General features: G+C 34.7%; 3 protein-coding genes and 1 pseudogene across 3 annotated transcripts; 2 read left to right on the forward strand and 2 right to left on the reverse strand.

Annotated features, from left to right (window-relative positions):
• Positions 1-8,654: 8,654 nt before the first annotated feature.
• Positions 8,655-9,557, forward strand: LOC120208165. The gene has a single exon (XM_039207506.1). It carries the CDS (start codon positions 8,655-8,657, stop codon positions 9,555-9,557), a length of 903 nt encoding a protein of 300 aa, XP_039063437.1.
• Positions 9,558-25,944: 16,387 nt separating this feature from the next.
• LOC120208187 (uncharacterized metal-dependent hydrolase YabD-like) lies at positions 25,945-28,566 on the forward strand. Its single transcript, XM_039207519.1, has 8 exons — positions 25,945-26,124; positions 26,224-26,297; positions 26,378-26,459; positions 26,598-26,648; positions 26,831-26,931; positions 27,216-27,369; positions 27,461-27,694; positions 28,377-28,566. Exons 1-8 carry the CDS (start codon positions 25,987-25,989, stop codon positions 28,491-28,493), a joined length of 951 nt encoding a protein of 316 aa, XP_039063450.1. The 5' UTR covers positions 25,945-25,986; the 3' UTR covers positions 28,494-28,566.
• A 532-nt stretch (positions 28,567-29,098) lies between these two features.
• Positions 29,099-29,626, reverse strand: LOC120208166. The gene is made up of 2 exons (XM_039207507.1): positions 29,237-29,626; positions 29,099-29,185 (listed from the first exon to the last, which is right to left on the reverse strand). The coding sequence occupies exons 1-2, from the start codon at positions 29,624-29,626 to the stop codon at positions 29,099-29,101; spliced, it is 477 nt and encodes a 158-aa protein (XP_039063438.1).
• Positions 29,627-44,475: 14,849 nt separating this feature from the next.
• Positions 44,476-47,475, reverse strand: LOC120208167 (annotated as a pseudogene).
• Between the last annotated feature and the right edge of the window lie 24,614 nt (positions 47,476-72,089).

The raw sequence follows: 72,089 nt of genomic DNA on the forward strand, positions 1-72,089 counted from the left end.
AAATATCAGGAATATTTGGATAAGAAATTATCAAAAATAGCCCTATGGGATAAAATTACGAAAATGCTCTTGTATTGTAAAAGACCAAGACTTCCCCTGATGGTGAAAATAACCAGAAAGGACATACTTTACCAATTCAGAAAAAGTGCATATGTTTGGATTGAAAGGAATTACCGAAATATCCTTGAGCTATGAAATAACTGAAATAACCTCCAATGATCAAATGACTAAAATACCCCAAACTCTAAAGGAACTAGAATACTTTGAAGCCTAATTTATTGGAAGTAATGCCACTAACAGAATTAAATAGAATGACGATAATACGCTTAAAATTTAAAAAGGACTATGGATGGCTATGATAATAGAGATGACCTGAAAACTCAAATTTTGATTCGCTTAAACCTTGGAATCACCACTTAAATTCCTGATTTATTTGGAAAACCCCAAAAATAAACTTGTACAATTGGAAATTCTTAATACAACGATCTCCTTGTTTTTGAATGACCATTTTAAGATTGGATTACTTGAAGTGCGACACATCACTGAAGTATTGAAATGTTGGATTATTCTCAAGTTTTGAAATAACTAATGTGCATGGACCCCAAAATGACTAAAATAACCCCGAATACCAAGATGACCTAAATACCTTTATGAATTGGATTAAGTGAATGTCGTTGGATAGACTATGGGAACATCAATGAACCTAAATGATGTACTGCCTCTAAAGGTTATGGAGCACGACTCAAGTCATCGGACATTTTGAGATACTATTACAACGTGGAAATGAAATAAATACCAACGAAATACCTATTCGTCTACTCAAGAACTGATCAAGGGTGATTCTGATATTGATCAAATCGGCTGGTGCAGTTAGAAATAAGAAGTGAATAATAGTGAAGTATCATAGTTCTAATGATTGACAAGTATCACAGTATTGGGATCTTTAGTTCAAATTGACTCGAAATCCTGATAATTCAATACATAATCTTTAATACCACAAATCATTGCTCTATCCTATTGAGTTAAATTAATGAGAAATCTCCAAGAACCAAAATGTATGAAATACTCTTGTTTGTTTGAATAATGGAATCACTCCTATCATACTTGAAATCTTAAGTAACTTTGAGACAAAAAATATGAATACATTCTTGATCACCAAGTAGCTCTAAAGAATATCTGGATTCTCTAGTGTGTTTCTTATGTGACATGTAAATGTTTTACCAGTTTAAAAAACGTGAATTTCCAAAATTTCAAATTTACTGATGTTTTGAATTACTTTTAAATAAACTATGCCTGCATGATATATGCCCTCTAATTTCCTATTTTCATTGGAAAATACAATCGTTCCTGATTTATGGATCATGGAATCTACTGGTTTATGAACTATGGTTACCTGAAATATGTTATCTGATTAACTGTTTCACTGGAAAATATAACAATTCCTGAATTATGGATCATGGAATCTACTGGTTACTACTTGAACTGTTTTATTGGGATATTATCTGGGTACGCTGGAGTATAGAGGTTAAATTATGATCAAGCTGGTAAATCCTTACAAACCTAAGGTGACCCTTGGGTAGGCTCTAAGAAACTTTCTTGGTTAGGCTCTCAGGCCCTAAGGCACTCCCTTGGGTAAATCATGAGACTACATATGGTGTACGGGTGGAGGGCATTTATATGGTTTGTTTCATTATCACGCTTACAAGATTTTACTAGATCATGATCCAAATATTACAGTTTACTGTTAAATCTGATTTCTACTAGATACTGTATGGGTAGGATTCTGGAGTATGGAGGTTCAGCTCTGATCAACCTGATAAATCCTTACGGACCTAAGGAGACCATTGGTAGGCCCATAGGCCCCAAGACATTTCCTTAGGGTGGCTCCTTTGCTGTTTTCTTAGGGTAAGTCATTATGGATGCAGTTCTAAAAACTTCATAAAGGTGTTTGGTTGGATGGTTCTACTATGATTTTAAAAATATGTTTTAAAATGATAATGTTTTAAAAAGATCTTTATCTTTTCACTGGTTTTGGTTGGAACACACTAGACTTCCTATTCTAATCTCTTGAAAACTTGGTACTCTAAATATTTCCTATAAACTAAAATCTTCATGGTTTTTACTCGATGAAATATCAGTGGAACTTTAGCTCATTATGAAAACCTGTAGACAGTTGAGTCAATAAGGAAAATTTATGCTATTCCTTTTATCTGTATACCATTCAGTATCACTTGATGGTTATGTATTAACGAGCTTCCCAAATCTCACTCTTTGACTCTCATTTTCAGGTTAAAAGAATCGATCTAGTGCAGCTATCAACTTCAGTATTGGGAGTTCCTTTCAGTTTCTCTTGCAGAGTACGGTACAAGTGTAATTAGGGGGTATGTAGATCACATTTGATTTTCATAATGAGTATGAAACTTGTATTTTTAATATAAATTGTTTTATGATTTTAATTGTTTTAACATAAATTTTAATTTTTTTAGGGATTTTTATGGTGGGTCACTCTGGTGGCCCTAATGTGACACCTTGGATCCGATCGGGTCACTCACATCGGTTTATGGGTATTATAGTAGTAATATACTGCCTAAGCCTTCGGGTAGCCCACCAAAGCACATCATACCAAAGTAATATACTTGTTATTGCAATCAATGAATTTCTTGCTAAGATAATAAATGGTTCTTTTATTCTTTCTAGACTCATCATGCAACTTCAACACATATCTCAATGAATTTTCAAAGACATTTGGGCTATCAGGAACTTGTTCCACTATATTTTTATTCAATTTTGGCAAGTTTTGATAAGACCAATATGTCTTTGAAATCTTGAGGCAACTCTATCAGTTCTTGTCTTGTTTCATGCGACAAAGTAGTGCCAATTTCTATATTTCTTCTTTCTTTATTCATCATAGATTCAGAATCTTAAATTCTTTTTTATGAGATAAGATCTGTCTATCCTCCTTTTTCACCAGCCTCGATAATTTGCTAGAAATGTCATATTCTACCTCATTTTTACACCCATATATTTCTACTAAACACAGGTCGCTCGAAATTTATTTCATGATTAAAGTTCATAAACATTTATGTTATTAATGACTAGGGCACCTTCAAAAACAATTGTAACAAATATATACATTTGGAAGAGTAATAGACATTTAAATGAAATGAATAAAATAATAAAAAAATGGAATAAAAGAATGTAAAGAATGATAAAGATTATGAAAATGTATAAAATGATTGCCACTTGAGAAATGAAGGAAAGCACCTTCAATTGCAAAAAAGTAAAATTAACATAGAAGCTTTTCACAAAAGATTCCTTAATGCTTGTAGGCAAAAACATAAGGGTTAATTCCGGGTATTACTCTAAATTTCATCTAAAAACTATAGGAAGATCCTCTGTAGTCCACTTGTTTAGTTCCTATTCAGGGAAACATGGTCAGATTTCAGTGCGAATTTTTTAACCTCAGCATCTTTAGGCATCTTGCTTACATACAACTCTTGAACTTTCATATTATCTTCTTAATCAGTTGCTTCAATAAAATGTGGTTAACCTTTCCAAACTGGAAAGTATTCTTCATATGCCCCAAAAAACCATCATTTTCCTTCAAGCTTACCTCTTTCTCTTCTTATTGTTTGTTTAGCCATTTCTTCCCTGGATGAAAACTGGGCCCAAATTTGGATCAAAAACGGGTCTTCTTGGGGATGATAGTCTTAGCTGGGTTTTGAGCATAAGTTGCTGCAGTGATTGATGGAGTATTTTCAGACTCTTTGAAATGTCTAATGCCCACTTGTCATCAGAAAACCTGATACATGTGTTTGAGATGTTTTGAGGCTTGTATCTGACCAATTTCTTCCCAACCCTATAGGCCAGTCTTAGATTACATCCACTGAAACCTTATTGCTTAGATTTCCCTTCTCCTTCTCTTGCGCTATGTAACCTTCACAAGATTTGATCACATTAGTTTCTGCTGGAAAAGAGATTTTTGGGCACTGACTTTTAGCCTTTTGCTTTCCTACCTTGCATCTCTGAATTTCTTACTCCAGAGGATCTTGAAACTTTCTTTCAAGGTCACTAGAAAGCTTCGCTGAACATTCTGAGGTTTCAGTCTGGTTTATCCAAAGAATCTCCTTATAGGACCATTTCTCATTCGGAGGCCATTTTGGAAGAGTCTGACAGTTTTTGGCTTTCTTGATCAGTATTTGGTCTTCATATATGCCCATTTTCTTCGAGTGAGGAATTTCCCTCATTATCAATTCATTGGAGCCTTCTGGGACCACATCCGATTTCTAATGCCTGCTTGAAATACCCTGCTCCCTAATAGGTTCTTAATAATCAATCGATGTCATTTTGATCCCACCATTATCATTCAGAATCTCATTCACAGTCTTTACGGTGGGATCCTTTAGTGGTGTCTCCCTATAAATCAAAAAGTCACCATGCGCATCAACTTAGACATTTTTTCTCTTGACTCGTCTTGGAATTTCTTTTCTTGATCAATCATCTCTTGCTGAGTTTTGATAAGTTGCTCTTGGCGTTTATCTATTCTAACAACACGTGCTAAAATCTCATTCATGGCTCTTATCTTTCTCTAGGAAGACCAAGTTGGCTCCAATTTACTTTTTAGAATTTATTCCATTGAATACTCCACGAACTACTCCCAATTTTTCATGATTGAATATATGTAGAAAAGTTTGAAACAAACAAAATATGAATGCATAATGTAAAAAAATGAAAATACAAAAGTAAAGATGCAATAATACGAATGCAAAAATATAAGTGCAAATGCAATTAAGGTGTTGATTCCAAAGTAATTTTTCATAAAACAACTTCCAAATAACACACAATGTCTCAATATAATGAGACAGATGGAATCTACAAATATCGTCATATTGCTCAATTTCATACATTTTGATCGAATACGCAAGAAAACATCCTTCTTCTATTTATCGCTTGATATATAACTCAAACATTTCGACTTCTTTTCCCAAAATGTGTACTTGTTGAGCAACCATGTGCGACTAGAATCATCCACTGGCTCACATTAGCTTTCGTTGTTGTTTGACAACTTCAAACATAATACTTCTTTTTAGCTAGTTGTATCAACAACTTGATCAATTGTATCGTTTGAGCTTCATGTATTCTATCTTGATGTACCTCTCCAACTGCTTCCTGGAGTACCCTTCTGGACCATTGATGTGTTTTTGTAGTTATATTCTACTAATTCGAGTGACATTGTCGTATTTAAAGCCTTCTAATGTAACTATTAACTCAGGAATCAATACGTTCCATGACACGACATGTATGAAACATGTTTTAATTCCAAGGTAATTATCTTAGAACAACTTTCAAAGAACTCACAACATCCCAATATGTTAAAGCAGATAAAAAATATCTACCCCTTCATGTGGCATTGTCGTTTTAAAAGCCTTCTAATTTGATAATTACCATGGAATTAACACCAAGTTTATGTTCAAAATAAAGCAATAGGATAAGGAAAAGATGTTAGCAAAAATAAAAATCAAAGAAAGGAAATTTATGTTAGTGAAATATGAAAAGATTAAATTCAACTAGTAAGTGAACCATAAAATACAGTGAATAATACAGAGGAAATTAAAACCCTAATTACATGTGTTCTAGTTCACATGCATTTATTCAAAAATAATCTATCGAATAAATTACAAGACGAAGGTTAGAGTTCATTTTTCCTTTGTGTACACTTATTTGGGTACTCAAATTGTCCTTGCCGATGCCCCTTTGGGCAAGCCAGACCCTAAATCCTCACCTATTATAGACTTAAGCGGATCGAGTTCAATTAAATAGGGCACATATCCTTATGCTTAACACAAAGAATAAATCATCACGAAGATATATGGCACTTGAACCCTGAAAGCTACTTGCTAGGTCTAATATGGAGAATAAATTCTCACGAAGACATCGCTTTAACTCACATTTAAAGGGAAGAGCTCGAGTATAGAGCTTATGTTATGAAATGCAAGTGTCGTGTGTGAGGAGTAATTCTCAAACCTTTGACAAACAACCACACTAGAATCGAGCTAAAACAAATCCAAAATTTCAATATCTGAGAATCAATAAAATGAAAACATTAGTACATAAGGATATAAAATAAAATAAAATAAAATAGTTGAAAGGAATCATAAATTAAATAAAATTGAATTCTCAATTTCTAACTATAGAGACAATATGTAATTGATTTAGGGATTGACCAACTACATTCCCCAGCGGAGTCACCTAGCTGTCGTAACCATCCCTTAAGCTCGAACAAGTCTCGATTTATTTGTGAAAAATTCTATTTTGTGAAGAAATGTTTTGGAGTCACCATCAACTTCTTGGGTTAAGTAGGTCGAATACCTAAAACATTTTCTTTTAAAAGAGTTTTTAAGAAAACATCATTATAAAAGATAAATAAATTTTTTTTGAATTTTTTAACTTTATGCCAAAATAAAATAGAAGCTCTAAGCATTAATATACCGACATCGATATGATTGGGAAAATTCCCTCGTTCCCGCAAGAAAACCTTATCGAAAAACAAAACCTATATGGAACCTTTGGAGGAAGACCGCCGGAGGAGAAGTCGGAGACCAATTTACAACCAGCTTTAGAAAGAACCGAATATCAGGCGAATCTGAAAGAACAAAGAAATCCAAAGAAAATCAAGAACACAAAGGATGGAAATATCAACGATAATGTTACAGAAACAGAAGAGATGGATGCCGATAATCTATCAGAGAGAGACATGGCCGAAGCATTCGGCATGAATGAAGTAGAAGAAATTGAAAGCGCAATACAAAAAGAAACATGAGATAAGAGGGAAGACAACTTACGCAAGAATGGTAGCCAACACATCTAGGGCAAGGAAAACGCTAAATATAGGCTGTGGTATTAATGATGATGAAATTGTGGTATTGGATGAGGACTACGTTTTCGACAAATCGGGTGCCTTCCCAACAATCAAATTCTCGGAAAAAGTTCATGATCAAATTGATAAAAACATGAGGAATGTCATCATCGTTCGGCTGTTAGGACGGATGATAGGATACAAAGCCTTGCTAAATCGGATCCAAGCCCTATGGAAACCAATTGGAGAAATACAACTAATCGACCTAGAAAACAACTATTTCTTAGTCAAATTTGCAGATGAAGATGACTATACAAAGGTATTAACATAAGGGCCATGGACAATATATGGAAGCTATTTGACAGTCCAACCGTGGAGTAGATCATTCTCAACTTCTGAAAAATATCCATCACAAGTGATAGTATGGATCAGGTTGCCAGGACTACCTTATAGATACTACACAAAAGCACTTTTTCGACTAATTACTTCAGTAGTCGGACGAGTAATTAAAGTTGATTATAACACTCAGGCGGGGGAAAGAGGTAAGTTTGCAAGAATCGCGGTTTTAGTATATCTAAACCAACCACTAATTCCGTGTATTGGAATAGATGGATTCACACAAAAAATAGAGTACGAAGGATTACAACAGATTTGCTTCCATTGTGGGGTTTATGGGCATACAAGAGAGCAATGTGTAGCATACCAAGTACATATAGAATCTAAACGTGAGGAAGAACTTAACGAAAGGAGCAAAAACAACCATAACCTTGCAACAACATCAGAAGAAACAATGTTTGGACCATGGATGGTGGTGGAAAATCGTCGAAGAAAAACAACGACGACACAAAAGACTGAGAAAGATAAGGCGAAACAAAAGTCTGAAATAGGGGGCTCTCGTTTCACTATTTTGAGCGAAGAAGAGAATGGTCACATGGCTAAAATAGAAATAAGGAAAGATGATAAAAAAGATAATGAGAACAGAACCAGACTAGTAAATGGAGAAACAACAAAAAGGAACCTACCAGATCATCAAACAAGGGGAACAAATCGCAACATGAACAACATGGTACCAAAACCAGCAAAGAAAATGCACGAATCGGACAGCATAAAAAATGCAATAGAAGTAATTCCAATGATAGAAGGACAGAACATGGAAGCAGTGGAACATATAACCACAGCAGGGAACGGAAACCACACAGCCATAACCATAAAAGAACCAAGCATGGGAAAAAAACGCATGGGACTAAATTCCCAAAAGGGGGAGAAGAAGCTGGAAGGATGAGAAAAGAAAACAATGTGAAAGGATTAAAAGTAAAAAAACAAACAACTTTTCGCCCTGCAAATCATAACCTGATCAAAGAATGGGTACAGACGGTATCTAATAAGCTATCCACAGCCTCGAATGATGAACATGTCAACATTGAACCACAAACACTAGTTAATGTGCCAATAAGAAAAAACATGGTGATAAAGGATCAACAGATAAAGAACAGCGAAGTGAAGGGAGACACAGAGAAGTCCCGGTTAATTGCCGGACAACAAGGATCTGAAACCTCACAAATTCAACTAAATGACTAGTTTCATGTTTTGGAGCTGCCAAGGAGCTGCAAGCCCTACCTTCAAAAGAATATTTAATCTCTTTGTTAGAGAACACAGACCAAATATGGTTGCATTATTCGAAACAATAACGAGTGGAACAAAAGCAGACAGAATAATCAATAAACTAGGATTCACACAGTCACTTCGAGTAGAAGCACATGGATTTGGAGGTTGAATTTGGATACTTTGGGAAGAAACAATGGAAATTGAGATTACCCATATATCAAATCAATTCATTAATGGTATATTTCGGCCTAAGGAAGTGAATACATGGGCACAATTCACAGCAATTTATGCAAACCCAAACGGGTCTAAAAGGAAACATCTATGGAGCCAACTAGAGGCACTAGCACCAAATGATAATACACCTTGGATCCTGGGGGGAGATCTCAACGTGATATTAGACGTAGATGAAAGAAGAGGAGGTGCGACGACACACACAAATGGAAGCCGATTATTCGCCAATTTCATGCATTCTACTGGATTATTAGATTTAGGATTCCATGGTCCACCATTTACATGGAATCGTGGGAACCTACAACAAAGACTAGATCGTTGCCTCGGAAACACAAAATGGATTTCAACATTTCCAAACTCACAGGTACTGCATCTAGATCGAATTGGTTCAGATCATCGACCCCTTCTCCTAAGGCTGACAACAGACAAACAAGATCATAAAAATCGACCATTCCGCTTCATAGCAGCATGGCAGGAACACCATGAGTTTAAAGACTTTATCAAATCCATATGGAAAGAAAACGGGGAACTAAACGAAAATATTAGCACATTCAAAACTGAAGTGGAAAAATGGAACTCAGACGTCTTTGGTCATATAGGAAAAAGGAAAAAAATCTTATTGGCACGACTGAGAGGAATAGACAAAGCTCTACAAAGAACACACTCAGAATTTCTGGTAGAGTTGGATAAACAATTACGGACAGAACTCGACACTGTACTAGACCAGGAGGAGAGTCTGTGGAGACAAAAAGCACGGAAAAAATGGATACTGGAAGGGGATCGAAACACTGCATTCTATCATGACAAGAAGAAGAGCAAACAAAATCAAAACCTTAAAACGCGAAGCTGGCAGTTGGAGTACTGATCAAGAAGAACTTAGAGAAATGGCAAACCAATTTTATGCCAAACTATTCTCAAGCAATGAGGATCCTAAATACAATTATGAAATAAGAGGCAAGTTCAAAAAAATAGAAGAGCATGAAAAAGAAAGCCTTACACGAGAAGTAACCAATGAGGAAATCAAGGAAGCTATTTTTGGAATGGGACCACTTAAGGCATCTGGAATAGATGGAATCCATGCGTTATTTTATCAGAAAAATTGGAGCTTAGTTGGGAATTCAGTTTGCATGATGATCCGGAAAATATTCACAGAAGGAATAATGCCAGAATAACTCAATCAGACAATACTGATACTTTCACCAAAAGTAGCTAAACCAGAAAAAATGCACCAGTTTCGACCGATCAGCCTTTGTTCAGTGCTATATAAAACAGTCACAAAAATCATAGTTAATCGTCTGAAGCCCCTGTTACCAGAATGGATATCAGATAACCAAACCAGTTTTATTCTGGGTAGAAGCATCATTGATAATATCATAATAAACCAAGAGGTAATACATTCTATGAGAAGGAAATCTAGAAAAAAAGGCTGGATGGCAATAAAAATTGACTTGGAAAAAGCATATGATAGTCTGGAATGGAGTTTCATAGATGATACATTACGAGACCTAGGTATCCCAGATGCTCTATGTAATCTTATTTACCACTGTGTTTCGACAGCTTCAACACAAATATCGTGGAATGGATCATTGACAGACGCTTTTAAACCATCAAGGAGGATAAGACAAGGCGACCCATTGTCTCCTAATATTTTCGTTCTATGTATGGAGAGACTATCACAAGCAATTAAAATAGAAATCGAAAAAGGACGATGGAAACCATTCCAAACATCAAGAAGCATCCCAAAGATATCCTATCTATTTTTTGCAGATGACATGATTCTATTCGCAGAAGCCTCCTTAGACCAGCTCAATATCATCAGAACAGTACTAGAAAGATTCTGTGAAGTCTCGGGACACAAAGTAAGCATTTCAAAGACAACAATTTTCTTCTCTAATAATGTACAAACAGAACTGCGAAATCAGATAAGCACATCATTTGGATTTACTATGGTTGATGATCTAGGGAAATATTTAGGAGTACCAATATTACACTCCCGAGACACCTCGAAATACTATTATTACTTGGTACAAATGGTTCAAACTAAATTAAGCGGATGGAAGGCAAAAACATTGTCACTAGCTAGTCGAATTACACTTGCAAAAGCTGTTTTGGCAGTCATCCCAACTTACACCATATAGATAGCAGTATTACCCAAAAAATTTTTGGAGAACTAGAAAAAATCATCAGACAATTTGTATGGGGTAAAATAGATGGAAAATGAGGGTTGCCATTAGTAAAATGGGAGGAAGTATGCCAAAAAATATCGGATGGAGGTCTTGGATTTAGAAAGATAAAAGAGCAAAATGAAGCATTTATAATGAAAGTGGCGTTTAATCTAATAGCAAAAAAAGACGCATTGTGGGTTTGGGTTCTCAAGGCGAAATACAAATGCAAAGATGAGATACCGACTAACATTAGAAGCCAAAACTGCTCCAAACTATGGAAAGGGATAAGCATGGTATGGGAGTATGTCCAAAGCAACATAACCAGAATAATAGGAAATGGGGTACATACCGATTTTTGGAGAGACCGCTGGATTGCAGAAATAGAGCCATTAATAAATTTGGTCAATCAACGAGACCATAATCAGGTGGGAAAAGCAACCATAAAAAGCATGACTGATGAAAATGGTAATTGGAACTGGAGGCAGATTGAACACCTTCTACCACTGCATATACTTCTGAGACTGGTAGCGATTAAAGGACCTCAGACAACTGCAAAAAATGATAGAATTGGATGGTTAAAGAGAGAGGATCGTCAATTCTATGTCAAAACAGCATATGAAGTTAGAATAAAACAAAGGGAAGATACTCAAGAACCTGTATGGAAGGTAATTCACGCATACAAAGGAACACAAAAGCTGAAAACATTCCTATGGCTAGTTTGCAAAGGTAAAATTCTGACAAATGCAGAAAGACTTCGACGACATCTTACAATTGATAGTAATTGCCTAATCTGTGTGACACAAACAGAGGATATTAACCATATTTTTCGACACTGCATTACCATGACCCCTATTTGGACAACACTGGTGAAAAACGAGAGATTACAGAACTTCCTAACAATGGACATAAAGAATTGGGTTGAAGTGAATTTAACAAGACCAAGCATGTTTGCTAAAGAAAGTAAAGATTGGGAAATCCTATTCGGATCGGTATTATGGAACATATGGATCATGAAGAATTCGATTGTCTTCAACAATCCTATGGAAGATAACACAGGAATATTAGAACGAAGCCGCAAGATGACAAACTCAATAAACAATGCAGATAGAGAAAGAGACCAGGCAAACAAATCACAACCAATTGAATTGGTTGGTCCAACAGTTTGGCTACCTCCATCAAAGGGATGGGAAAAAACTTAATACAGATGCAGCCCGTAGAAACACAGATGGAAAAGCAGCATGTGGAGGAGTAATCAGAGATTTGAATGGAAAATGGAGGATCGACTTCAAAAAATTCATAGGAATATGTTCTACACTGGAAGCACAATTATGGGGAGTATATACAGGGCTAAGATGTGCATGGGAACAAGGAATCCAACAACTCATAGTTGAAGTAGATAGCCTCGAAGCAATACAGACACTGAAGAATAGTACAAACAAAGAAGGAAATATTACCATAATACCGTACATAAGGGAACTGATAAATCGGGATTGGAACGTCAGATTGCAACATGTCCGAAGAGAAGGGAATAAAATTGCTGATAAACTAGCAAGAAGCGTCAATTTCGAAGATAGCCAAACCAGAATCTTACAGGAGCCTCCTGCTAATATAAGCCAACTCGTGATTGAAGAATGCAATTAGGTTTAAGTAATTAGGTAGTTTTCATTTTCTTACCAAACAAAAAAGATAAATAAGTCTATGTGTAACCATAAATTCATTTTTTGAATAAAAAAAGGGTTTGCAGTCGATTACGTGTGGGCAAGGATAAGCACCCCCACAATGCCCAAAATTGGTACCCCGTCGATTATAAATTGTCTCTAATATTGGAAATCTAAGAATTTGAATATAAATTTAAGTTACAATCATATTATTCCAAATTCAACCATACAATTTTTATTTAACAAAAAATTCTAACGAGAAATAGAATATATTCCAATATTTCTAATCGAAGCGAAAATAATCTCTAAAATACTTTAGGATGAATCTTTTTCTTTCCAACTAAAATAAAAAGAATATAATAATTTCTCCCAAGAATTAGAGATTAAATAATTTGAATCACCAAAAATAAAAAAGCCAATTAGTCCAGATTACAAATTTAATTAGAAAAGATAAGAGATGTTTCTTGATTTAATTTAAGCATGTTCGATTTTTCAGGTTGTCTAGTAGAGTAGTTATTTATTTTAAAATATCGGAATAGAACATTTAGTTACCTTAAGACGATCATTTCGTAATATTTTAAAATAAAAAAATACCATATTTAATCCAATTATGAAATCAGTCGAGTTATGCTTATGAGGCTTTCATATATATTCGAAATATCTAGATCTAAATGCACAAACATAATTAAATCTTAGAATTAAATATAATAATACAATCTATCTAATTGTAAATATAGCTAAAGTAGGCATGGATAAACATATTTTAGAGCTTAAATATATTAGACAAAGTGAACAAATATTTTGACAAATTTAATTAATCATGCTAGATGATAAAAGTTGGAATTTAATGGAAAAAATATATACACAATAAAAAGTAAAGACAAAAAATAAGTATCACAAATATAAATACTTAAATAAAATAAATTCATAAATAAACATAAAGACCAAAATGAAAGATAACAAAATAAGACATTCAATGTGATAAATATATGAAACATGCAATAATCATAATGACAGAAATAAACATAAAATAAAGTGTAATAATCAAAGGACTAAAATTAAAGTTCTGAAAAATAAATGACAGAAATAAAAATAGAAATTTAAGGTAATGAAATTAGAGGACTGAAATTATATAAATAAAAAGTAAATGGCAGACATTTAAATGTGCATAAAATTAATTAACAAAAATAAAAGAGAAATAAAAATAAAATGTTAGTGTTAATTTTTAATATTTAACCAAGATCGTAAATAATGCGAGTCGTACTCCGGAGCGGGTTGTCACAAGGTCATACTATTGTTTGAACATAAAATAAATAAATAAATAACAAGTTAGCGGTTAGTGGTTATATGTTAATAGAGTCTGAATCATAATAATGTGGATCATACACCGGATCCGGTCACCACAAGGTCAATTCAAATATTCAAAAGCCATAATAAGTTAAAAGTAGTGATCATGTTTAGAATAAAATAAAACATGGTGCAAAATTAAAATAAAATAACATGAATTTAAGTGATTAAAATGCAATAAATAAAAAACAGTAGTTAAATTAAAACAAACAAAATAACAAATGTTGTGATCAAATCAAAAATTAAACAAAACAACATGCTCAATTCGAAATAAATTAACAGGACCAAGTTAAAATAAAAATAAAAATCGAGCCTAAAATGGAAGAAAATAAAAAATGGTGACCACAATGTAATAACACGGTGAAACCTGGGGGATTACTAAGTTATCTACCTGAAAATCTAATATAAACTGAAACTAAGCCTAAAAACTAAACAAAACTAAACTTTCATCTTCTCCCTCACCTCTCACCATACGACTGACCACTCCAAAGGACACTAAAGCCTCACATTATCCCCCAAAGTGGCGACCTCCTTCTCTTATCGACACCTAAAACGACCAAGGTGGCCTTTTCGACCACTAAAACAAACCAAACTCCACTTTACCTCCCCTCCTCTCATGGCTGAGAGTCCCAAAACTCATGGCCACCGCCACTAATGAGCCAAGACCGACCGCTCAACTATCTGCACCCGACGATGAAGACACCGACGCTCGCCTAAGGCTTCAATGACTAAGGTCAATTCAAAACCTTTTCTTCATATTTTATATTGGTTTTGAAAATAAAAAATAGAAAGAAAAAAAGGAGCTATAAATCAAAAAATGAAGATGAAAGCTTTGAAATGTTTGTATAATTCATTCTTTCTAAAAAAAAGTGCAGAGAGATATTATATTTGTTGTTTTTGTAAGAATGTGGAAGTTGAATCCGGGAAGATACCCTGCTTTTTGTGTGAAGGAAAAAAAGAGACACCATTGTTTTTTTTGGGTTTTATGTCCACCCATTACAATCCTTAAAAAATATTTACAATTGGTTCATATTGCATGTGATTTGCTGATGCGGATTTGGTGAGGTGTGGTTGTAACACCCCTAACCCGTATCAGACCCGGATAAGAATCTGAGGTGTCACATTAACTTTTCAAAGCATGTACATTTATAAAAATTATACGAAATTTAAACTTTTATTAACAAAAAAGCTATATTTACATAGTTAAGTTCAAAACATTACTAAATTGATCAGAGCATGTGTAAATTACACTTTTCTACATACCAACACTTTTGACCTAACAAAATACATACTGTGAATTTACTTCTGATCTGATCTTTGAGTTGAGATAAGATGCTCTGCAAATTCTAAACTTGCTCCTATTGCTCTTCTGAACCTACGTGTAAAAATGCTTACACGCTAAGTCATAGACTTAATGAGGCATAAAATATAATAATGCATTTCCTATAAATATGAACATCCAAACTAAATACTCAATTATAATCATATCATAATGTAATAATGTCACACATGTGATACAATATAAACAATAATAATATGATAACATATACTTATGTAAATACCTTTAATATCTTTTAAAGGTCCATGTACATTACTGAGAACTTAAGGTATTCGAGTACATTGAGGTTGTGCCCATATGCTGTCACCATAGCTCATATAAGGGTCCACTGAGTGGCATGTGAAATATGTCCTGAAGGACCAATGAATATATCCCGAAGGACCTGTGTCTATATCCCGAAGGATCTATATGACCCTCGACTCTTGGTATGTCAACTATACCTATAACTCTCATATCACATAACATGGGAATTATCATTTATGTTTGTCACATATGCACATGTAGTCTCATAACTTCTTGTCACATAGATCATATAACATTCCTATGTAGCTTCATAGCTCATTGTCTTATAGATATCATATCACATAGCTTTTATCATATAACATATACTTTGTTCTCTTATGATCACATATTCATAAATCTATTATAATCATATAACTTATTATCACATAGATCATACTTTTTTACACATAGTCTCATTATTCATTATCATATGGTTTATATCATCATCACATAGCATATATTCACACTAATCATATAACATATACGTTAACATATTGATATATCATATTCACTCATATAAAACACATGCTTATATTCACGGATTCATGCATTCTAATATAGGAAATAGACTCATCGCAAGTCTTAATTCCATTAAAGGTCATAAACCAACTAGTATGCACTTACCTTGGTCTTACTTAGTTTCCAAATCTGCCTCTATAATTTCCTTCTTTGGATCGAATCCTAATTTGGTGATCATTCCGGAACTTGCTTACATTCGATGTCTACATAATCATACATTTATACATATCAGTATTCCAGATAGCATACTCTAATTTCTCATCTCTTAAACTAAAGAAAAGGCTACATTACATTTTTTATTTAAAGTAGTATCGGTACCCCCTATAGGGTATCGATACATTCCCTAACTGTGGTATCGTTATCATGCCTAGTTATTGATACCCATATTGCATTCTGTAATTCTCGTTCAAAGATGGTATCGATACATTCCTCAAGGTATCAGTACCTTGGGTATCGATACTGTTCCTCCCAGGTATCGATACCCTTTGAATGCCTTTGTTATTTTGACTCTTGAAGTATCAGTACCTGATGAATAGGTACCGATAGCCATAGCCCATATTTTCTTTTTTAAGCTCGAAAATCCACTCATTTTAGCTCAAACACTTAATGTTTCATCTCCTTTCCTATTCTTAACTTAAATACACTAACTTAAACCCATTTGTACTAATTTATCACATTTTTACCTTCAAAGTTCTATCATCTACGTGAAATTTAAGAATCATACTCAATTTTCAACATGTTCTAATTCTAATTCTAACATTTCATACTTCTTAATTAGGTTGATGACAAGTCAAAATTGGTCTTGAAATCTAATTACTCTCTCTCTACAAAGATTTCACTTACTCCCCTCTTTTCTTTAATCCTTCATAACTCCTTTATCTTTTGATTTTAATATAACTTAAGCTTTCCTTAAGCTTAAGTATTACCCAAAGAACATAAATCAAGCTTAAATTCAAGAAATAATCAACTAACAAATAAACTCACCTTTTCCAATGGCTTTACGTATGAAGGAAGAAGAAGAAGAAGAAGAAGAAGAATAAGAGAATTTAGAACCTTAATTTTACCTCCTCACTCTTCCATGTGGTTTTAATATAACCACTACCAATTAATTATCTTTCTATCAAATGATCATTTTTCCCTTTCTATTCTTCCTCTCTTGCTATATAATCATATACAAAATTTACAATATAAGTCCCCAAACTATTTAATCTATTTACTTTGACCAACAAATTCTGAAATATTTCACTTTAGTCTCTAACCCGGTATTGAGGATGTTACAAATCTTTCCTCCTTTAAGAAAATTCGTCCTCGAATTTTCACTGCACTAATAGATGAAGATATTGTATACACATCTTCTATTCATATTCACACATTACCTCTTCATTTAATCTCTCGTGTTATCATAAACTTAACTTTCATTAGTTTAATTCTTCCATTACCTTTATCCTTTATTCATCCATAACATTTAAAAATAACCCTCATGTCCTTTACTACTTAAACAAAGAGAAAATAATCCTTCAATTATATTTTAAACTTACTTAATACATATAACTAAATCCTTATCTCTCTGTCTACGTCTACTTAACTAAGAAACACAACCTTACATCTTCATCATAGATGATTAAAACATACTCTTTCTGAAATTAAAAAATCTTTCTAAAATACTTTACACCATTTTATTACTTCTATATCAACTTATAATCCATACTTCCATATAACCCTTGTCATATTGGTTCTTTTAAATTCCCTTTTTTTCATCTTAAACTTTTCTGTCAATCCTTAACTTTCATCGACATACCAATCCTTTAACTCTAGTACTCTCACTAACACATTACTTTGTCAAACTAGAGCCTAAACCTTCATCAAGCTCTTTATATATATATTCTTTCCAGTCAAAAATAACTCATCCTCCATTTACTCAACTTATCAAACCTTTATTCTTAATCATACATAATACAATTTCCTTGATTCAAATTCAAACATTCCATCTACATTTGTCTTATAAACTGATCACTGATGTATACAATCCTAAACACTTCCAAAATAATATCCCCATCACTTACTCTTTTAATATTTTCCTGATAACATCTATCCCCTCTACTCTATTTCAGAACGATGGAGATCTTTTAACACTATAATTTCTACGCTTTCACTCCATAATCAACATTTGCATGATAGTGATATAACCTATCCATTCCCAATATTACTTCAAATCCCTTTAAGAATAATTCCATCAAATTTTTAGGGAATTTTATTCCCTAAATCCAAATGGAATACCCTCTACATATCTTATTTACCCAAGCACTATGCCCTAATGGGTTTGTCACTATAATATCACTACTAGTAACTTCTAATTGAATTCTCAATTCTCCCACCAATTTACTACTAATATATGAGTATGTAAGCCCATATCAATCAATATCATAACACATTTATTATACAGTAGAAATGTACCTGCTATTATCTATGGATCATCACAATCTTCATTGGTCTTGATATTATACACTCCAGAAGTGGAGTGTAATTCCTGCTGAGTAGAAGATTCTGTCTGATTCCTTCCTCTACCTCTACCCCGTCCTCTCTGAGACTGTTTGACTGTACAGGCTCTCCAACCCTCAATGGACAATCCTTCATGTAATGCCTTGTTTCCCCACATCGAAAACAAGCTCTAGTGACCACTCTACACATTCCATTATGACTTCTTCCACAAAGCTGACATTGTCTAATTTGACCCTGTTGTGCTCGCCCATCACCAAATCCTCCAGATTGAGTTTGTCTAATTCTCATTTGACTTGGTCCTCTAGTGGAGGATACCATTGACTCTGACCGTGCTTGAGATTGGAAACCAGGATCTCTACCTCTCTTGGGTGGTACAGAGCTCTACGCTTTCGAAACCGTTCATTCTGAGCTCTTTCAAGAGCTTTTTCATGATTCACTACCTCTTGAAACGAGGAAAGATTCAATGCAATTAACATTTCTTTCAATCTGGGGCATAGGCCCTCCACAAACCATTCACACGCATCATTCTCTGTTGGAATCAACTCAGCCGCAAAATGACTTAACTTATTAAACTCGCACTCGTATTCATACACAGTGCGGTTCCTCTGCTTTAGGTTCAAGAATTCTTGATTCATTTGCTTGATGAACTGATCCCCTATATACTTATGCTTAAACTCTTCTAAAAATAAATAACATGATACTTGGTCACTTGTCATTCTTATAGTGACATTCGTCTACCAGATTCTCGCTTGCCCACGAAGCAAGAAGACTACTCCGTCTAACTTTTCCATATCAAAACAATAGAGTCCCTCTAGCATGATCTTCACATCATTGAGCCAAAGGTTCGCATCAACAAAACATTCCTCAGCTTCACCTATGAATTCAAGAGCTCCTAATCCCTTTAACTCATTTGCTACATTCATCCTCTGAACAAAGGGAGCAGGAGGTTGGAAAATCGTCAAGATGCCATCCAACGTCCTGAATAAATTGTCTTGGTCTTGCACAAGTACTCCATAAGGTGTCCGTTCTTCACCCTGCTTGGCCATGGCAGGTGAATTACTACTCTTAGCTAATCTATCATCTCCCGCTTTACTTCGGGAGTTATCTTGTCCGGACATCTAATAAGATATGACCAAATAACTCTATTATAGCATAACAACATACTTATTACTCATATCAGATCAGAAGTTATCACTACTATGTTGGCATTTACATATTTAAAGACACTCTAGACTCAGGTTTATACCTAGAATCAGCTAAACCTTAGCTCTGATACCATTAAATATAACACCCCAACCCGTATCCAACTCGGATACGAATCCGAGGTGTCACATTAACTTTTCAAAGCATGTACATTTATAAAAATTATACGAAATTTAAACTTTTATTAACACAAAAGCTATATTTACATAGTTAAGTTCAAAACATTACTAAATTGATCAGAGCATGTGTAAATTACACTTTTCTACATGCCAACACTTTTGACCCAACAAAATAAATACTGTGAATTTACTTCTGATTTGATCTTTGAGTTGAGATAAGATGCTCTGCAAATTCTAAACTTGCTCCTATTGCTCTTCTAAACCTACGTGTAAAAACGCTTATATGCTAAGTCATAGACTTAGTGAGACATAAAATATAATAATGCATTTCCTATAAATATGAACCTGCAAACTAAATACTCAATCATAATCATATCATAATATAATAATGTCACACATGTGATACAATATAAACAATAATAATATGATAACATATACTCATGTAAATACCTTTAATATCTTTTATAGGCCCATGTACATTACTAAGAACTTAAGGTATTCGAGTACATTGAGGTTGTGCACATATGCTGTCACCACAGCTCGTATAAGGGTCCACTGAGTGGCATGTGAAATATTTCCCGAAAGACCTATGAATATGTCCCGAAGGACCTGTGTCTATATCCCGAAGGATCTATGTAACCCTCGACTCTTGGCGTCCAACTATACCTATAGCTCTCATATCACATAACATGGGCATTATCATTTATGTTTGACACATATGCACATGTAGTCTCATAACTTCTTGTCACATAGATCATATAACATTCCTGTGTAGCTTCATAGCTCATTGTCTTATAGATATCATATCACATAGCTTGTATCATATAACATATACTATGGTCTCTTATGATCATATATTCATATATCTATTATAATCATATAACTTATTATCACATAGATCACACTCTTTCACACATAGTCTCATTATTCATTATTATATGGTTTATATCATCATCACATAACATATATTCACACAAATCATATAACATATACGTTAACATATTGATATATCATATGCACTCATATCAAACACATTCTTATATTCAAGAATTCATGCATTCTAATATAGGAAATAGACTCATCGCAAGTCTTATTTCAATTAAACTTCATAAACCAACTAGTATACACACCTTGGTCTCGCTTAGTTTCCAAATCCACCTCTATAATTTCATTCTTTGGATCGAATCCTAATTCGATGATCGTTTCGGAACTTGCTTAGGTACGATGTCTACATAATCATACATTTATACATATCAATATTCCAGATGGCATACTCTAATTTCTTATTTCTTAAACTAAAGAAAATGCTACATTTTATTTTCTATTTAAAGTAGTATCTGTACCCTCTATAGGGTATCGATACATTCCCTAATTATGGTTTTAGTACCATGCCTAGGTATCGATACCCATATTGCATTCTGTAATTCACGTTCAAAGATGGTATCGATACCTTCCTCAAGTTATCGGTACCCTGGGTACCGATATTGTTCTTCCTAGGTGTCGATACCCTTTGAATGCATTTGTTATTTTTACTCTTGAAGTATCGATACATGATGAATATGTACTGATACCCATAACCCAGATTTTCCTTTTTAAGCCCGAAAATCCACTCATTTTAGCTCAAACACTTAATGTTTCGTCTCTTTTCCTATTCTTAACTAAAATACACTCACTTAAACCCATTTGCACTCATTTATCACATCTTTACCTTTAAAGTTCTATCATTTACATGAAATTTAAGAATCATACTCAATTTTCAACATGTTCTAATTCCAATTCTAACACTTCATACTTCTTAATTAGGTTGATGACAAGTCAAATTTGGTCTTGAAATTTAATTACTCCCTTTCTACAAAGATTTCACTTATTTTCATCTTTTCTTTAATCCTTTATAACTCCCTTATCTTTTGATTTTAATATAACTTAAGCTTTCATTAAGCTTAAGTATTACCCAAAGTACATAAATCAAGCTTAAATTCAAGAAATAATCAACTAACAAACAAACTCACCTTTTCCAATGGCTTCACGTATTAAGGAGGAGGAAGAAGAAGAAGAGAACTCTGGAACCTTAATTTTGCCTCCTCACTCTTCCACGTGCTTTTAATATAACCACTACCAATTAATTATCTTTTTATCAAATGACCATTTTGCCCTTTCCTTTCTTCCTCCTTTGCTATATAATCCTATATAAAATTTATAATATAAGTCCCCGAACTATTCAATTTATTTATTTTGACCAAAAAATTCTAAAATATTTTACTTTAGTCCTTAACCTGGTATTGAGGATGTTACAATGGTGGTGGCGTGTGCGTGAAGCTGAGTGGATGGAAGTTACTAGGATTCAGTGGTAGTAGTGTATAATTGTAATGATTTTTTTTATTTTAAATTAATTAAAGTTTTTTGGGATAAAATTGGTGATTACAATATTTTTTTCATAATTAATTTGTTTAATAAGAAATTTCCTTATAATTTGAAGAACTATCTCGTAGATTGCCCTAAATATAAGGGTTATTACCAATTCCAATCTCTCCAATTTCATATAAATTCTTCACTAATCATATCACGCTATTTTAAATGAATAAAAGATTACTATTCATGGAAAAATTTAGAATTTGTAAGCGGAAAAACAACCAAATCGATATCAACATAAACTAAGACACACACAGGGGACGAGATTCAACATGGTTTGGTCTTATCTATCTCTACAAGCGAGATGAATAATAATACATTATAGATGTAGAGAACACGAAGAGTACAATTACAAGATATCACATGTATCCCAAAACCCGATATATCCCTAAAACCTCTCTTAATCCCTACAAAACTCTCTGTAATATAAACCAAAAAAGTTGCAGATCCCAAAAAGGATTACATCTCTCCAAAAATAATTATCTCTCTCACTAGGTTAACACATTATCTCTATTTATAGAGCCAAATACTTGGTTAGCAAGAATTCTTAAAATAAATATTTACTTTATTAAATAAACCTAATTACCAAGTAATCTTTAACCACTAGAATTACAATAAAATTCAACTTAATTACCAATTATAATTTGGGTCAAAATATAACAAATCTCCCATTGGCTAAAATTTCATAAAAAATCAGTATTCAAGTCTTCAACAACTTCAATCTTTACATAAGACATGTATCCGTTGAAGCACTGTTGTCAAGTCTTTAACAACTTCAATTCTTACGTAATATCAATTGAAGTATCACAATATCAATAGAGAATTACTTCCCTGAAACTAAAAACTAATTAAAGCAAATTCGCCTTACATGTCTCCAAATTCGCTAATAAAATCTACCTCAACAAATTCCTTTAAAAACTCCATAGCCTGAACTATAGCTCACGATACCACTTGTTAGAATTTGTAAATGAAAAAATAACCAAAGCGATATTAACATCAAATAAGACATGCACAGGAGAAGAGATTTTTCATGGTTCGGTCTTGCCTACGGGATGAGATGAATAACGATCCATTATAGATGTAAAGAACATGAAGAGTACAAGTACATGATATCACATGAATCCCAAAGCTCGGTATAGATACCAAAACAAAACTTGGTGTATCCTAAAAACTCTCTTAATCCCTACAAAACTATTTTGCAACATAAACCCCAAAAATTACAAAGATCCAAAAAAAAGATTATATCTCTCCAAAATAATTCTCTCTCTCATTAGGTTAAGACATTATCTCTATTTATATAGCCAAATACTTGGTCACCAAGAATTATTGTTCAATAATAATTATTGCCTAAAATAAATATTTACTTTATTAAATAAACCTAATTATCAAGTAATCGTTAGCCACTAGAATTACAATAAAATCTAACTTAATTACCAATTATAATTTGGGTCAAAATATAACAGAAAAGGTAAAGAAACTAGAGAAACTCTCCATCATGATAAAGCTCTAAGTGTTGGTTTTTGAGATGATGTTGAGTGAAAGCAAGGCGGGAACGATCTTTTGTTGAAGGGATGAATTTATAAAATTTTAAAGATAAATTTATAAAATTTTAGAGAATAAAATTAAATTATTAATATAAAATACAAAAATAAAATAGTTAAACTATATGATTGTTTAAAATCAGCAAGGATGACTATTCCCACCAATCCCATTGATCCATTCTGATTAGAAGAATGTCTGACAATAACAATAAAAATGAAAAGAGACCGATGGTTACTAATTAATATGAAAGTTTATATTTTTTAAAGAAAAAAATAACTTTAACTAATTATATTAATATTTTTTCTTATAGAAGTCACTAATTTTATTTAAAATGCGAAATATCCTAAATCACAATGAAGATTTACAATTATAATAGTAAATTAAACATATAATTAAGACAATTTCTTATAATCATTAAAATAATAACTAGCAACTTAAGATCACATAATAACCACACATGAAAGATTGAAATCCTAACCAAAAAACTTGAACAAAGATAGATACAAATAGATCTGATCACATTGACAAACGAACCACAAAAGAGAATCAAGCTACTGAAAGACCACCGACAAACTGCAAATCAGACTTGAACGACGTTTAAAGCTATCCATGTACACAAATTGGATATCTAAATCCAATCCGAGGGTTCAAAGCATGGAAGATCAACAATAAATTAGATAAGCACCATCTTGATCAATCGTGGCGGTGTCAAATCAAGTCTTAGAAAAAGATAAATGGAAAAAACGACCAAACAATAAAAAACATGTCAAAAGTCAGAAGAAAATATACCATAAAGGCAGATAAAAACGTGTTATACAGATAAACTTATTGAAAATAAAAAATAAAAGAAAATAAATATGTGATATAAGAAAAGAAAAGGATAATAAAGATACCAACAGTCGATAACCAATATTAAAGTTGATACTACCACATATCAACAAACGCAAAAAAAAAAAAAAAAAAAAACAACAACACACCAATCATGTTAATATTTTTAACGATCCTTAACGATAATAATTATAATAAAAATTAACAAAAAATTCTTACAAGTTTTAAAATTCAATGACCAAAATACAATAATAAATTATGTTTTTTATTTAAAGTTTTCTACAAAATACGAGGAGGAAGGATTAGAAGCTAAATCAACGTGGATATCACCTTTGTTAAGTTAGTGTCGATGACAAAACCGACAGATAATTTAAAAGCTAAATTATATAAAATGATCACTAAAATTTAAATAATTTTTTTAACTAAAGTTTCAAAAGTCACATTTTAATCAATAAATTATAAAATAATCACTTTATTTCCATTAAACTAATGGTATGTTACACTCGAAAAGATTAATACTCAATTTAACTTCTAAATCGTAACCAGAACTTCAATTTAATCTTTTAATAATTCTATTTAATTATAGCTTTAACAAAATTAAAAAATCATTTTTATCTACCTCAACTAATTCATCATCAACCTCATCACTTATAGATGTAATTTCAGGAGATTGCATTTCAGTGTAGTTGTGTGTTTAAATAAACTTCACTGTCACTTTTATGATATTTTACTGAGCTACTTTTTAAAATTTTTCAATATGTTTTATTTACATTGTTGGATCACATTGAGCTCCTTAGTTTACTATCCAAACTTTTTTCTTTAAAATATTTTTGGTTAGACACTCCTAATTTGGCACTCGAAGGATTAACGCATCAGCTACAATACTTTTATTGTAATGTTTCTATCTTATAGTATATCTTTATTTTGGGTGACATATGCCTATTTTTAATATACTTGTTTTACGATGTATTAATTCACTACCGATGTATGAAATTATCGTGATACTTGATATTTTGTTTACTCATGGTGTTTTATATCTTATATTACTTGATTTGATATATTTATTATCACTAAAATTTTAAAAATATTTTGAGATTATTAACGTAATCCGTTAGATCTAATCGTAACGTATAGGCTAAGTCTAAAGGAGTTGCATTGTGATTTATCAATAACTGGATTGACTAAAAAGTAATATTTGAAATGTTATTAGTCAATATTAAAACGGATCCAAACGTTAGTGACCGTAGTTGTAATTTAAGTTCATCTAAAAGGTTTTTGAAGGCCAAAATCTCTGTGGCAAAATTTGTAAAACTGTAAAACAGTAAATCAGGAATTATCGAAGACACTCGTAGAGAGAAAGGGGAAAAAAAACTGAAAAAGGAAGATGACAGAAATAGCCATTAAATTATTTGATGTTCATTGCAACCTTCAAGATCCCAGGATTCTCAACAAAGCACCCAAACTCATTTCCACCGCTTTGGATTCCGGGGTCCTTAACTTTGCCGTTAACGGAGTTCACGAGGTCGCTGGTTTTTCTTTGAATTTCTCAATCAATTTCGTATTTCATTTGATTCTCCCCTTTTTTATGATATTTAACTTGGGGTTTTCTTGAAAAGTGCAGAAAGATTGGCATTTGGTAAAAGAAATGGGCGAGAAGTATTCATCTGTTATTCCTTGCTTTGGAGTTCATCCTTGGTAAAACAAATTGAATACTTAAATATAGCTTTCGAGCTTGTTTTAGGGATTTTTCTTTTTACTGTGTTCATCTGTTGCAGGTATGTTGCTCAGAGAAGTCCAAATTGGTTCAGTACTCTCAAGGAATTCTTTGAGACCACTCCATCTGCAGCTGTTGGAGAGGTAAATTTCTTTAATGTTGTTCTAATTCGACTTAGTTTCATAAATCTAACCAAGGTATTTAGTAATTATTTTAGTTTCATGAGTTTGTTTATTTAAGGCCACCTCTTTCTCATAACAGCATTTTTTTGGACCTTTCAGATTGGTTTGGACAAAGGTTCAAAAGGAAGGGAGACTGATTTTAATGATCAGGTTCTGACTGTTTCTTGCTATCTTGATTGTCATTTATTTTGTACTACTTATGTTTACATGTTGCTGGACGTCACTGAAGAGTCGAAAAAACCAGCATTTTCTTTGGTACCATTAGTTGGTGTAAATGCATGTACAATAGGCATTTCCTAAAGTTTTCTGAAATTTTAAGTTCTATATTCCAGGTTGAAGTATTTCGGCAACAGCTCGAGCTTGCCAAAGAGTTGAAAAAACGAGCATCAGTCCATTATGTTCGTGCATATGGTGATCTTCTTCAGATAGTGAAGTATGACATTCTCTACATTTTTTATGGAAAGATTTTATCTTAAACATGATATTGGAGAACATTCCAAAAATTTTTTGTGCAATTTCTCTAAGATCTGGAACTTGGTAGATAACAAATAATTATGAAGGCAAGCAAGCCTGCTGAACTTAAGGCACTTATCACTGTCGGTGTCCTTAAATGTGCTCTTATCACATATGTATCTTAGCTGCTCGCTTACTGATGTACGTATAACATGCTCTAGCTACTACATGTATCTCCTTAATACTATGTATTAATTTCCTCATAGACGTTGGGCCTTTCCCAGATGGTCTCCTCCTTCATTCTTACCTGGGTTCTGCAGAGATGGTTCCTGAATTTGTCAAATCTGGTGCTTACTTTTCATTTTCAGGATACATCATGACATTGAAATTGCAGAAGGCCAAGAAAATGCTGAAGACAGTTAGTTCATCTGGTTTATTGTTCTGTTCATTTGAGTCATCATGTGAAAAAGTATAAGCGTACAATCTTTTTACTTCTGAAATTCGTGCAGATACCTTCGGAAAGGATATTATTAGAGTCAGATGCACCGGATGCAATGCCAAATTCAGAGTCAAGCTCTTTATTTTTGGTCGATGAAGATACTTCCCTCCGACAAGAATTTTTTGCTCAAGGGAGAAATTCTGCTTCAAATGCTAGCATTCCATCTGATAATCAATCTCTTACACCAAGAGAGGTGTCTTCATTGCCAAAAGATATGCTTAATCATCCGGCTAACATTCATAATGTATGCTTTCTCCTTCAACTTAAGGGTATCCTTTTTCGTGTACTTGTAGACTGCTTACATCTTTATCCTAATCTCTTAGTTTTCAGCCCATTTTCTTGTAGGAAATAAAAAAGAAATCAAATTATAGAGGAAATAGTTTAAGATAACAAGTTGTATGGTACAATGCCTTCTACTTACAGCATTTCCTTTTTAGGCTTATAGATTCTTGCTTTGTTTTCTGTAGTACAAAAAAGAGCCCCCAATAGGAAAAGAGACTGAATAATTTAACTTTGTAAAGAAAAACCATATATTAGATAGTTTATAAAAACGCTACTAGTCTAATTGAAGATCAAGATAGTAATATCTGGTTCATATATGATAAAATGAAGCATGGAAGACCATGATCTTATTTTGGTTGAATTCTAATTTCCAACAGCACTAATATGTCGTGAGTCATGACAGGAATACTTTGAAGTTAAAACCTCAATGAGTTGAGAGAGTCATCGATAGATTTGGTTATCGAATCTAAGACTGGTAGTTAAATACTTAAATTTGCTCGAGATGTCATCATTTAGTTTCTGACTGCATCTTGTTGTATATGCAACTTTTATCCCTATATGCATTATATGTATCCTATTTCCATAAAAAAGTATGTTTAGGTATGCAGTGCACACTGTTTGTAATACTAAGAATCTTGTTTCAGGTACTTGATTATGTTGCAAATTTGCTCGAGATTAGTAAAGAGGAACTTGCAGAGATAAGCTGTCGAAATGCGGTGCAATTGTTTTCTTACCAAGGTTCAAAAGTTGCCTTAGGATGATCTTTTAATGCTTTTAATCTTTCTATGCATTGGGAACATGCTTTTATACCTTTTCTGTATCTTGCAAATGTGAAAATGCTGAAATGTTTATAGAAAAACTTTAAATAAACTTGTATGAGATGTTTTTTCATCATTGTTTCTGTGATTTGAATTTATCGTTTATTGTTTTATTTCTATGATTTGATTTTTTTTTATTTGGTTCAATTTAGCTTTTCATAACTCTCCTGGACATTTTAATTTATGAATCATAGATCTACTTTCTTTATTCTCGTTTTTAGGATGTTTAAAGCTAAATTTGTTTGTATACTTTTTATGTGTCATAATTCATATTATGTATATTTTTAGATGATTATATATTGTATCATGTTCGAGTTATTTTTCGTGTCTTATTCTATCTCACGGATTTGTGTTGTATAATTGGATGTCTTAAAGCTTTTCAGCTTTCGTTTAAGTGGTAGTAATTGCATTATACTTCATGCTAAATGTAGCTGCATTATTTTATGTCGTCGAATAGACTCTTATGAAAGCCCAGGAATTGCAGAAAGTTTTCCTTCTGGGAAAAAAGATTATATATATATGGAAAACAGAAAAAGAAAAAGGAAACGTCAGGGTAACGGTTCTTTGACTTTCATAGATGCAGCGGCAATATGATCTTCGTCCGAAGCAAATCCGTTGGAAGATTGTTGCGCTTCCTGCAAATTTTCTACACCGTATTCGTCCCAATTTTACTATGTGCTTCCAACCATGACAACATCCCCGAAATGAACATGATGTTGATCACCATCAGGTGTTCCTGATGGAGAGCCTCCATTTTCCAACAAATGGATCGATCTTCCTGCATGTCCTTCAGAAGCACGAGACTTTTTCTTCGTTAAGCTGCTATGTTCCCTGTCAACATGTCCTCCATTGGTCGCACAAAAGCAATGTGCAATGCATCTGTATATGTAAGTAGCAATCCAAAAGATCCAAGGAATGCCTACAAGAACTATCCCAACGACTGAATACCAGGGCGTGGATTGCTCCTCGGGTTGGAACATATAAAGACATAAGAAGACGCCTCCGGTGACAACGCTGACAAAGAAAAAGGTCAACACGATGTAGATTCTGAAATCCCCGTGTACTGTTTCTTGCATTTGAATGTTGCAAGAGATGCAAAAGATCTGTGGAAGATAAACTTTTCTTTGTTTTAGTATATGATTAGAGCTGAATAAAAAAAGGGAAAAGTGTTGGGATCCCATGAAAGTTTAAGGGAATGAAAAAGAAAAAGAAAAAGAAAAAGAAATGAAGGGAAAGTGGTTTGTTTTTGTTAGTGTTGTTGGACGTTTTGCAGTCGTTGTGGTAACTAAGCTTAGCTGAAAAAACAACCAAACCGGCAAAACAAACGTATTATATGGTGCAAACTAGAAAGACCGAAAATGAAAACTGTCGTGGACACAAAGATATTGATTTCAACCGAGACTTATGGCATGCCCGGGTAGGGTTTGTAAATGAGACGAGACAGATTGTAAGTTATTCAAAATGGATTTAGTCAGAACTCGATCAATTATCAAATTGAATAGACTAAAATTTAAACTCGACTTAAATTCTTAATGAGTCGAAGTAAGCTATTTGATACCCGACTCAAAAAGTTAACCACCAACTCAAAAAAATAATTTATTAACTTTTAATTTTTTTTAAATTAAATTATTATTAATATTAACATTTATATGTTTATTTTTTTAAAAAAAATACAATATAAAGCTTTCATGTACTTAAGGTTTAGGTTTGAGCTCGAGCTTGATCTTCAATTGAGCAAGTCTGAGAATATTTTGAGCTCGAGTTGAGCTTAAATTTTTGATTTTAAGTCGAACTTGAAAACTTTATGATCGCGAGCTTTCTAGTCACGTCGAGCTTCAATTTTATACTTATGTTGTTTCTGACTGTTCAAAAAAATTCCTTTTGTGATATTTATGTTTAATGTTGAATTAAAATTCATAATTGTGAATATATATATATATATATATATATATATATATACATTGATATCATAAAGTATTAGACAAAATTAAATGGTCAATTATGTTATATTTGTAATAGGTATTAAAGTGTAGATATCATAAATTGTACTCATAATTTGATGAAAGAGGTAATGGTCTACAAGAAATAGGTTAAATTATATTACTCTCATCATGTCAGAGAGTATTTACAACAAGAGAAAATCTATCTTCTTGGAAGATCACAACCAAAGAAAGATTCAATGATTATAACCTATCAATTAATTCAGATACGCTTCCACATATAGTATTTCGTTTTTGATAATTTGACATGATTAGATATTAGATTTTGATTTCATATTTATTACGATTTGGTTCTAACAAGTGATATCTGTAACACCCCGAACTCTGGGTTAGTAGTTTCGGGCTAACCCAAGTGGGCCTTGGATAAACCCATTTACCTTGTAGGAAGCCTTGGCCCAAATTTGAGTTGGATTAGGCTTGGTTTGAGCCCAAATAGATATAAAAGGGGTATTTTTGTATTAGAAGCAAAGAATGAAGGACCAAGAAGGTAAATATCCCCTTTGTTGTCTCAAAGACTGAATTTTATTCAAGTTTTGTGATGTCACCAAGAGAGATAAGGGGAAAAGCTCATTTCCCTCATAACTCATTTCCCTCACTCCCTTTGTCAAAAATTGTCTCATCTTCTTAATAGCTCGAGCAGAGGTGGAAAATTTGTTAGCCTACATCTCTAGTCTGGATTAATAAAGATAAGTGGTGAAATTCTCATCCTTAAAGTTTTCGTTCAAGTCCACTTTCTTCTTATTTGGCCATAGTGGCCATTTATGGGGGGTTTGGAGTGGTTTTAGAAATCATTGTTAAACCAACTCATTTTTGACGAATTTGAACCTTAAAAAACCTTCTTAACCTCATTATAAGTTCCTAAATGAGTTAATAACTCATTTTCTTGTCTCACAATTAGTGAAAGAGATAGGAGAAAGCTTCAAGAGAAAAGACAAGGAGAAGTTAGTACTTGAGTGAACTTGGCGTTGATTCTCATCCGCTAGGAGTAAGGTAACACATTTCTGACTCATCTATACCACTTGTAGATCATTAGATGTTCCTAGTTATCATGCATGAATTCATGAAGCACGTAAGTGCATCCATGGTAGATTATGGCATTTGATGTTATAAAACATGAGAATAAACCTATTATGACCCCTTTAATCTTACATAAGACTTAATTAACGTTTAAGGACCTTAGATGGACTTATGGGTGAAGTTAGGTGTCATTTACGTGCTAAAATAGAACATTTATGGGCTTGAATATCAGTAGTGTATAAACAATATCAATATTATTTTTTAGACAACCAAAATAAATGGTTTTTTGCTTAGTAGTATCAGTACCTTGTTCATAGGGTATCATTATTATTCTTCGAGTACTGATACACAAGGGAGGGGTATTTGTACCAAACGTTTAATTTTAAATTCTAGTAGTCAAATCTAGTATCAGTACTTGGGGAGTATCGATACCACTCAAAGAAAAAGTATCGATACCCTAAGTAAAGATATCGATATTGAATTATTTTTCCAAACATCGAACCCAATTTTGGTATCGGTACCCAAAGCAGTATCAATATCCTAATAGAGAAGTACCGATACTCCAAATAGGGGTACTAATACTATAAGGCTTTCTCAGATTCCAGAATGCAGAATAGGTATCAGTACCCAAGGTAGGTATCGATACTAAAGGTTTGGTATATATACTAAAGGACTTACTATTAGTATCATCGTATTGAATTGGTCATGAAAACTAACATTCGAAAATTCATATTTTTTTAATTCGATAAATCACTATTCCATCTGCTAAATTCATAATATGCTCGGATAGTCATTGATAATCGAATCCTAACATTCAAGAAGATACAAGACCTATAATTGTTGATTATCAGTAAGCACCTAAAGACTAAAATATTGGAAGTACTATTATTGTTTGAATTATGCATAAAATTTGAATTAAATGGAAAGATTAGACGAAAAAAAAGGACTGGAATAACCTTGAATTATAATTTGACCAAAATGCCCTTGCACTACAAAAAGACCAATTTTATCCCTAAAAGCAAAAAATAACAGTGAATAAATATATCTGACCAAAATACCAGAAAAGGTACATATGTTGGATTGATCAGAGTTACTGAAATGTCCTCGAGCTACGAAATAAATAAAATAACCTTCAATGTTCAAATGACCAAAATACCCTGAACTCTAAAGGAACTAGAATACTTTGAAGCCTAATTTATCGAAAGTAATGCCATTGACAGAATTGAATGAATGATGATAATACCCTTAAAGTGTAAAAAGGACAATAGATGGCTATGATAATGGATACGACCTGGGAACTCATATTTTGATTCACTTGAACATTGAAATCACCTATTAAATTCCTAACCTATTTGAAAAACCCTAAAAATAAACTTCTACATTTGGAATTCTTAATACGTCGATCTACTTGTTTTTTTGAATGATCATTTGAAGACTAGATTATTAGAAGTGTGACACGTCACCGAAGTATTTAAATGATGGATTATCCTCAAGTTTTGAAATAACTAATGTGTCTAGACCCTAAATAACTAAAATAACATAAAATACCGAGATGACCTAAATACCTTTATGACTTGGATTACGTGAATGTCTTTTGATAGACTATGATAACACCGAAAAAACTAAATGATGTACTGCCTCTAAAGGCTATGGAGCACGACCCAAGTCGTTAGACATTTTGGCTACTATTACAACGTGAAAATGAAATAAATACCAAAAGAATACCTATTCGTCTCCTCAAGAACTGATCAATGATGATTATGATATTGATCAGATCAGTTGGTGCAGTCAGTAATAAGAAGTGAATAATAGTGAAGTATCACGGTATGAATGATTGACAAGTATAACATTATTAGGATCTGTAGTTCAATCAGACTCGAAATCTTGATAATTAAATACAAAATCTTGAATACCACAAATCATCTCTCTACCCTTATTGAGTTAAATTACTGAGAATTCTCGAAGAATCAAAATATCTGAAATACCTCTGTTTGTTTGAATAATGGAATTACTCCTATCATACTTGAAATCTTAAGTAACTATCATACAAAAGATTATGAATACATCCCTGATCACCAAGTAGCTCTGAAGAATATTTGGATCCTCTAGTGTGTTTCTTACGTGAAATGCAAATGTTTTAACTATTTTAAAATGTGATTTTCTGAAATTTCAGATTTACTGATAATTTGATTTACTTTTAACTGAACCATGGTTACCTAAAATGTGTTATATGGTTTCTTGTTTTCACAGGAAAATGTAATCGTTCTTGATTTATGGATTATGGAATTTAATAGTTTATGAACTATGGTTAACTGAAATGGGTTATCTGGTTTCCTGTTTTCACTGGAAAATATAATCGTTCCTGATTTATGGATCATGGAATCTACTGCTTACTACTTAAAATATTTTATTAGGACATTATCTGGGTAGGCTGGAGTTGGAGGTTTAGCTCTGATGAAGCTGGTAAATCCTTGGGTAGGCTTCGAGGCCCCGAGAAACTTTCTTGGGTAGGCTCTCTGGCCCCAAGGAACTCCTTTTAGTAAATCATGGGACTTAATATGGTGTATGGGTGGAGGAGAGTTATGTGGTTTATATCATTGTCACTCATACGAGATTTTACTGGATCACGATCCTGATATTACAGTTTACTATTGTATACTGTATGGGTAGGATTCTGGAGTATGGAGGTTCAACTCCGATCAAGCTGGTAAATCCTTACGGACCTAATGAGACCTTTGGGTTTGCCCATAGGTCCCAAGGTACTCCTATAGGGTGGTTCCTTTGTTGTGTTCTTGGGGTAACACCTTTTGGATGAAGTTCTGGGGAACTGCATAGCGGTATTCGGTTAAAGGGCATTATTGTGGTTTTAAAATATGTTTTAAACTACTAACATTTTTAAAAGATCTATATAAGTTACTCTATTTTGTTTGAACACACTAGACATCCTATTCTGATCTCCTGAACTTGGTCCTATGAATGTTTCCTCTAAACTGAAATCTTCATTTCTTTTACTTGGAGAAATATAGTGGAATCTCAGCTCATCCCGAAAACTTGTAGACGTCTGAATCAACAAGGAAATTTTATTGCTTTCCATTTATCTACATGTTCTTCAGCATCACTTAGAAGTTCTGTATTATTGATCTTCCCAAAGCTCACTATTTTACTCTCCATTTCAAGTTAAAAGAATCGATCCAGCACAACGATCAACTTTAGTATGGGGAGTTCACTATTTTAATCTTCATTCGGCTTTGCTTGAAAAGTACGGTACAAGTGTAATTAGGGGGCATGGAGGTCACATTTGGTTTTTATACTGAGTATGAACATGTATGATTTTAATTATGTCTGTAATATATAAATGTTTTTCCGAACTTGTATTTTAATTATAAATTGTTTTATGATTTTACACATTTTAACAAATTTTTTAAATTTTCCTGGAATTTTATTGTGGGTCGCTTTGGTGGACCTAATGTGACACCTCAGATCGGATTGGGTCACTCGCATCGGTCTGAGGGTGTTACATTTAGTGGTATTAGTGCTTAGGTTGAATCGATTCTTCTGGGTAGATCAGTAGATCGAATGTTATGGGATGTCTGGTTTGTACATGTCCCTAGATTATAACTGTACTCTTCTAAGCTGGAACTCTGATGTTAAGAAATCATTCTGTAATAGTGTACAAAAGTATATTATCTGTTATGACTCCAAAAAGGGAATAATGTCAACATCCGTCCCAATATTGGAAGTTACCCCATCAGTACCATGAGAGATTATTCATTTGAGAATTTTGACCTGACTTCTGACGTGAATTTGAGTTTTGTTACTCCTTAAACGTTCTGTAATGACAAGCTCATAACCAAACTTTATAAGTAAAGTTTTGAGATTAAGTTCTGTTACTCAAGTAGATCGGAGAACAAGGTAATTGGTCCAAACCTAAACAAGGTGTTATGCCTCAAAAGGTTCTGTACTGATGTACTGAATTGAAGAATTTTAGAATCATGCTCATTCCAATTTTATGAGTTGAAACCCAATAAGTGATGATCCTTTTTCCTCAACGATTTAATCAGTATGAGATTAAAAGAAAGGGGACGTGTTCATGGTAAAAGTGTAAATCTCGAGGTAATTTTATTACGTATGAAAAAAACGTTATATCTGCATGTTGCTTTGAAAATAAGCAAGTGTTATTCTGATTAAGGATTGGCATTTAAGGTATGTATGGTTTTGCGAGGAAGATTCTGGTCAGATTTTGGAAATTTGATAAGGAAAATTTTTGTCTAGAATGCACATTCAGTTGGTTAAAGTCTAGTAGAGGAATCATATTAATGTAAAAGGTACCTGAGAGATTTAAGAAATGAAGCAAGATCAATTTTCACATTTCTTTAACTTGATTAAATTTTAAAGACGAAATTTCTTTTAAGAATAAGATAATTATCATACCCCAATTTATGAGGCAAATAATAATAATTATAGTAATAAAAGAAAATTTAGTATTTCAAACTAATTTAAGTAAATTTAAGAGACTAAATTGCAAGTTTAGAAACTTACAGCTCGATTTTGAAAATCTGGGAAGTCCAGGGACTTAACCTTGAATTTTCCCATTTTTCATTGACAGTGAAAAATAAAAATCAGGGAAACCCCTCCCCTATGAAACTCAAAACCCTTACCCCCGAGCCGATAAGATTTCCTCATCAAATCACCCTGCTCCGGCCATCCGAGGCGTTGTCGACCGCCCTTAATCGAAGCGCCGCGACCGCCTGACTAAACCCCTGACCTTCAGATCGCTCGGATCGGCGGTCGTTCCTCGTGAGAGATATGAAAACCCACCCGTCGCCTTCTCTTATTTGACGTCACTTGAATCAATGGATGTCACCGCCCCGACCAATCAAAGCACCACCTCAGCTCGACCAAAACCTAACCGCCTAATCGCCAAAAGCCTCCATTGATTTTTATGGAGAAGCAGGAGAATATTTCGCCAGAGAGCTCTAAATTATACATATATTTTTTTGATTTCTGGCCATTCCATTCGTCGGCTAGCCTCACAGTAGCCACCGTTGCACTCCCCGGGTGATTTCGACTATAACCCGATCGAGACTGACGCCCATCATTGCTTCGTCTTCGATCGCCGGTTGGGTAAGGTTTCTTATGTTTGTTTGAGTTAATTCAAATTGTTTGGGCTGAAATTTGACTATTTTGGAATTAAAGTTGATTTGTTGAAACTTCGGAGTCATCGGCCGACCGAACCGCCCCTTGACGCCGTCTCATGCGTCGCCACACGTCGGCAGTACGTGTGGGGCTCCTCCCCAACTATGGTTTCTTATAGAAATGGTCCAGGTGGACCGGACCACCCTGAATCGGTCTAAAAAGGGTCTGTTTGACCTGAATGAGTTAACCCAAACTGAGTCAACTCGTCTAAGTCAACCCATTGACTTTGACCCGTTGGCTTTTACCGTTGACTTTGATCGAAAAGTCAAATTTTTTGAAAAGACATATTTATATTTTTTGATGTTCTGAGTCTGAATATGAAGTTCGTTTTGTGAAATTCGCACTTAGTAATCCATTTTTCAGTTTTTATCTTCGTATTTAATTTGGTTACTCGATTAAGTTTAGTTTTTGACGTAAATTTGGTTGCTATGTATCCGAGAAATTATTGGTCATTGAATTCAAGTTCGAGAGTGATCGAGTGGAGTTTAAATGTTTGATCGGTGGAGCACAAAAGTCGTGGTAATACTTTACTACCTTTTTTCATGCTTTATGGAACATGTTGATAATGGATAAATGTATGGATGTATATGATTGATCTATTATGCATGTTTGATTATGGATGGACTCGAACCAAATACGGTTTAAGTGATAAATTGGTTAAGACTCAATTGAATTACATAAAGGAATTGAAATACTGATAAGAAATGATTTCAAGTAGAGTGACCAGTCTGAAGAGTAAATAACCTCATAATCATTAAATTCTAATTATTTTTGTTAAAAGGTTTAATACTGGAATCACCTGATTATAAAATCATGAAATTGCCCCTATGGGATAAAAATGGCCTGGAATGAGCTGAGAACGAAAATATCTTGAGAATTCGTATTTTTTAATTTGATAAATCACTATTTCATCTATTAAATTCACGATCTGCTATGATAGTCACTAATAATTGGATCTTAGCATTCGAGAAGGTACAAGACCTATAATTGTTGATTATCAGCAAGCACCTAAAGACTAAAATATTGGAAATACTATTTTTGTTTGAATTCTTCAAAAAATTGAATTAAATGGAAAGACTGGAAGGAAGGAAAGGACTGGAATAACCTTGAATTATAATTTGACTAAAATGCCATTGCACTGTAAAAAGAAAAACTTTACCCCTAAAAGAAAAAATAACGTTGAATAGATATATCTGACAAAATACCAGAAAAGGTACATATGTTGGATTGATCAGAGTTAACGAGATGTCCTCGAGCTATAAAATAACTAAAATAAACTCCAATGTTCAAATGACCAAAATACCCTGAACTCTAAAGAAACTAGAATACTTTGAAGCCTAATTTATCGGGAGTAATGCCACTGATAAAATTGAATGGAATGATGATAATACCCTTAAAATTTAAAAAGGACTATAGATGGCTATGATAATGAAGACGACCTGAGAATTCATATTTTGATTTACTTGAACCTTGGAATCACCGATTAAATTCCTAATCTATTTGAAAAACCCCAGAAAGAAACTTATATATTTGGAAATTCTTAATACGTCGATCTCCTTGTTTTTTTTAATGATCGTTTGAAGACTAGATTACTGGAAGTGCGACATGTCACTGATGTATTTAAATGATGGATTATCCTCAAGTTTTGAAATAACTAATATGTCTAGACCCCAAATGACTAAAATAACCTCAAATATCGAGATGCCCTAAATACCTTTATGACTTGGATTACGTTAATGTCTTTTGATAGACTATGAAAACACCGATGAACCTAAATGATGTACTGCCTCTAAAGGTTATGGAGCACAACCCAAGTCGTTGGACATTTTGGCTACTATTACAATGTGAAAATGAAATAAATACCAACAGAATACCTATTCGTATCCTCAAGAGCTGATCAATGATGATTCTGATATTGATCAAATCAGCTGGTGCAGTCAGTAATAAGAAGTGAATAATAGTGAAATATCACGGTTTGAATGATTGGCAAGTATCACAATATTGGGATCTATAGTTCAATCGGACTCGAAATCCTGATAATTAAATACAAAATCTTGAATACCACAAATCATCGCTCTACCCTTATTGAGTTAAATTACTGAGAATCCTCAAAAAATCAAAATATATGAAATACCCATATTTGTTCGAATAATGGAATCACTCCTTTCATACTTGAAATCTTAAGTAACTCTCATACAAAAGATTATGAATACCTTCATGATCACCAAGTAGATCTGAAGAATATTTGGATCATCTAGTGTGTTCCTTATGTGACATGTAAATGTTTTACCTGTTTTAAAACATGATTTTTCGAAATTTCGGATTTACTGATGTTTTAATTTACTTTTAACTGAATTATGATTACTTGAAATGTGTTATATGGTTTCCTGTTTTCACAGGAAAATATAATCTTTCTTGATTTATGGATCATGGAATCTACTGGTTACTACTTGAACTATTTTATTGGGACATTATCTAGGTAGGCTGGAGTAGGAGGTTTAGCTCTGATCAAGCTGGTAAATCCTTACGGACCTAAGGTGACCCTTGGGTAGGCACTGAGAAACTTTCTTGGGTAGGCTCTCAGGCCCCAAGGTACTTCCTTGGGTAAATCATGGGACTGCATATGGTGTACAGGTGGAGGGTAGTTATGTGGTTTATATCATTGTCACTCATACATGATTTTACTGGATCACGATTCTGATATTACAGTTTACTGTTAAATTTGATTTCAACTGGATATTGTATGGGTAGGATTATGGAGTATGGAGGTTCAGCTCTGATCAAGCTGGTAAATCCTTATAGACCTAAGGAGACCCTTGGGTATGCCCATAGGCCCTAAGGTACTCCCTTAGGGTGGATCATTTGTTGTGTGCCTAGGGTAAGACTTTATGGATGCAGTTCATGTTCGGTTGGAGGGCATTACTGTGGTTTTAAAATATGTTTTAAACTACTAATATTTTTAAAGGATCTATATACATTACTCTGTTTTGTTGGAACACACTAGACATCCTATTCTTATCTCATGAACTTGGTCCTCTGAATGTTTCCTATGAACTGAAATCTTTATTTCTTTTACTTGGAGAAATATCAGTGGAACCTCAACTCATCCCGAAAACCTGTAGACGTCTGAATCAACAAGGAGATTTTATTATTTTCCATTTATTTGTATGTCCTTCAACATCACTTGGTAGTTCCGTATTACTAAGCTTCCCAAAGCTCACTCTTTTACTCTTCATTTCAGGTTAAAAGAATCAATCCAGCGCAACTATCAACTTTAGTATGGGGAGTTCCATTCGGCTTTGCTTGCAGAGTACGATACACGTGTAATTAAGGGGCAAGTAGGTCATATTTGATTTTTATACTGAGTATAAACATGTATGATTTTAATTATGTCAGTAAGATATGAATAGTTTTTTGAACTTGTTTTTTAATTATAAATTATTTTATGATTTTACATATTTTAACAAAAATTTTAAATTTTCCTGGATTTTTATTATGGGATGCTCCGGTAGCCCTAATGTGACACCTCAAATCGGATCGGTTCACCCGCATCAGTCTGAGGGTGTTACACTTCAGGTGCTAGCTAGGTGCAGATGCTCCAAGTACTCACAAGGAGCAAGCTGGTCGGGTGTACGATGTAACATCCCAAACTACGGGTTATTGACTAAATTGTAAAATTTCAAAATATAGTGATTAAAGTAGAGTAGTTGAATAGTTTAATGATTTATGTGGAGATATTTCCTGAAAGTTGTTAGTAAATATTAAAAGAGGCAAAGGGCAAATGAGTAATTGAACAAGAAAAATAATTAAATAATAATTAATGGGTATTATAATACCCATGTGGAGAATGATTGAAGAGATAAGCTTCAAAGAAATTCTCTTCTTCATCTTCTTCTCTTCTCCACGTGAAAACTCAAAGCAAAGGTGAGTTCTCTGATTTCTTGATTGTTTGTTGATTTTAAGCATGGGTTTTGATCCTTAAATGATAACTAAGCTTAAGGAATCTTAAAATCAAAAGATAAAGGAGTTATGATAGATTAAAGAAAATGGGGTTTTAAGTGAAATTTTGAATAAGAAGGTTTGAATGAATTTGGAGGATAAATTTGACTTGTCATCTATGAGAATAAGAAGATAGAAATGTTAGAATTAAGTTTGGATAACATGGAAAATTTGGTATGATTATTGATTTCTATATGGAGAATAGAATTTTGAGGTTTAAGATGAAATAAATAGATATAAATGAGTTTAAACATATATATTTGAGTTAAGAATATGAAAGGGAATGAAACTTGAAGAATTAAAGTTGAAGAGTGAATTTTCGTGCAATGAACAGTGATTTCTGGGTAGGTGCATCGATGCATTAAGGGGTGCATCGATTCATGGATATTTCAAAGCTATTATGTGTACCGATGCACCCATAGTGCATCGATACACCCCTAAAGGAAAACTGAATTTTTGGGTTCATTAAATTAGCTCAAGTTATTAGTATTGAATTATAAGGTTTAGGCTTCTGAAATTCATCTCAGAAATTATGTTTATGTAGATATTGAGACTAAACAAATTCTAGAACAATCAAAGAATTAGGATCGAATCAAAGCAAGGCTAAGGTAAGTGCAATTTAAATTGTACTTATGTGATTTATCAAACATTGGCTTGCGATGAGCCAATGATGGATTTACTATGGTAAGAAGTAATTTATAAAACGTTATGTGATTACTATGCGTGCATTAGTATATAGAAATGGATGTATGTTATTATATGTTTACACATATATATGGTATGTGACATAAGAGAAGGAATATGTGATTATAAGATCAATGATTACACGTACATGTGATATGTGACTGAAAAGAGAAGGTATGTGTTTATAAGAGAAATGATATGGATAAGTAATGTGAATTGTTATAAATGATAATGCCCATGTTATGTGATATGAGAGCTAGGGGTATAGTTGGCATGCCAAGGGTCGAGGGTTTACCTATGTTCTTCGGGACATATGGACTGTTTACCTATGTTCTTCGGAACATATGGACTGTTTACCTATGTTCTTCGGGACATATGGACTGTTTACCTATGTTCTTCGGGACATATGGACTGTTTACCTATGTTCTTTGGAATCTATGGACTGGTCCTTCGGGACATTTATACGAGCTGTGGTGACAGCATAATAGTGCACAACCTCAATGTACTCACATACCTTAAGTTCTCAAAAGTATACATGGGCTAATACATGGTCTTTAAAGAGAGTAAATAAATTAATTGATTTGATACTATGTATGTTTTGTTCTGAAATAGTATATGTGTTCCATGGTATGTATAGAAATGTTCGGTATATACTTATACTATAAAAAGGTATTAAAGTGTTTGCATTATCATATGTTATCATGTATACTGAATCATATGCGATATGATTGAATTCATAGATTGCATGTTTATATTTATGAGAAATGCATTATTATTATGTTTATGCCTCACTAAGTCTATGACTTAGCGTGTAAGTGTTTTACACGTAGGTACCGAAAAGCAGATAAATCCATTATAAGCTCAGTAGAACAACATATCTCCACTTGAAGGTCAGATCAGAAGTAAATTAGATAATATGTTTTACCATGTGATAAATAGGTTGGCATGTAAATAAAGTAGGTAAATTAAGTATTTATGCTCTGATCGAGTTTTGTAATATTTTAAACGTATTTATGTAAATATAAATGCAAATAAATGAACGATTAAATTTTTACGAGTGTTATGTACAATTTACGAAAATCACTGTAGCAGTGCATCGATGCATAATTGTCATTCGAAGTTTTATGCATCGGTGCATTGTAGCAGGTTACTGTTCATATCGTATTTTACTGTTCATAAAAGGTATATTTTCTTAAATTGATTATAACGAGCATAATTCAATAATATATTATCATATTTTCTTAATATAATTTCAAATGTTTTGTTATTTTGTAAGAAAATTATTTGAAAAAGTTAATATGACATCTCATATTCGTATCCGGGTCGGGTACGGGTTAGGGTGTTAATATGATTCCAATGCAGTTCCGGGTCTCAGCCCAGATACCCAAGGGTATCTTAGATAGGCTAGAGGGTGTGTGCCCCGAGATGCAGGACCCTTCAACCTCTCCATGATGCCTACCTCAACTTTGTGTGTTTTTGTATGCTTACGTCTTTGTCTACTAGCATTCCCATACAGTGAATGCATGTAGTATAGTAGAGTTATTTGTGTGATACTGAGCTTGTGAGCTCAACATTCAAAATTTGTTTTTGTGCGTAGATTCTTAAGATATCTTCTCAAAGAGCTTATCGCCAGTCCATGATTCCATATTTGCCAAGGCATCTGAGTACGCCTGAGTCTATTTAGAGGGCATATACTATTTAGTGGCCCTTGTATATTGAGTCGTAACTCTATTTTGATACAAATGATGTGATATTATTTTGAGATATATTTGAGAGCTCCCCATTTTTGTAAACTTAAATACATATAATTTTTCATGTTCGATTTCAAATGATGATATCTTAATGAGAATTCTGATTCTGTTTTAAAACAAAAAAATTTTTGGGTTAGCCACTTCGGTGGTCCCTTGTAATACTTTATTCTTTCGACCTTCAGGTCGGTTCAGATTATAGTATTACATTATCAGAGAATTTGAATAAACATAAATTTTATCTCAAGATATTAGACGTTCCATTAATATTTTATCTTTAGCAAAATATTCACTTTAAGGGATATATGGTGTAGTAATCAAGCACTGATAATAAAAACATGTTGAGCATATAATGTAATTATGTTAATCATTAATACTTCTTTGAGCCAATCAATATTAACATATCACATGTTACATGTATATAACTTTTATATTTAAAAAGAAAATAATTTTCATAACTGAGATCATTTTAAGACTTATCGCTTCAATTAAATCATTTCAAAATAAATATCAATATTCAAATTTAGTATTTTAATAATAATTAAAGGTCAATACTGAACCAACAACCAGTTGGTCTAGTGGGATGAGTCCCTACATTCCTTAAGTAAGGTCAGGGGTTTGAACCCTGACGTTTACGAATAGAGCAAACTGGTTTGAGAGGGTCACCCTCGCCTCTGCAGTACTTGATATGGATTAGTGGATCAATAGATCGAATACCAGTGATTGTTTCAAAAAAAAATCAAAACTGAAACTTTTGATTGCGCTGCAATTTCTGAAATAACTCAAATAACGATATCTAAATGGTGCTATTATAAATCGAAAACTCTAAGTCTTTAATTGTTTCTAAAACATTCCTTAAACATTCCTTAAACATTCATTTAATTCATAATTGCATGAATCACAAAAACACATAATCATCTTGATATTTTAAATAAATTAATCTACGGAAAATAGATACATCTTGTTTCAACTAACATATTAAAATATTAGACATAACTAAAATATAAATTAATTTATTTTAATATATATATATATATATATGAGTTAAAATCCATTTATACAATGTAAAACTTTTTAGTTTTACACATATTTAAGATCGTTGAAAATTGATATTTTTAATTAAACCAAATTGATATTTTACATATTTTATATACTATATTAACAATATATAAAACCATATACATCAAAATAGACAAACTTTTATAAATATAACATATATAACCTATGTATTAAATAATTTGGATAGAGAATTAAAGTATCATACATTACAATAGCTAATGTTCAATCAAATAACGCAAACAAATATGCATCTTTTCCAAATTTAAGCCCCGAATCTGTTAAGATTTCCTCCTGGAAAATTAGCAGATGCCAGAGGTTTCAACGGCAGGAAAGACATGAAAACAATTTGGAAATAAAAGAATTGCGGTTTGGCCTTTCAACCTCTTTTCCCAATTCAACAATCTCGGATTCATTGTTTCCTTCCGCTCCTTTTTCCTTTAGGTATTCGTCACAGAACTTGTCGAAAGCGTCATGGACATACTTAGCAGCCTCTGCAACTGTCATGTTCTCCACAAGTTTGTGTGGATAAATGTCACTTTTATGGTCTCCCTTCAACACTGCTGCCATTTGCACCAATTCTTCTTGAAAATCGCTTAGTTTCTCCGTCTCTTTCGCCTCGGTACGTCTCGTCTTCACCGGCTCGGGTATTGTAGCTGCAATGCATAGTGGATTCGGGTCATCATCATCAATGCATGAGTTCTATAATACATATTTGATTTAAGTAGTGACAATATCTGGTAGTCGCATTAGCCTCGACTAGTCGGCAGTCGAGTCGGGGCAACCTAGATTACCTGGACAATCTGTTCTTGGGTTCTTCCTGGTTAGAACACCTTCAAAAGTACCAGCCCAAGCATCACGTTTCGTGAGGAACTCTTTTAGATTGAATATCTTTTTGACAGTTTCCGGAATCGATGAATGCTCGAATTCTGAAGTCGGATACGGCCCTGAAGGCCCATGTATCACTGCAGATTTCATTAGCAAAACAGTTACTGTATGATCCCCATAAATCACAAGTTTAAGCAACAACATCAAAGGAGACTAAACTTACATGTTCCTGGTTCAATCAAGGGAGAAACAAAGAATGTAGGAACCCTAACACCAAGCCGGTCGAACTTGAAACAATACGGTTCGGGACAATATCAATAGGGCTCGGGACACCGGTTGTAGGAGTTGGAACATGGTCATAAAATCCTCCATGTTCATCATATGTGATTACTAAAAACATTTCATTCCATTGGGGGCTGGCTCTTAGTGCCTCATACACTTCCTTGACAAATTTTTGACATTCTGAGACATCATGGGATGGATGGTCGTCGTTTGCAGGCAACAGCAAGAGGTTGAAGTATCGTTGTTCGATTACGACGTAGTTCGGGAGCTTCCCTTCTTCGCAATGCTTCTTGAAGTGCAGATCGAATTGATGGAAGTTTTTTAAGTACTTCAATTGTCTTAGGTTCCTGGTAACATGGCAGGGGAGCTTCCTTAAATCTTTACATAGAGAATTTTGCTCTTTAGATGGATTTTTAGCAGTGGAATGATTCAAAATAAGGCAAGCCAATGTTATTTACTAGTGTTCACTTCTCGGTTTTAATCGAATTAATTGACTGTATCGAATTAATTCGGTTAATGGTTAATTCGATTCAAAATCAATTCATTAACCAAATTAACTGAAAATATTAAATATTAAATATTTATATATATTAAATACATATTTTAAGCTCAAACTCATTAAGACTTAAGACTCAACTATTTTCTAACCACACTAGACCCATTAAATTGTCAATACCTAATTAAATTTTAACCCAAATAAAACCATACTTCTATTAAACTCAAATTAATCTAACTAAAATTTTTTATATAAGTTTCGGTTAATTTGATCATCGATCTAATTAACTGAAATTTATTTGATTCAATTAACGACTTTTTTTAAAAAATATCAATTCTATTAATGACTAATTTTTTAATTAATTCAATTTTTTAGAATTTGGTTCAGTCGATAGTTGAATCAATCAACTGAACACCCCTAATAATTACCAAGGTGATATTGTTACTAGGATCATGTTATTGCTCTAATTTAGAGTCACCGTTAATAATTATTAATTATTGAACATTAAAGATGACCGTGCTTGATCTTATTACAAACCCAATGTATTAAGTTCAGCGGGGAAATTGAAAAGATTTAAAGTACAGTGAGGGAAATAGGAGGGAGTAAAATTCAGTTACTAAATTTGTAATTTACCCATTATTTTTTATAAAATATTTTACATAAAATATTAGTTTTAAATTAAATTAAATTTTATCTCACACTATATGGATAAATAAAAATATTTTATGTATAAAACATATTTATAAAAATTAATTTAATAAATAATTATTGGTGGAATATAATTTTCTTTTAATCTTATGTTCAATTTATTAAATAGTTTTAGTCATTGAATTTAAATATGATGTAAAAGTAAAAAATAAAAAAAACTTAAAATAATATTAAATAAGGATAATGAAAAATTAATACCAAAAATAATAATACTATATAAATATAAAAAATTATATAAAATAAGTGAAAAATTTATTACCTATTGAATTACCTGTAGAACAAGGTCGATGGAGGGTACTGATAATGTATCCCAAAACTAAATCCACTTTCATCCAATGACTCAAATATTGTCTTTTGAGGGAACCCTTCGATCAGCTTCATTGTGTCATTGCTCGTGAGTCCATGCGACGTAGCCGAGTGAACGAACATCCGGTTCGGTTGCGTCGAAGCCGGCACCGACGCAAACCACCGGTCACATACCGCGAAGTTCAATGCCAGCTCTTTGAAAACAGGCACTGCATCGGGCACAAACCCTTTCATCACTGCCTCTGCCATCCCCTTTTCCATGCCTTCCGCGTTTTGAACGAAGCCATTCATTGTCGGCTCATGGGGAGGGTTAGGGTTGTCCGAGGTCCAAGGCCGACCGAAGACTTGCTCGTAAATGGCTTGGATCGAGTGACCAGGGTTAGGGTCGACATACTCTGAGTTGTCCTTGAAGAAGATCAATGGTGAGTTAGGGTCCGATATGGATATCGGATTGGATTCGGAGCCAGTTACGCCATCGATTTCGTGGTTGAGGGACTTGAACCAGCCTAGCATGTGATCGAATGAGCGATTTTCTTGGACCAATACGACTATGGTTTTGATGGGATACGAAGACGAACCACTGATGCTTTCGGAAACCATTGTTTAGATTTGAAAGGTGTTAAGAAAATAATGGGATATGTATTTGATGGAGTTTTGGAGATGGAAGAAACCCTACTAATATCAGCGATACATTCGGTTCGAGAGACACATAAGAACATTGAGCTCGAAGTTTAATGTAACTGATTCATACAATTATTTTTAGGGATAAAGTATGGAAATAGTCCCCCAACTATAGGGTGTTGCTTTGTTGAGTCATCAACTATTAAAAGTTACAAAATAGTCCTCCGACTATAGGATGTTGTTTTGTTGCGTCCATCAACTATTAAAAGTTACAAAATGATCACATGACTATTCATATGTTTCAAACTCGTCCTTTTTCGTTAAAAATTTGAGGAAAGTCTAAATTGGACATTAACCTGTTGACTGAGATATGATAGTGGTTTGAGATTTTGGGATCGAATTTTATCATATCACAGTTAGCAGGTTAAGTCCAACTTAGACTACTGTCAATTTTTTAACAGAAAATGACGAGTTTGGAATATATGAATAGTCGGGTGACCATTATGTAACTTTTAATAGTTGGGGACTCAATAAAGCAATGCCCTATAGTCAAGGGACCATTTTGCAACTTTTAATAGTCGAAAGACTAAAGAAAACAACACCCTGTAGTCAAGGGACCATTTATATAATTTACCCTTATTTTTAATATAAAATAAATTTAAATTTTAATATAATAATATTTTCTTTTATATATATAAAGTCGTAGAAAACGTGACAGTTGAGTAACTAACTATACGTGGGTTATTTGTAATTGAGTTCATAAAATAATGCTTTTTATTTCTTGTTGAGAATGATGAAAGATTTTTATTAGATATTGTTGATAATGGAGAAGAAGATGGCTGCATAAGAAGAAGAACAAATATGTTGGTTAAACTGATGTCATTTGGTTTGTGGGAGGGGCCCTTTATTTCTTCTTAGATAAAGATTATTTTTTTTCATAATTGATAAATTTTAAATTTGTATCACTCAAATTTAATTTTACCCCTCTTTTAGTCACTAAATGTTTTTAAAAAATTTAATTTTGTTTATAAATTTTAATATTGTTTATGCTTTAGTTACTCCATTAACTTACAAACAATATGATGATAAGACCGTTTACATCAAAACAATGTTGTTTTAGATCCTACAAAAATAAATTTTTATCAGAACAACATGGTTTTAAAATCATATAAAAGCCAACTTCTTTTAATTTTCTTAAAATTTTCCTCTTTTATTCTTTTTATTTCTATCCTTTTCTCTCTCTGCCCGTACCAACTTAGGTTTCGGCTACTATTCATCGCGATCGACCACCATGTTGATCTTATTCCGACATTGTAGATGTAATTGCTTACTATCAATGAGTCCCAAAACTTCTCACCAACTTATTTCACCCTTCTAAACATTAATTTGATGTTCACTTAACTAGAAACATCTCAAAATCTACGAATCTAACGATGAATGATTTAATTTTTTGTCCTGTCATCTTTGTTGTCTTTAATTAGAATGAGACTTAATGGAGACATGTTGTCCCTTGCCCTAGAGGGGTCTCTCCATAGTTGAGATCTTCAAATGGAGGCTCTGATCACCAAAGATCCACCAAAATTGAAGATGAGCCTTTTTTTTTCATTTAAACTGATTAAGTTGAGATTTTTAACTGTGTTACCAACTTGAATCATAAAACATAATGAGAGATTAGATTGATTGTTGTTGATATTAAACTCTTTATGCAAATGGTGCCTATATCAAGAAGAAGCTAATAATCTAACCCCCTCAGACCGATGCAGATAACCCGATCCGATCCTGGGTGTCATATTAGGGTCACCGGAGTAGCCCACTATAAAATATCATAAAATTTAAAACTTTTATTGAAACATGTAAACTCATAAAATCATTTATAAATACAAAATTAGACTTTACCATTATTCGGAAATAAAACATATTTTCAAACTCGTATATAAAACAAAATACAACATACATGCCCCCTAATCACATGTACCATACTATGTAAGCAACACCGATAGAACTCCCTTACTGAAATCGATGGTTGCACTGGTATAATTCTTTTAACCTGCAATAGTGAGTAATAGAGTGAGCTTGGGAAATCTCAATAATACATAACTACCATGTGATGCTATAGGACATGCAGATAAATGGAAAGTCATATCATTTCCTTATTGAACCATACATATACCAGTTTTCAGGATAATCTGGGGTTCCATTAGTAGTTCATCGAGTAGAAGCCATGAACATCACAGTTCATAGGAAACATTCATAGTATCATGTTTTCATGAGGTCGAATAGGATGTCTAGTATGTTCGAATCAAAACAGTGACAAGATATAAATCTTTTAAAATCATAGTGGAACCCTCCAACCAAACTCCATTATGCAGTTCCCCAGAACTGTATACCTTAAGCACACAACAAAGGGAACCAACCTAAGGATATGCCTTGGGGCCTATGGGCCTACCCAAGGGTATCCTTAGATCCATATGGTCTTACTAGCTGGATCAGAGCTGTGCCTCCATACTTCAGAATCCTATCCATATAAAAATCCAGTAGAAATCAATTTAGCATAAATAATAATACCTGGATTATGATCCAGTAATATGTCATAATCGTGATAATGGAATAGATCGTATAAACAGTTCCCCACTTGTACACCATAAGAAGTCAAATGATTAACCTGAGAGAGTACCTTAGGGCCCAAGGATCCCCTTAGGTCCGTAAGAAATTTCCAGCTTGATCAGAGCTGTACCTCCAGTCTACCCATATAATATCCCAACAAAGCAGCTCGAGTATAACCAGTGAATCATAAAACCATAGTTCATAAATCAATAGTTTTCATGATTCCATAAATTAGGAAAAATTTATATTTTTGATGAAAACCATAATCGGATATCATATATCCTGTTTCATGGTTCATAAACCAGTAAATCAATATTTTCGTTAAAACTCATTTCAAAACATATAAAAACGTCATGTAGTACATGTGGAACACACTAGAGGATCCAAGTATTTTTCAGAGGCAGTTTTTAGTTATCAGTATGGATAACATGAAACTTGTGAAATTTGATCGGATTCCAGGAACAAGGTTCTATTGAAGAGAATCGATTACTAATCAATCTAGTTAGAAATTTAAGGTTGATACTTAAGAATCCCTCTATGATTCATATGCATCAAAAAAGTTTTCAGGTATGACTAGAGTAATTTAAACCGATAAAGAAGAAACGAAGATTCAGGACACTTACCATTCATGTTAAATCGATCGGACTATCAAACAACTCCCAAAACTGATGTATCTCATCTGGTCAATTCATTGCCCTTCCAGGGTATTCACTCTTTAATACCAAAAATTCTTGTATATAGATCCTTTTTAGAATCATCGTTGAATACATCTTAAGGAAGCGATAGAGGATCCAAATAATCTTTACTTCTTTCCACATGGCAACAATATCAAGAATTATCAACATATTTAATTATTGATTCATAACCCATAAGAATCATGCATCATGCAAGATCAATGGAGTTCTAAGACTCATCCAATCACTTACTAAATTCTTAATCATTAAAGTTACTTGGTTCACTTAGTAGTCAAATCTATCTTATTTACTTCAGAGTCTTCCCAAGTAATACAGACGCTTCTGAGTTTCGGATACATGTCGTACTTCCGTTTAGTTCACTTTAGTCATATACCAAAATCATTTTTGGTATTCGTGGTTGATTTATCTCACAAATATCCACTTCTTAATATTGAATGCGCTCCAGCATTGAGTTGAGTTGAGCACTTCCATAATTATCATCAATCCAAACTTGAGGAGACGAACAAGCATTCAAGTGGTACCTATGCCATTCAAGTACTGATATAGCACTAACATTGGTTGACCGACTTAAGTTGCATTCCATAACTTTTAAGAGCAGTACAACATCCATGTTTATTTGAATTTTTAATTAATCCAAGACATTTACTTAGTCTAGAACATAAGGGTATTTTGGTCATTTTACTGCTCAGTTTTATTCCATTCATTTCATAGCTTGATGGTATCCAATCATTCCTGGGCTTGGTGATATTCTTTCAATCATTCCTGGGCTTGGTGATATTCTTGGGTCATTTCCATTCTATGGGTATTTTGGTTATTTAACAGATCTAGGGTATTTCAATCATTTCCTTCCGTCCGGTCTTATTATTTATTTCAAACTTATCATTTACTTCAGTCCTTTCAAACAATTCTGACAAAATATCATCATCTATAAAATATTCTTTATGTACTTACTCAACTTAGAGATTTTCAGGTTAAATGCCCTCTCAGATGTTACTAATGAGTTATCAGAAATTTTCCATACAAAAATAGGATCTCAATAATTAAATTAGTAATTTATCAATTTAAATACAAATTCTTAGGGTTCTTTCTCATTCATAGTCAACTCGGACTATTTTTACCTTTCAAGGGTATTTCCGTAATTCCTTAACCTGGTAACTTCGCTATTAAAACTCTTAACAAGGATAAATAGAATTTAGAGATCCTAGAGTTAAATGTTTTTCCAAATAATCTCTGAACTTTAAATTATTCCTTAACCACTACTAATTTCTTGAACGAACCATCATAATAACATTCAATTACTGACTTTTTACCACTTTCGGACCGAATATAAGAATTACCTAACTATACAGATAAGACCAAAGTTTTCTTATTCAACTCCCAGAGTCAATTCTGGTCAGTTTATAACATAAGTGTATTTTCGTAATTTTACTTAATCGAAGTATTCTTATAATTTATCGCTTAAACCGTATTCGGTTCGAGTCTATCCATAATCAAACAGGCGTAATAGTCCAATCATATACATTAATGCATTTTTACCATTAACAACATGTTCTATAAAGCATAAAGAGGTAGTAATGTATTACCTGGATTTCCGTGCCATACTGATCGACCATATAAAATCCATTTGAGTGCCCTCGATCTTTAATTCAACTTCCAAAAATTCCTCAAATACATAACAATAGAAAGTTCATCAAAAACGGGACTTAATTTCGAAAAACGGATCGAATCGGGTGATATATCAGTGAAAAATAGCTTATCGGGTTAAAATATGGTGAAACGTACCTCAAAAACAGACTAAGGACGTCAAAAAACGTCAGGATAGGTATACCCAAAAAAAGTCAACTGTCGTTCCACGCCTGATCAACGCCGGTCAAAGGTGGTCAACGATTAACTGTCAGTCAACGGGTTGGGTCAGGCACTCGGGTCGGGTCGGACCAGGTCAGGTCGGGTTGGACCGGTTAAACCAGCTCAAAATCTGCCCTTAACAATTTTTGAACCTCCCCCACAAGCGGCGCGTGGGGGCGCGTTCGACGTCCCCGGAGCCCCTTAAAATCTTGGAAAAATATCTAAAAATATTTTTAATGCATTTTGAGACACTTACCAAGCTCAGTTCAAAATTTTGAATGGCGAAGAGCTCGATTATGAAATGTTGAAAACTTTGTCTTCCTCACCCCCTCACGCGCTGGCGATGATGAAGACGTAAAGGTCACCGGTGGACTAGGAACGATGCAAGGAATATTATGGCATGGGAGGTGTCAAAAACGGGTGGCTGGATCGACGTGAATCGACGGGAAACCAATGAAAATTGAGTTAAAACTGGCAATACTTCCTATTGAAATTAACGACGAATGACGCCGATTCACTACGAGAGGTTTGAGGGGTTTTGTTCATCGGTCGACAACGAATACGATGATGGTTTCAGTTCGTCAAACGGTAGCCTTACGCTGCATAGATCGGAGTTCAAAGGAGGGTTGAGGGGAAGAGGAAATAGGAAACTTTTTTGTAGAAATATATGGGGAAAGGGGGTTTATAATTCATCATATAAAAAAATGGGTAAACTTTGAGTTTAGTCACTGAATTTTCTGTTACTTCTTAAAATGCTCTGCTAACCTTACGATTTTAGAATTTAATCCTCAATTTCTTCCAAAATACCCATTAAATTTAATACTTTATAAATCCTAAAATTTAGCCCCTAAATTGGGGTATTACAATTCTCCACTCCTTAAAAGAATTTCGCCCTCGAAATGCATTCAAGTCACAGAAAATACATAAATGAAACTTCCATCTATTCTATCATACCTTCAAGTAGCTTTTACAGAAATACGGGTTCTTTACTAATCCTTAACCAGTTGAGTATACATTCTCATCAGAACTCTCCCTCATTCCAATAAAAGAATCAGAATGGAAATATCCTTGTGGAATCAATTCAGTATTGGTTACGAAAATAGGCTCATTGAACGGTAACATATCCCAAGTTCATATCTGGAATCGGGTCAGAATTTCTCATATTAGTAACTCTCACATGGCTCGTGAGGTACTTCACAAAATTCAGATAAACATTACTGGTATTCTTTTATGCAATGGTAGAGTCCTACCGGATAAAAACTTTGGTTTGGTCATTACAGATAGGGACTCAATCCTTGGAGTTCTGGCTCAGAGAGGTACAATTGTAGTCTAGGGGGCATGTACTGATCAAACATCTTTTGAAATTTGACCGATCGGTCTATCATGAAAAATTTTGACTCAAACCAAAGCTCTGATATCACTAAATGTAACCCCCTCAGACTGATACGGATAGCCCGATCCAATCAGGGGTGTCACATTAGGGTCATCGGAGTAACCCACTGTAAAATAGCAGAAAATTTAAACTTTTATTGAAACATGTAAACTCATAAAATCATTTATAAATACAAAAGCAGACTTTACCATTATTCGTAAATAAAATAGATTTTCAAACTCATATATAAAACAAAATACAACATACATGCCCCCTAATCACATGTACCATACACTGTAACCAACACCGGTAGAACTCCCTTATTGAAATCGATAGCTGAACTGGTGCAATTCTTTTAACTTGCAATAGTGAGTAATAGAGTGCGCTTCGGAAAGCTCAGTAATACAGAACTTCCAGGTAAAGCTATAGAACATGCAGATAAATGGAAAGCCATATAATTTCCTTATTGAACAAGACGTAAACCGGTTTCCAGGATAATCTAGGGTTCTATTAGTAGTTCATCAAGTAGAAGCCATGAAGATCACAGTTCATAGAAAACATTCATAGTATCATGTTTTCATGAGGTCGAATAGGATGTCTATTGTGTTTGAATCAAAACCAGTGAAAAGATATAAATCTTTTAAAACCATAGTGGAACCCTCCAACCAAACTCCATGATGCAGTTCTCTAGAACTGTATCTGTAGGGCTTGCCCTCATCACATAGTAAAAGGGGAGCCAACCTAAGGATATACCTTGGGGCCAATGGGCCTACCCAAGGATATCGTTAGATCCGTAGGGTTACCTTACGCACACAACAAAGGGAACCAACCTAAGGATATGCCTTGGGGCCTACCCAAGGGTATCCTTAGATCCGTATGGTCTTACTAGCTGGATCAGAGTTGTGCCTCTATACTTCAGAATCCTATCCATATAAAAATCTAGTGGAAATCAGTTTAGCCGTAAATCGTAATACCTAGATCGTGATCCAGTAATATGTCGCAATCGTGATAATGGAATAGATCGTATAAATAATTTCCCACCTGTACACCATAAGTAGTCAAATGATTAACCTGAGGGAGTACCTTGGGGTCCAAGGATCCCCTTTGGTCCGTAAGAAATTTCCAGCTTGATCAGAGTTGTACCACCAGTCTACCCATATAATATCCCAACAAAATAGTTCGAGTATAACCAGTGAATCATAAAACCATAGTTCATAAGTCAATTGTTTTTATGATTCCATAAAATAGGAAAAATTCATATTTTTGATGTAAACCATAATCAGATATCATATAAGACTTGTAATTACAACACCAGAACACACACGAGTTACACAAAAGGAACGCCAGAAAAATACGAGCAAAGAAAAAGTGATTTCGAGGCTATTGTAAACGATTCGAAGTAATAAAGGTGAAAGCTTTTTACCTTTCGTTTGTTTCTCTTTACTCTTCACTTGCATGCGTTGTTAATCGCGTTTTCTTTGCTTAGAATCCCAAAGACAAATGTTTTAGCCGATGACCCAGAGGGAGTTTTTCGAAACTTTGATTTAAGATCTACGCTCCCTAGAGGCTATTTCGCAAAAACAAATTATATTTTTGGAATGAGGGTGCGAAAATCTATTAAAAAATGAAAACTTTTTTATTCTTGCCGGTTTTAATCTTCAATGTTCTTTGATATTTGCCCACTGATTTAGCTTTTATTTCAATTTAATCCCCTACTAATATCATATATGTTTACTTATATTTCCATTATTATTATTTTTTATTTCATTTATACGTTATTAATATATATATATATATATATATATATATTTACTTTGATTTTCATATTCTTTATAATTTCTTTTATTTTTGTTTTATTTATTTATTACTATTATTTTTTTATTACTTATTATTACTATTATTTTTTATACCTTGTTTATAAGTTATTATTATATATATATATATATATATATTCATATAACTAGTATTATTACTATTTATTTTTTCTATTAAAGTATATATTTATATTTTTATAATTATCATTTTTATTGTTATTACTATTTTACTTTTAACTTACATTTTTTATTTTTTTCTTTATTTTATGTGATTGTATTTTTTTTTCATTTTTTTTCCTATTTTCTTTTTATTTTTCATCATTTTTTTATTGTTGTTTTATTATTATTAGATTCGTTACTTCATTCTTTTTTCTTGTTTATTTTTACTTCTTTTATTTTCTTAATTTTTATATCATTTTGTTTATTCGTGTTATTTATGTGTTTTCTTTGTTTTATTTATTTAGTTTCATTGTCTTTTCCTCTAACGTGTTTCTCGCCTTTTTTTAAAAGAGATATTTTCAAATCGAATTAGGGTAAGTAATTTTGGATTGTAATTTTACCTTTTGAGTTAAACTTTCAATTTTCTTACTTAATGACAACTGGAAATTACGTAGTACCGAAAGGGCAGTTCAAGGGTGCTAACCTTTCCTTGATTGTAACCAACTCCCGAATCTGATATATCTCTAGTAAGACGCAGATCAGATAAGAAATAAGGTATCCAATCAACCCACTTTTCGTAAAGTAAATGATCAGTGGCGACTCCTAATTCATTTAATCCACTTCGAAGTCCAATTCCGGGGCCCAACCGAAAGACGGTTATGACTGCTTGGCGACTCCGTTGGGGACAGGTAAGTGAGTCAGGCTAAGGTAATTTCTAGTTGTCTTTTTAACGAAAAGGGTAAGTTTAAATTTTAAGGTAATATTTCGATCATTTTTTACTTACTTTTGATTATATTTTCGGGTAAATAGTTATATTAATCGTTTTCTCATGATTTCAGCCCTTAAAGATTTTTTCATCTAAGGCTCTAAACCCGAGCTCCAAACCCGTTTTAAGTGGGGGTGAAAGCGACGCATTCGTGTGAATTTATTCACCGTATGGGCCTAGGAAGTAGCCTTCGGGATTCATATACCTTATGCCTTCGGGATTCATATACCTTATGCCTTCGTGTGAATTTATTCTCCGTATGGGCATAAGTGAATGTGTTCTCTCGAGTTTAACTTAGTCCACACAAGCCTATGATGGGTTTATGACTAAGGGTCTGGCAAGCCCAAGGGGGCACCGGCAAGGAGAACTCGGGTACCATGGAGACTATGGAGAAATATAGCCTACTCCGAAACCCCATTTCAAACCCTAGGATATATTTACCCTAACCATGTTTTTTTTCCTTAATACTCTTCTTATTTTTCTTTCGTCATTTCTTATTTATTTATATATTTTCATTTTACTGACCTGTTTTCCTTTGTGTTTGTTTTCTTAGCATTTGTATCATAACAAGAGGCCATTGGTCCCTAAAAAGGTGTTTATTATACACAAAATAATCTGAAAAAATGGACAAAGGTGTTGTAATGCAAGAGATTAAAAACCCTGAGATACGACTATGGTCTGAGAAGACTCATAAGGAAAAGGGAGACAGTCTTCAAGGGAGATATGTGTCAGAGCTGGTTAGCTACGCCTCTATCAGCCTAAAACAGAACAATGTGCAAGAGCTTTGAGACATCTGGGAAAGTTGGAAGATTGATCGAAAACAGAAGTTCAGCCAACGGTACGGTGACATTACGCTTTTACTCCAAGTTAAGACTGATGAGCCTTTAATCAGATCCCTAGTTCAATTCTGGAATCCAGGATATAATTGTTTCACTTTTAATCGGGAGGACATGGTGCCCACCATTGAAGAATACACTACACTGTTGCACTGTGAAAGTATTAGACTAGAGAAGGCCTACCTTAAACACATCAAGAGCTAACCTTTCAAGAATGCACTAAGCCAAGGTTGCCGGGGTTGACGAAAAATGAGTAATTGACCGATCTCAGTGCAGAGGCAGTGGGAAAGGAATTGAGTGGATCCACATAAGGCAATTAGTGAAGAACCACCCTGATGAGTGGAAGACTATAGACCTTTTTGCACTAGGTCTGTACGAGTTGATTATCTTTCCAAAGGCTTTGGGTTGCATTGACGCAGCCGTGGTGGAATTGTTCGAGCAACTTCCGAAATGGGTTAACCCAGCACCAACCATCTGAGCTGAAACCTTTCGATCTCTCAACCATTGTCGAAGATCTGGAGGAGGAAGGTTCGTTGAATGTGTCCAGCTCCTTCAAGTCTGGATTCACAGCCACTTCTGGAAGACTAACGGGGTTCCCTACAGCCGATTTAGCACCACATATTCACCTTTGGGAGAGTTCATCACAATGAAATGGCATGAAAGTGCTTCAAAGGAAAAATGGATGAAAGTTTTTACACATCTTCAGGATCGGGACATTACTTGGAGAGCCCCCTGGTTGTTCCTCGTTGATGTTCTTTTCCGATGTGGGGATTCTGATACTATGACCTTGCTTGGACTTTGGGGGTGCAGTTGGGTATGCTCCGTTGTTGGCACTAAGACAGTACGAGGCACATCAGTTTGTCCCCACAACATACGGAATAATTAAATCAGAGTTTGTATATAGCAATGACAATTATAAGAAGATGATCAAAGAAGCAGCCGAGTCATGGAAGAAAGTATCCCGGATTATATGGAGTGGCGAAGATTGAGAAAGAATGATAACATCCCAGTGCCAGAATGTGAAGACACCCGGACCATGGAGGAACATCTCAGGCTTGTCCCTTCTGAACTTGAGATAGTCAAGGTAGAGTTTGAAGCTGTGAATGACGAGCTGAAGTAGAGGATTAAGGAACTTGAAGTTGAACGTTATCAATGGAAGCTAGATGCCGACTCTTAGAAAGATAGATCAGACAAACTGGAAAGAGAACTTAAAAGAGTTTGTTTTGAGCTCGAAGATTTGAGAAAGGGGTATCAAGATAAAGTCAAGGATAACTCCAAGTTGAAATTAACCTCTGATGAAAGAGCTTGGAAGGAAAAGTTGAAAACTGCTCAGAGACGCTTAGCAGTCAGTCAGCATCAAAACCAATGCTTGAGAATCCAGATGGCTGACCTAAAAAACAACATGAGAGAGATGTCAAAGCAATAGCCGAGTTAGAAGTTATTGTGGATGGATTCAAGAAGAAAGCACCGAGCTTCAGATAGTTCCATTCGATGGGGGTTTACAGTGGTGTTTCCATTGGGAGCAAGCACAACAAAGGGTAAAAGCTAGAGACGCAGTCATCTGAGATTTCCTAGAACAAGTAAAGAAGGCAACCTATCATCTTCACGGCCTAGTAAGGGAAGCCGGAGTCGTTCGACAAGGCATTCAACCAGTGACAGATGAAGGCAGAAGACTTGTCAATGTACTAGAAGCTGTTTGGGGTCTAGAGGATTTAGTCCGCATATACATTTGATTGTTTTTATGTCTCTTAGAAGATAAAACAATTTTGTCTAAAATAAGGATTATTTATAGTAATGAACACTTTTCTGGATCAATGCCTCTAAATTGCATACATCATGCACTGCATACTTTGCATTTTATATTTCATGTTTGTTTTTTATATTTTCCATGTTTTTCATTTGCATTAACAAACAGAACATGTCTCAGAAAGAGAAAGAGCAAACACCAAGTCTACCACCGCAAGCATTAAATACGCATCACCCACACAATACTCGAGCAAAGAAAAGACAAATGGAGGCCAGAATAGAAAAACTCGAGGAGAACATGGCAAGACTGCAAAAAGAACTGGAAGATAAGATGGCTCAAAATAGTCAGAGCACTCTAGAGTCCATCAAGAAAAACCAGGAGTCCTTGGTCGACCAAATCGTGGCCAAGTTATCGGGTTTACAGCAAGCTAGTGCAGTAGGGGGAAGTCCCTCCGAAGGGGTAACCATGTCACCAACCCCACAGGTGGTTATTTCACCCAGGATCTTACCCAAGCCACGAGAAAATTCTTCTGCTGTAAAAGGAAAAGCATTATCTACTATGAAGGTGCAAACTTCCACAACTAATCCTGATAACCATCCGGATGATTACAACATCCCGAATTTCAATGAAGATGACAAAGCAAGAAAGATAGAAGAGAAAATCAGGATGTTAGAAGATCAAATGAAGATGGTCGAGGGATACCATGATTATTATGGAGTGGATGCAAGGGAGCTGAGCCTGATTCCAGATTTGGTGCTTCTACTAAAGTTTAAAACTCCTTAGTTTGAGAAGTTCGATGGGAACAGCTGCCCATAAGCCCATATCATTATGTTCTGTCGGAAGATGACATGATATGGGGAGAATGACCAACCCTTGATCCACTGCTTTCAGGAGAGCCTGTCCGGTTCAGCTATTCGGTGGTATAACCAGCTCAACCGAACTCATATCAAGACATGGAAAGACTTAGCTAAGTCTTTCCTGGAGCAATACAAGCATATCAACGATATGAGACCAGACCTGGTTATGTTACAAAGCCTGGAGAAGAAGCACAACGAGAGTTTCCGACAATACGCACATCATTGTAGGGATTTGTCTGTGCAGGTTCATCTACCCTTGGATGAAAAGGAGACTAGAAAGTTGTTTGTATAAACCCTGAAGACACCTTACTTCGGGCACCTGGTGGCAATTACATCGGGAGGTTTTTCAGATCTAGTCATGGCCGGTGAAATGATCGAGTTTGCCATTAAACAAGGAAAAATTAAGGGAGGAGACTCTAGTAAAAAGCCTCCCACAAAGAACAAAGACTGATAGATCAACAATGTCAACAAGGGTGTTACGGTCTCAAGCTCAAAAACCACTGCAACTTTACCGTCTGGTACTTCAAACCAGGCTCAGAGAGAACCAAGGAAAGAAAGGGAAAATGAGCAGATCGATCTCATTCCCATGACATATAAAGAGCTATATCAACAACTCTTCGACACTTATGTAGTGTCGCCTTACCCAATGGATCCGATGAAGCCCCCATATTTGAGATGGTATGATGAGAACGCTCACTACGAATATCATGGTGGTGTGCAGGGGCATTCAATCGAAGGTTGTCTCACATTTAAGAGGCTTGTATAACAAATGTGGAACAAGAATTGGATCACTTTCAACTCTGAAACACCAAACGTCGCCTAGAATCCCTTGCCTAATCATCCGAAGATCAGAATTAATGCAATCACCACCAAAAATGATAGGAGAATTAAAACCAGTGTTTCAGAAGTCAAAGCTCCTTTGGCTTGGATATGGAGCCAAATGGTAAAAGCAGGGCTTCTTACACCGTAATCAGGTGCAGTAAAGAGTGAAGGGGGTAACTATTGTTGTTATCACAACAAAGAGGGGCATAAAGTGCAAGAATGCTCTGAATTCAGGACATTAGTGTAGCTCATGATAGACCAGAAAAAGTTGGAGTTTTATGAAGAAGTCCAAGATTCCCTGGAAGAAGATGTTTACGCTACAAGAGAATCATCAGACAAAAGACTCGGTAGGGGTAGTTCTTTGGTTATTACCACTAAAGCAAAGATGATAATAACAACTCCGCAAGCAAAGGTGGTGATCACGACACCTCGACCTTTTCAATATAAGGATAGTCGACAAGTGCCTTGGAAGTACAAATGCCAGGTGAGCACTTCCAAAGAATGTGACAACAAGGTGGGGCAAAGACCACTAGAGCCCTTCAAGGAAGATGTGCTGGCTATCAATGAACCTATAAAAGAGGAATAAGCTAAAGAATTCCTTAATATTTTGAAGCATAGCGAGTACAATATTGTAGAACAACTCCACAGCTTGCCAACGTGCACTTCAATGTTGGCACTTTTACTAAGCTCCGAAGCACATCGGGAGGCACTGTTGATGGTCCTGAATCAAACGTTCGTGCCACAAGACATACCAGTTAGCAAGATGGATCGACTGGTAAATAATATTCAAGCTGATAATCTCATATCATTCTCAGATGATGAGATTCCATCCAGAGGAAGAGGCCGAACTAAGGCATTACACATCACTACTTATTGTAAGGGGCATGCCTTACCGAGTATGTTGATCGATAACGACTCAGCCTTGAATGTGATGCCTTTGGTGACATTGAAGAGGTTGCCAATAGATACCTCTCATATGAGAGCCTGTCAAAATGTGGTCCGAGCATTTGATGGGACCAAGAGAGAGGTTATTGGCAAGATCGAGGTGCCCTTAACCATCGGACTTGCCACTTATGATATCGAGTTTCTGGTGATGGAAATCATACCTTCTTATAATTGTCTTTTGGGAAGGCCATGGATTCATCAAGCTGGTGCAGTACCATCCACACTGCACCAAAAAGTTAAATTTGTTATTGACGGGGCCTTAATAATTATCAATGCTGAGGAAGATATTGTGGCAAGTGTGACCACGGAGGCCCCATATATCGAAGTGGACGAGGAAACAGTGGAGTGTTCATTTCGTTCCCTAGAATTTGTGAATGCCACCTTTGTGGTAGAATGAAGAACGATCCCCATACCCTGACTTTCCAAGTGTACCAGAATGGAGATCATGCAAACATTAGCACGAGGTGCCAAAATTGGAAGAAGGTTCGGGAGATTTCTGCAAGGAAGGATTCCTCCATTCCTTCCTATTTCAAAGCCATATCGATTTGGGCTTGGCTTTCAGCCCAATTACCATGAAAAGAGAAAGGAAGTTCAGAAGAACCGAGAGAAAAGACTGGCCAGACTGACTGGAAGTGAACTTCAATGGGAACCCATGACATTCCCGCCTCTTTGCCACACATTCAAATCGGGTGGTTACGTGTTTGAGACCACCTCATCCGATTTAGGAGCGTCTCTGGAAGATCAGAGTATCAATGCCATAACCACTAGAAATGCTGATGACACAGTTAGATCTGGGATATGCCCTCTGCCACCTGGGTTCGTGCCTAGCCGTTGGTCGGTCGAATAACTACTTGTGGTTTACAAAAGTCTTTCAGAGTAATATTCAAACTATCCCTATTTGCCTATACTCGGGGCAATAGGTGATCTTTTGTAAAGGTTAATAAACATTATGTTTAAGTTCAATAAAAGATGCACCTTCTTTTATCTTCTCATGGCAAACAAAATTTTCCTTTATTTCATTTTTGAATTCATTGTCTATCTTCTATATTTCGGTACATCATTTCCACTTTCTCTCGAATTTCATTCTTGATTATTTCGTGTGGGATATATTCCTATCACACATGCACATTTTCCCTTCTTTCAGATCCCTAGATAACAATAATGTAGGCACTAATGATCCTGATCCGGAGGTGGATTTTGAATCAGCCATTTGTCTCAGGATTAGACACAGATATGGTAGTCCATAAACTACCTATCAAACAAGAATATAAACCCGTGTAGCAAAAACTGAGAAGAATGCGACCAGAAATGCTCTTTAAGATCAAGGAAGAAGTCAAGAAACAATTTGATGCCGGTTTTCTTCAAGTGGCCAAATATCCAGAGTGGGTGGCCAACATAGTGCATGTGCCGAAGAAGGACGGTCAAGTACGCATGTGTGTCAATTACCGGGACCTTAACAAGGTAAGTCCTAAAGATAACTTTCCTCTGCCACATATAGACACTCTGGTGGATAATACAGCTGGGAACAACTACTTTTTATTCATGGATGGATTTTCGGGGTACAATCAGATCAAGATGCATCCTGAATACATGGAGAAGACCACTTTTGTCACAATTTGGGGAACTTTCTGTTACAAAGTGATGCCTTTCGGATTAAAGAATGATGGGGCAACATACCAGAGAGCTATGGTGACCATGTTCCATGACATGATGCATAAAGAAATCGAGGTTTATGTCAACGACATAATTATCAAGGAACTGACCGAGAATGAACATATTGAACATTTGAGAAAGCTCTTGCAGAGAATGAGGAAGTTCCAGCTATGACTGAACCCTAGCAAGTACACTTTTGGGGTGATATCCGAGAAACTGTTAGGCTTCGTGGTTAGCCAAAAAGGCATCGAGGTTGATCCTGACAAAGTTAAGGCTATCCAGAATCTACCTCCACCTTGAACACAAAAAGAAGTTCGAGGTTTTCTGGGCATATTGAATTACATAGCTCGTTTCATATCTCAGTTAACTGACAAGTGTGATCCAATCTTTCTCCTTCTCCGAAAGAACAACCCTGGAGCGTGGGATGAAAACTGTCAGATTGCATTCGAGAAGGTGAACGAGTACCTATCTCATATTCCTATCTTAATGTCCCCCATCCCGGGCAAACCTCTGTTCCTGTATCTATCCATATTTTAGAACTCAATGGGGTGTGTCCTGGGTCAACATGACGAATCTGGAAGAAAAGAAAGAGCCATCTACTATTTGAGCAAGAAGTTCACCGATTGCGAGGCCAGATATCCTCCTATTGAGAAGGTTTATTGTGCTTTAGTCTGGGCTACAAAAAGACTCCGACAATATATGTTGTATCATACCACTTGGCTGATTTCCAAGCTAGATCCACTAAAATACATGATGGGTGTACCTGCTCTCTCTGGAAGGTTAGCCCGATGGCAAATGTTATTGTCTGAATTCGACATCGAGTACGTGAGCCAAAAATCCATAAAAGGAAGTGCCATATCAGATTTCTTGGCAAGCAGAACCGATGAAAATTATGAGCCATTAGACTTTGATTTCCTAGACGAAGAATTAATGGCTTTATCTTTAGAAGAAACATGTACTTCAATACATAGTTCCTGGAGAATGTACTTCGATGGGGCATCCAATGCATTAGGACATGGCATCGGGGCAATAATGATCTGTCCATAAGGGAGTCACTACCCATTTACCAGCAGAATGAACTTCGATTGTACCAATAACATGGCAGAATATGAAGCATGTGTCTTGGGAATTTGAGCTGCACTGAGGCAAAATATAAAGACCTTGCAGATATACGGAGATTCGGCATTAGTAATCTATCAGCTCCGTGGAGAATGGGAAACCAAAGATGCAAAACTGATAGAATACCGAAAGTTAATACTGAACCTGCTTGAAGAATTCGACGAAGTTACCTTCCACTATGTGCCGAGGGAAGAAAATCAAATGGCTGATGCTTTGGCTACCTTGGCAGCCGCATTCAAAGTTGACGCGGAGTCTGAAATAATGCCAATTAACATGCAGTCGTATGAGTACCCAGCTCATTGCTACCAGATTGAAGAAGTAAAAGACACTAAGCCTTGGTACTACGACATTTTGCAGTATATCAAGCATCAAAGTTATCCAGAGGAAGCCACTGAAATCGATAAAAGAACCATTAGAAGGATGTCAGCTGTATACGTCCTTGATGGGGAGGTCTTGTACAAGAAAAGCCATAATCAAGTTCTATTAAGGTGCGTCGATACTGAAGAGGCAAAAATGATAATGGAATAAGTACATGACAGAGTTTGTGGAACACATGCAAATGGACATATGATTTCGAGACAAATAATGAGATGCATATATTTCTGGTCCACACTAGAAAGTGATTGCATTAACTATGCTAGAAAATGTCATAAATGTCAGATTTACGGAGATAAAATAAATGTTCCACCTCATCCACTTCATGTCATGACATCACCATGACCTTTCTCTATGTGGGGCATGGATGTTATTGCGCAAATCCATCCGAAGGCTTCGAATGGTCATCGTTTCATCCTTGTAGCCATCAACTATTTCACCAAGTGGGTAGAGGTTGCTTCCTATGTCAGTTTCACTCAATCCGTTATTTGAAAGTTTTTGAAAAAAGAGATCATATATCGGTATGATTTACCTAAAAGGATCATTACCGATAATGCTATAAACTTGAACAATAAAATGATGAAAGCTGCTTGTGAGCAATTCAACATAAAGCATCACAATTCTACTACCTACAGACCAAAGATGAACGGCGCAGTAGAAGCAGCAAACAAAAACATTAAAAAGATAGTGGAGAAGACGACCGAGACCTACAAAGACTGGTATGAGAAGTTGTCTTTTTCTTTGTTCGCTTACCGAACCTCAGTATGAACCTCGACTGGGGTACCTCCATTCTCATTAGCTTATGGAATGGAAGCAGTGTTGCCCATTGAAGTAGAAATTCTGTCATTACGGGTCTTGACAGAAGTCAAACTGGATGACGCAGAATGGGTGCAATCCAGATACGATCAGCTTAACCTGATAGATGAAAAGAGACTGAAAGCTATTCACCATGGTCAAATCTATCAGAAACGAATGATTTGAGCACATGACAAGAAGGTATGCCCGAGAATATTCAGTGAAGGAGATCTGGTGCTAAGGAGAATTTTCCCAGTCCATAAATATTTTCGAGGAAAATGGATGCCAAATTGGGAAGGATCTTATGTCGTGAAAAAGGCCTTCTCCAGAGGAGCCCTTGTCCTGGCTGAAATGAATGGTGTAACACCCCAATTTAGGGGCTAAATTTAAGAAAATATAAATTGGTGGATTTAATTTGGTATTTTGAAAGAAACAGGGGATTAAATTGTAAAGTTCTAAAGTTGGCAAACCGTTTTCAGAAGTGCAGAAAGTTCAGTGGCTAAACCCATGATTTAACCATTTTTTTAATATGTTGAATTATAAATCTGATTCTCGTGCGCAGGCAGCAGAAATTTTCCAGATTTCCCTTATCCATCAACCCAACTTCCAACTCCGATCTACTCGCCGTCCGACCTCCAAACGACGAGCCGAAACAACCATCGTGTTCGTTGTCAACCGAGGAACAAAACCCCTCAAACCTTTCGTCGTGAATCATCGCCGTTCGTCGTGAATTTCAGTCGAAAGTATCGTCGGTAATAACTCGGTTTTAGTTGGTTTTTCATCGATTCACGACGATCGGGTCATCCGTTTACGACACCTCCCGCACCATCGTGTTCCTTGTGTCGTTCCGAGTCCACCGGTGTTCTCCTTTTTCTCCGGCGGCGGCGGCGCGTTGGGAGGTGAATCGGTCAAACTTCCCGATTTGTTGAAATCGAGCTCTCCGCCGTTCAAAATTGTGAACCGAGCTTTGTAAGTATCTCGATATCGCTCAAAATAATTTTTAGGAATTTTTCCGAGAATTTTCCGACATTGGGTTACTGTTCACGCGCCGCACGCGCCACCACCTGAGAATGGGCTTCGTCTGGAAGCATGGGGAGCCGTTTGAGCCGAGCCGTTTGAGCTGAGCCGAGCCGTTTTAGCTGAGCCGAGCCGAGCCGCCTAGACCGAGCCGTTTACTGTTGACCACCGTTGACTGACGTTGACTATAGTTAACCAAAACTTTGACCAGCTTTGACCGGGCATTAAACGACCTTTGACTTCGACCGAGTATACCTATCTTGATAGTTTTCGACGTTCCAAATCCGATTCCGCAATCTATTTTCCGAAATTCGGACCCGAAGGCCTCGATATTGCCGGTCAAACCCGTTGACTTTGATTTTGACCGAAAATTCCAAATTTTCGAAAAGTCATACTTTATGCTTTCGACGTCCTGAATCCGAATCCGAAGTCGGTTTCACCAAATTCAAACCCGGTAAGCTGTTTTTGACTGATTTATTACCCGATTCGATCCGTTTATCGCAATTAAGCTCCATTTCTGATATAATTTATGTTGATATGTATCTGAGGAATTATTAGAAGTTGAATTGAAGATCAAAGGCGTTCGAATGGAATTTTTATGGTCGATTAGTATTGCACAGAAATCGAGGTAATACTTTACTACCTCTTTATGCTTTATGGAACATGTTGATATTGGTAAATGCATGAATAAGATAATGTTGGTCACTTTTGTGGAGTTGAATAATTTATTCACTCGATATGAATGTGGTAGAAATTCTGTAACTGAATACGGATCGAATGACTAAGATAAGAGATTGATAATTGTTAGAATTAAATTACAAGTTTGTGATTGGTGATAAAGAAATCAGCTCTGGATTTGTAACTTATATTTTATATCATCAAGGGTTAAATGTTAAAGATACTTGGATGAAAAATTATGAGAATACTCCGATATGGTAAAATTAAGAAATTACCCTTATGTTGGAAAATGATAAGAATTGCCCCTGGAAGTTGGTTAATAACTCTGAAAAGACATATTGATCCGATATAACTACTGATGTGCATAAGAAATGTTAGTTTTATTTGGAAATTATGGATAACCGGTTTTAATCCTATGAGAGTTTGTGAAGGAATCATTTCAAAATCAAAGAATGTTCGGGAAAGCAATTGATCATAGGATCTCTAAATTATAATTATTTTCGTTAAGTGCTAATATTGAAATTATTTGGTTAAGAAATTACGAAAATGCCCTTGAGAGATAAAATAGTCTGAATTGACCCTGAATGAGAGAGTACTTTGAGGATTTGTACTTAACTCGATTAAGTACGAATTTAATTGTTAAGATCCTGTCTTTGTACAGAAAAATTTATAATATTCCGTTTGTAAAATCTGAGAAGACACTTGACCCGAAAATATTCGAATAAGGAGTAAATACTTGAAGAGTAATTTATTGGAGGTATTCTGCTGACAGAATTGTTCGAAAGGACTGAAGTAAATGATAAGATTGAATTAAATAATAAGACCGGATGGAAGGAAATGATTGAAATATTCTAGAATTATAAAATGACCAAATTACCCCTGGAATGGAAATAACTCAAGAATGTCACCAAGCTCAGGAATGAATGGATATACTAAAGCTTTGAAATGAATAGAAAAAAATGTTAAGCACCAAAATGACCAAAATGCCCTTATAACCTAGAATAAGTAAATGTCTTGGATTAATTAAGAAATCCAAATAAACATGGATGTTGTGCTACCAGTAAAAGTTGTGAAACGCAACTTAAGTGATTAACCAACGTTAGTACTATATCATTACCTGAATGATATAAGTATCACTTGAATGTTTGTTCATCTGCTCAAATTTGGATCGATGATAATTCTGGAAGTACTTGGCGCAGCTCAACTCTAGAGAGCATACAGTACTAATAAGTGGGTAGTCGTTAGTCAAATCAACCACGAATACCATAATAACTTTATTATATGAATAAATTGAAATGAAATGTAGTACAACGTGTATTTGAAATTCAGAAACGTCTAAATTATTCTGGAAAACTTTAAAGTAATCGGGATAGACTTGCTTACCAAACGAACTAAGTAACATCAATGAGTAAGGATTAAATAGGTGATTTGATGAGTTTGGAAACACTGTTGAACTTACATGATGAATTGTCATTATGGGTTATGAGCCATGGATCAAGTACGTCGGTATTTCCTGATATTGTTGAAACGTAGAAATGAAATAAAGACCGTTGGAAGATTTATTCAGTGATGATTATGGGGATGATCTATGGATCTGCACTATGGTATTAAAGAGTGAATACACTGGAAGGATAATGAATTGACTTGTTTGACATGCATCAGTTTGAGAGTTGTGTAACTCGAGTTGTTTGATAATATGATCGATAGTCGTAGATTGTAAATGACTTGAATCTTCGATTCTATATTTCATCTAAAATCACTTCGGTCATGTTTGAAAAAAAAAACAAGTAACGCAGATGGAAAAGATCTGAATATCTCATTTGGTTCAATTGGGCTGAAATCCTATGAATTTAAAGTATATTCCTGAATACCCCTGATTGTTTGGGTAATGGAATCACTCGCAGTAAATCTGAATTTAGAATTATTATGTATAAAGGTTCCTGAACGTTTTCCTAAAGCACACGAAAATATAGTGGGATTCTAATGTATCAATATTAAATGTCTGGCTAGATCGGTTAGTAATCGATTCTCCTCAATAGGACCTTGTTCCAGGAATTCGATCAAATTTCATAAGTTTCATGTTATCCAAAATGATAACTACAATGGCCTCTGGAAATACTGGGATTCTCTAGTGTGTTCCCTACTTGTTATTGAACTGTTTATGGTTTTAATACGTGGTACACCGAATTCATTGGCTATTGTTTTATGGATGCACCAATTTAATGTGACAATTTATGGAATATGGCTGCTATCTAATTTTTGTTTTGAAATGGTATATGATTACTATGTTTTGGATTTATGGAGTTTATGTCACGGTGCAATTGAATTTTGGAATTGAAATACGATGGAATAGCTCTGATCAAGCTAACTGGGCCTAATGTGACTCTTGAGGGCCCCAAGATGTTTCATTAGGTCGGCTTTCCTTTGCTGTGTGCTTAGGGTAGTATATGGACTTATTGACTTGGGCTTAAGGATACAAGCTTCATAGCCTATCCTTAAGTCGGCTTTCTTTTTGCTATGTGCATAAAGTAAGCTATGGAAAATAATTTTGGGAACTACTGATGGTGTACCAGAAAAGGGTTTAAACTATGATTTTCAAAAGTTAAACTCTTTACGAAATTGTGAGATTACTGGACTATGATTTGTACCTATTATGATTTTTATACTGTTGGAACACACTAGACATCCTATTCGATCTCCTGAAAATGTCATACTTTGAAAGGTTTCTTATGAACTGAGATTCATGGCTTCTACTCGATGAACTTCTAAGGGAACCCCAAATTATTCTGCAAGCTGGTATACATATGATTCAATAAGGAAATGATATGGCTTTCCATTTATCTACATGTCATGTAGCATCATCTGGTAGTTCTGTATTACTGAGCTTTCCAAAGCTCACTCTATTACTCACCTTTTCAGGTTAAAACAATTGTACCAGTGCATCTATCGACTTCAGTAAGGGAGTTCTTCCGGCGTGGTTGCAGAGTATGGTACTTGTGATTAGGGGGCATGTAATTGTATTTTGTTTTATATACGAGTTTGGAAATCTGTTTTATTTTTAAATAGTGATAAATGATTTTATAAGTTTACATGTTCTGATAAAAAGTTTTAAAATTTCTGCTATTTTTACGGTGGGTCGCTCCGGTGGCCCTAATGTGACTTCTCGAATCGGATCGGGCTACCCGCATCGGTTTGGGGTGTTACATTTAGTGGTATCAGAGCTATGGTTCGAGTCAAAATTTTTCAAGATAGACCGGCCGGTCAAATGTCAAAATATGTCTGATCAGTACATGCCCTAGACTGCAATCGTACCTCTCTGAGTTGAAACTCCATGGCTAAGTCCCTATCTGTAACGAATAAACCTAAGTTTCTATCCATTAAGGCTATAGTTGTATAAAAAGGAATACCAGTAACATCTGTCTAAACGTTGTAAAGTATCTAATGAGCCATGTGAGAGTTATTCATCTGAGAAATTCTGACTCGACTCTGGAAATGAAATTGGGATATATTACTGCTTTATGAGCCTATTCTCGTGACCAAGACTGAATTGATTACTAAAGGAAATTTTCGTTCGGATTCTTTTATTGAAATGAGAAAGAGTTCTGATAAGAATGTATACTCAACTAGTTAAGGATTAGTGGAGGATCCGTATTTCTATAAGAGCTACATGAAAGATATGAAAGAACTGATGGAAGTTTCATTTCTGCAATTATGTGAAATGAAGGAATTTCGAGGACGAAATTTTTTTTAAGGAGGGGAGAATTGTAACACCCCAATTTAGGGGCTAAATTTAAGAAAATATAAATTGGTGGATTTAATTTGGTATTTTGAAAGAAACAGGGGATTAAATTGTAAAGTTCTAAAGTTGGCAAACCGTTTTCAGAAGTGCAGAAAGTTCAGTGGCTAAACCCATGATTTAACCATTTTTTTAATATGTTGAATTATAAATCTGATTCTCGTGCGCAGGCAGCAGAAATTTTCCAGATTTCCCTTATCCATCAACCCAACTTCCAACTCCGATCTACTCGCCGTCCGACCTCCAAACGACGAGCCGAAACAACCATCGTGTTCGTTGTCAACCGAGGAACAAAACCCCTCAAACCTTTCGTCGTGAATCATCGCCGTTCGTCGTGAATTTCAGTCGAAAGTATCGTCGGTAATAACTCGGTTTTAGTTGGTTTTTCATCGATTCACGACGATCGGGTCATCCGTTTATGACACCTCCCGCACCATCGTGTTCCTTGTGTCGTTCCGAGTCCACCGGTGTTCTCCTTTTTCTCCGGCGGCGGCGGCGCGTTGGGAGGTGAATCGGTCAAACTTCCCGATTTGTTGAAATCGAGCTCTCCGCCGTTCAAAATTGTGAACCGAGCTTGTAAGTATCTCGATATCGCTCAAAATAATTTTTAGGAATTTTTCCGAGAATTTTCCGACATTGGGTTACTGTTCACGCGCCGCACGCGCCACCACCTGAGAATGGGCTTCGTCTGGAAGCATGGGGA

Source organism: Hibiscus syriacus, unplaced genomic scaffold (genome assembly GCF_006381635.1).
Source record: "Hibiscus syriacus cultivar Baekdansim isolate YM2019G1 unplaced genomic scaffold, ASM638163v2 tig00016004_pilon, whole genome shotgun sequence".
Lineage (NCBI taxonomy): Eukaryota > Viridiplantae > Streptophyta > Magnoliopsida > Malvales > Malvaceae > Hibiscus > Hibiscus syriacus.

Coding starts and splice junctions, on each gene's coding strand:
- LOC120208187 (XM_039207519.1), top strand. CDS start 25,987: ATGACAGAAATAGCCATTAAATTATTTGATGTTCATTGCAACCTTCAA. Junction 26,125..26,223: donor CCGTTAACGGAGTTCACGAG/GTCGCTGGTTTT, acceptor TGAAAAGTGCAG/AAAGATTGGCATTTGGTAAA. Junction 26,460..26,597: donor CATCTGCAGCTGTTGGAGAG/GTAAATTTCTTT, acceptor TGGACCTTTCAG/ATTGGTTTGGACAAAGGTTC.
- LOC120208165 (XM_039207506.1), top strand. CDS start 8,655: ATGGAAATTGAGATTACCCATATATCAAATCAATTCATTAATGGTATA.
- LOC120208166 (XM_039207507.1), bottom strand. CDS start 29,626: ATGCAAGAAACAGTACACGGGGATTTCAGAATCTACATCGTGTTGACC. Junction 29,186..29,236: donor ATTTCGGGGATGTTGTCATG/GTTGGAAGCACA, acceptor GAAAATTTGCAG/GAAGCGCAACAATCTTCCAA.